This window comes from Diceros bicornis, chromosome 23, assembly GCF_020826845.1.
Source record: "Diceros bicornis minor isolate mBicDic1 chromosome 23, mDicBic1.mat.cur, whole genome shotgun sequence".
NCBI lineage: Eukaryota > Metazoa > Chordata > Mammalia > Perissodactyla > Rhinocerotidae > Diceros > Diceros bicornis.
Genome location: NC_080762.1, coordinates 21,783,590 through 21,855,678, shown reverse-complemented (window position 1 = coordinate 21,855,678; position 72,089 = coordinate 21,783,590). Strand labels below are relative to the sequence as shown.

Here is a 72,089-nt window from a genome sequence, read left to right as displayed (position 1 = left end):
GCGCCCGGGATCCGAACCCGGGCCGCCAGCAGCAGAGCGCACGCACCTAACCGCTAAGCCACGGGGCCGGCCCCTAGCTTTTGTCTTTTGAAAGGTATTTTTCCTGGGTATAGAATTCTAGCCTGACAGCTTTTTCTTTCAGCGTTCTAAAGATGCTGCTTCACTCTCTCCTGGCTTGTCTTGTTTCTAATGAGATATCTACTGTCATTCTTATCTTCGTTTCTCTATACATGATGTGTCTTCTTTCTCTAGCTGCTTTTAAGATTTTTATCTTTATCATTGGTTTTAATTAATTTGTGTATGTGCCTTGGTGACATTTTCTTCGTGTTTCTTGTGTTAAGGGTTCATTGAGCTTCTTCTATCTGTGGGTTCATAGGTTTTATCAAATTTTTAAGTTTTTAGTCATTATTTCTTCAATTATTTTTTCTCCCCTCGCTCTTCTTCTTCAGGTATATTAGGCCGTTTGATGAAGTTCCACAGTGCAACGAAACTCTCTTCCCTTTTTTCCAGTCTTTTTCTCTATGTTTTGTTTTGAATAGTTTTTATTGCTATGTCTTCAAGTTCACTGATTGTTTTTTCTGCAGCATTTAATCTGCTCTTACTCCCATCCAGTATTTTTTCATCTCAGACATTGCATTTTCATCTCTAGAAGTTCTATTTGGGTCTTTTTCGTATTTTTGATGTCACTACATAACAAGCTCAGTCTGTTTTCTACCTGCTTAAACATGAGAAGATAGTTATAATAATGGTTTTAATCCCTTGTCTGTCTCTATTAATTGATTTTTATCCTCATTTTGTGTCATATTTTCTTGCTTGCCAGACATTGTGAATTTTACCTTATTAGGGTCTAGATTTTTGTATTCCTATAAATAATTTTAAGCTTTGTTTTGAGATGCAGTTAATTTATGGAAAAAGCTTGATCTTTCCAAGGTTTGCTGCTAAATTTTGTTAGATGGGATCAAGCAGCCATTAGTCTAGAGTTGATTTTGTCCAACTACTGAGGCGATGCCCTTCTGAGAACTCTACATGATCCTGCATGAATTATGTGGTTTTCCAGTCTGGCTAATAGAAACACTAATTATTTCTGGCCTTGTTTGAGCTTCAAGTATTATTCTCTCTACTTCTTTTGGATGGTTCTTTCTCTCATCTCAAGTATTTTCTTACAAGCATATGCTGATCAGCACTTAGCTGAAAACTTAGCTGCAGAGCTCTGAAGCTTTCTCTCTATAGAGCTCTCTCCTCCCCAGTACTCTATCCTGTGAACTCTAACCATCTGACCTCCCTAGACTGTCAGCTCCATCTCCTCAACTCAGGGAGACTGTTGGGCTCCACTTGCATTCCCCCCTCCCTGTTCTGGGGCCTAGAAACTCTCTCCAGGAAGTAAGTGGGGGCAGTCATAGTTGTATTAGTTTGCTAGGGCTACGTAAGAAAATAGCATAGACTGGGTGGCTTAAACAACAGGAATTTATTTTCTCACAATTCTGGAGACTAGAAGTCCAAGATCAAGGTGTTGACAGGTTTGGCTTCTTCTGAGGCCTCTATCTTTGGCTTACAGTTGGCTGCCTTCTCACTGTGTCCTTACATGGTCTTTTCTGTGTGTGTGTGTATGTGTGTGTGTGCGTGTGTGTGCACGTCCCTGGTGTATCTGGGTGCGTCTAAATTTCCTCTTCTTATAAGGACAAGTCAGATTGGTTTAGGGCCCACCCAAATGGCTTCATTTTAACTTAATCACCTCTTTAAAGGCCCTATCTTCAAATGAAGCCACATTCGAAGGTACTGGAGGTTAGGGCTTCTACATATGAATTGGTGGGGGGTGGGAGAGGGGGGACACAATTTAGCCCAGAACATTACAGCTCCTCTCATTGGTTTTCTGTCTCTCATGGATCACTGTCCTGCACTGTCCAATACCTGAAAACTATTATTTCACATGTTTTGCTCAGTTTTTTAGTTGTTTCAGGAGAGAGGTTAAATCTGGTACCTGTTAAATCATGTTGGCTGGAAATAAAAGACTAAAACTATTAATTTTAAAGTGGTAAAATTTGTTAATCTTTTTCTTGCTTATCTCGAGTTGTGAAGATATTCTTTTACATTTTTTTTCTAAAAGATTTATAGTTTTGTCTCTCCTGTTTAAGTCTTTAATCCACCTGGAATTGATTCTTGTCTATGGTATAAAATTGGAGTCCAATTTCATTTTCTTTTCCATAAGGATATCCAGTTGTTTCAGTAGCATTTACTGAAAAGCCCATTCTATTTTCCCCCTTGCTATGAAGTATATTCTCGTCATAAATCAAGTGTTTGTAAATGTAAGAGTCTGTTTCTGAGCTCTATTTTCTGTTCCACTGGTATAATTTTTTATTCCTGTACCAATTCTATATAGTCCTAATTACAAAAAGTAAAAAAGTTTAATAGTGCAAATTGTTGGTGAGGATGTACAGGAGAAGAAATACTCATACAATGCTAGGGAGAATAGAATCCGTATGATCACTGTATTAGTTTCCTAGGGCTGTCACAACCGAGTGGCTTTATTTTCTCACAGTTCTGGAGGCTAGAAGTCTGAGATTAAGGTGTCAGCAGAGCCAGGCTCCCTCTGAGGGCTCTAGAGAAGACTTCTTCCCTGCCTTTTTCTAGCTTCTTGTGGTTGCTGTCAATGTAGTTTCATCATTCCAATCTCTGCCTCTGTCTTCACTTGGCCATCATCCCTCTGGGTGTGTCTTCTCTGTCTCTGTGTCACTCTCTCCTTATAAGGACACTAGTCAATGGATTTAGGATCCACCCTAATCCAGTATAACCTTATCTTAACTTGATTATATCTGTAAAGACCCAATTTCCAAATAAGGTTACATTCTCAGGTACCAAGGGTTAACGCTTCAACATATCTTTTGGGGGACACTATTCTACCCACAAAAATTACTTTGAAAAACAGTATGACATTTATTAGTATAGATGAATACATACATAACCTATGGCTAGCAAGCAATTCCATTTCTAAGTATGTATCCTAAAGACATAAACATTATGTGCACCAGACTACAAGTAGAAGAATGTGTTTAGCAATATGATTTATAAGTTGTGTAACAGTCATATAGATAAACAAATTGTGGCATATTTATGCAATGGAATACTAATGAAATGAAGAAAAACAAATTACAAATACATTCACCAACTTGAATGAATCCTATAAACACACTGTTAGGCAAAAAATACTAGTCACAAAAGAATACATGTGGTGTAATTCTATTAAAATTAGCAAATTGTGCCCCTGTTTCAGGTCAAAAGCTCCTACAGATAATTTAAAGAAATTCATACAAGAATTTTGACAGGAGGATATAAGTATAAGTTCTCTGTTAACTCAAGTCATTTTGAAAAGAAAAGAGTTTTTTCACTTTCCAAAGAGTCTGACGGGTTGGTTCATCTAAAGTAGAGATCAGCAAACTTTTTCTTGAGAGGGCCAGACCGTAAAAGCAGCCATGGACATCACATAAGAGAATGAGCGTGGCCATATTCCCCTAAACCTTTATTTACAACAACAGGCAGAGGGCTACATTTGGCCCACGACCACAGTCAGTTGCATGCTGAAGGAAAACACAGATCAAATTATGTCGCCAACAACCCATGACACCCTTTGTGCTGCTCCTCAGAAAACTTTATTTATCTGTTTATTTATTTATTTAGCCAACTTAAATCCTGTCACCTTACTTCCATTCAAAGCACTGGAGGATCTTGGGCCCCACTTATGTCTCCAAAGTCATCTTTTTCCCTCCACTCCTCAGTCATACTTTTTTTTTTTATTTTTATTTTTTATAATTTTATTTATTTATTTATATTTTCCCCCAAAGCCCCAGTAGATAGTTGTATGTCATAGCTGCACATCCTTCTAGTTGCTCTATGTGGGACGCGGCCTCAGCATGGCTGGAGAAACGGTGCGTTGGTGCGCGCCCGGGATCCGAACCTGGGCCGCCAGCAGCAGAGCGCGAGCGCTTAACCACTAAGCCATGGGGCCGGCCCCACACTTCTTGAATTTGAGTTAGTTTGGAGTCTCGGGCATTCCCTCAACATTCCCCATGCTCCTGTTCCATGCTCACACTGTTCCCATCATATAGAATACTCCCGTAAAAACAAAACCATGGCTAAATTCTGCCTATCCTTCAAGAGTGGGATTGCTGGGCCATATGAAAACGCCACACTGTTTTCCACCAGTGACATATGAGAGTTCTAATCACTCCACATCCTTGCTAATACTTGGTCGTCAGTCTAATTTTAGCCATAGTAGTGGGTGTGTAATATCTCATTGCAGTCTTAATTTACATTTCCCTAATGACTAATTGTATTGAGCTTCTTTTCATGGTGTTTATTAGTCATCTGCATATTTTCTTTGGTGAAATGTCTGTTTAAGTATTCTGCCCATTTTTTATTTGGTTGTTCATCTTATTGAGTTATGAGTTCTTTGTAAATTCAGGATACAAGTCTTCTGTCAGATATGTATTGCAACTATTTTCTCCCACTCTGTGGCTCGCCTTTTTGTTTTCCTAACTGTTTTTCTCTAAGAAAAAAACATTTAAATTTTGATGAAGTCCATCTTCCCTGTTATTTTGCAAACTCTATAAGGCAGGGATCATGACTTACACATCTTAAGTGAGCAGCACATCATAGGCACCTGTAAACATTTAATATAAGACTGGAGAGTAATTTTTTTTTTTATAATTTTTATTTGTTTATTTTTTCCCCCCAAAGCCCCAGTAGATAGTTGTATGTCATAGCTGCACATTCTTCTAGTTGCTGTATGTGGGACATGGCCTCAGCATGGCCGGAGAAGCAGTGCGTCGGTGCACGCCCGGGATCCGAACCCAGGCCGCCAGTAGCGGAGCATGCGCACTTAACCACTAAGCCATGGGGCAGGTCCAAGATGGGAGACTAATTATACGGTGGGCACTATGATTAGTGCTTTACATACTTCTTTGCATTTAATCCTCACCCATCTGTGAGTAGGCATTCATATCCTCGTTTTGATACTAAGTGATGCTGAGATTAAGTAACTTCATCAGTTGCTTGACTAGTGAATGATGGGGCCAAAATTCAAACCTGGGTCTGTTTGACTTTAAAGTCCATGCTCTCAGACACATTATGATGCCTCCCTTTGTTGGATGAGTGAGTGAATGAATGAATGAATTCTGCCTTATTTGACCTTAAAGATTACGTGTGTGTGCATTAGTATTTTCCTTTTTATGCATTAAAAACTCTGCAACAAATCAAGGAACTAAAAATAATTGTTAGCCATGATGGTAAGGGAGAGTCGGGGAAGCAAAGTAGGAAAGAAAGTTTATATGTTTCTATGTTTTTTAATTTTGAACCAGTTGAATGTATTATGTACTATATCAAAGTATTAAGTAAAAAGGAAAATAAAGTCCAATATTTAGGACAATGGTATACATTAGAAATCAACAGAAAGATAATTTGCACATTTTATTGAGGAAGTAATTATTAATGATTCTTAAGAGAGAGAGAGATTATTGAGAGTGAGAAAACATCGCATTTCTGTTTCTTTAGAGTAGATGATTTCTCTTGGGACATTTTAGGATTCAAAGCCCCCGCTTGTGACTCTAGAAGTGCACATAGATCCAGGCCAGGGGCGAGTGGTTGTGGCTTTACAATTCCCTCTTCTTTCAGTGTAATAGTGCTGGTGTCTGGTAGCCAATCCCGTCTGCCTGTGTAGTCTCAGCACTTGGCAGGTGAAGAGTCAGTCACTGTTGAAAGCTTTGGGTTATTAACACAGAATTTGTACCTGTAGTTGGTTGCTGCCCAGATTCGCAGAAGGACAAATTATAATGAATTTTGAAAGACTCCTCTCCTGTCAATGAAAACACAAGCTATGACAGACCTCACTGGCCTTGAGGAGGCCTGAGATGAATTTAATTACTGGGCCATGCATCGCCTACCCCAAATGCTCTGCTAGATTCACAACTTGTAAGAGCCAAAGTGGATATAGATGAGTGTGGACATGGCATCAATAAGATATGTCGAAGCTCTTCATCACTCTGAAGTTTCATTAAAGCTGTAACAGAAACCACACACTCCCTTATGACTGGTTGGATATCTTGCTGTGCTCCAAAGAAGGCAGCTTCTGCTCACCTGAAAGAGCAGGTAAGACAGTGGCAGTGTGTCTTTTGTCCTCTGCCTCAGTTCCCCGGCTGTCTGGATCACTGCATGTGTCATCTGTGGACTGAAGGTTACACCATTCTCCAGGAGGCTGGATGTTCAGGTAGACGATGCCACAGCCAGTACCAGAGACACCCACAGAGTGAGCCGGGTGGATGTGGGGTAAGGAGGAGAGGGAGCTCTAGGAGTGGGTCTAGGAAGAAGGGGGGGTGTTATTTATGTAGAAGGTATGGATAGTGAAGTCATTATTAACGACTCCGAGAGAGAGAGAAACCATTGCAAGCATCCACCCAAGGACAACCCACTGTAGAGGGTGCATTCTGCACGTGCAATGCGTTTTGTCACTAGGAAGCTCTGTGCAAAAGTCCCAAAGCAATTCCTATCTCATCAAGAGTTAGAAAGATCTAGACATGGAAACGTGGCGATGGCTGTAATGGGTGTAATAAACCCCACAGGCAGGCCTGGGTCTTAGCTCCCTGCAATGGTGGTCTTCTTCAAATAAGAAGCCTTGAGCAACTTTCCCCCCCTTAAGTAAGTGTTTATAGTTATTATCTTATTATAAAAGTAATAATAGCTTGCCCAGTACAGATAGGAAGGACCATGAAAGATAAATGTCCACAAGTAGTATAGTGCAGTAAGTAAGAGCCCAGCATCTGGTCAAAATCCCAGCTCTGTCACTTTCTACCCTTAAGGTGATGGGCAAGTCACTTAATCACCTTGTGCCTCAATACTCTCATCTGAAAAATGGACATAATAATGATAATAATGATATTTGCCTCTGTAATATTACTGTGGAGGAGAAACAAGGTAAGTATGTAATGTGCTTAGCATGATGCCAGGCAATAGAAAGCTTTCAGTAAACTCTAGTTGTTGTTTTTGTTATTTTCATTGTGGTCGCTATTGTTACTGTTATTATTATGACTTCAGCCTTATCTTCCATTTCCTATATTTAGTCTGTTAACAAATCTTTCAGTATAAAATCTAATCTCCTCCTTGGCCCAGACCTTTGTCATCTTGATTGAAAATACATATACCTGTGGGTCCCCAGCCTCATTATTCTGCATCTCGGACCTTTGACCAAGTGTGTATCCGGAGGTAAGTGACTTTTGTGGTAAATACCCATGTCATTTACATTATCCGACAGCGTATTTCTTTCCTAGACGCCTGATATTGAAAACATATAGCATTGCTGAAGGCGTTAAATGAAGTACAGACTCAATATAGCTGCACTAATCTGTTCTTTCTAAATTTATTGATGGAAGTGAAGACAGTAGGCTGGCATGGCTTTTGTACAATTTCTGTATCACACTAACCTCAATTCAAACAGTGTGTTCGGATAAAAATATTGTTTCCTTTAATGAGGTTCCCAGTTTTGCAGAGAAATATACCTCTGTATGGTACATTACTTGACACAATGAGTGACCTTGCATTCTGGAGGAGAAATTACACAAGAATGTCACGACCACATTCTCCAGAATTCAAGATACTCTGGCACCAAGTCACAACCGAGAGGGGGTCCCCAAACCATAGAATGAATGGCACCAGCAGTGCAGCAAGCCTTAGTGGGGTCGGACGGTAGAGGGCATCCTTGTGTGGCCAGTGTTCACTTCCTGTTGTGGCCAGGCTGACTGAGATAGGGTGGCAGAAGACAGGAAAGAAACCAGAACCACAATTAACAGATGGCTGGTCAAAGCTCAAGGAAGAAAGTACCTCAGAATCTTTGCAGAAAATACTTGCCTAGGAGGCCCTTCCTTAGAAAGATATTGAGCGTTGCTCTATGTTAGGGAAATGAGAATTTTATTTTTCTCTTATTCAGAAAGAACAATCAAGAAGAAAAGCAGTGCTCTTAAGAAGAAGTACAGTTTATCAATTATAGAATTAGAAAACACGTATCTTTCCAATATTTGTGTTGGACTTCTTTCATCATCCCGTATGCAACATTGTGGAGGGAAGGTGGTGAGTCCTTCAGATCACCTGTGCACCTCCCTGTCTGCTGCCCTGCTAGGCAGGAAGATACTTGAAGAGCATCTGTGTCTGCTTCATTTCTGTAGTGAGTAGGCCGGTGTCACCCATTTTGTAGGTAACTCAGCAGATTCTCGATTGAATTAATGTTTAATAAAATGAAACCATCAGCTCTGCTGTATAATCATCCTTATTTCAATTCACCGACCTTTACACTAAGGACAAATATACTATCATCTTTACACTTTGTTAAAGCCATCTATGCAAAGTTGGCAGAAATTGAAATCCTACAGTCATCTAGAGTTAGTAATAATCTCCACATGTATTTTATGTTTTCAATCCCAGATCTCAAAGCATTTTAGGAAGAAATACTATTGCATGTTTTTTTTAGTGGAAAAAATAAAATAATCATGAAAAATGAATGCAATCTAAATAATAGTCAATAAGCAGTTAGTAAATAAATTATGGTAATTGAGAAAATGGCATACTACACAGTCATTAAAATTATGATGTATCTCTATCTTTATTGACAGAACTCTATCTTTGGAAAAATTTTTATTAAAAAATAAAAGCAGTTTAAAATATGCATAATATAATATATTTTTTTGGTAAAAATATGTATGAGCATATGTGTAAAAATACGTATGGAGGAGCTGGCCCTGTGGCCTAGTGGTTAAGTTTGGTGCGCTCCACTTTGGCAGCCTGGGTTCGGTTCCCAGGTGTGGACATACACCACTTGTCAAAGGCCATGCTGTGGCAGTGACCCACATGCAAAATAGGGGAAGACTGGCACAGACGTTAGCTCAGGGTGAATCTTCCTTAGTAAAAAAAAAAAAAAAAGGGCCAGCCCAGTGGCACAGTGGCTAAGTTCGGTGTGTTCCACTTCAGTGGCCTAGGGTTCGCAGATTTGGATCCTGGGCATGAATCTGCACCTCTCGTCAAGCCATGCTGTGGCAGCGTCCCACATACCAAATAGAGGAAGATGGGCACAAGATAGCTCAGGGCCACTCCTCCTCAAGCGAAAAGAGGAAGATTGGCAACAGGTGTTAGCTCACGGCCAGTCTTCTTTGCCAAAAAATAAAAAATAAAAAAATAAAATTTGTAGGTATGTGTGTGTGTGTAAATAGGAAAACAATTGGAAGATATTTAATACTAGTTTTCATCCATGGATGGGGTGGGGGACACATTATAAGTGATATTTGTCTTTTTTGTGTGTGTGTGAGGAAGATCAGCCCTGAGCTAACATCCATGCTAATCTTCCTCTTTTTGCTGAGGAAGACCGGCTCTGAGCTAACATCTATTGCCAATCCTCCTCCTTTTTTTCCCCCTCAAAGCCCCAGTAGATAGCTGTATGTCATAGTTGCACATTCTTCTAGTTGCTGTATGTGGGACACAGCCTCAGTGTGGCTGGAGAAGCGGTGCGTCGGTGTGCGCCCGGGATCTCAACCTGGGCCGCCAGTAGCGGAGCACGCGCACTTAACCGCTAAGCCACGGGGCCGGCCCGTGATATTTGTTTTTATATTTTATATATTACTACATTTTCTGTTTTTATAATAATGGAACAGTATTACTTTACACTAAGAAAAAAATACAGCAGTTTAAAAGAATATGTAGCAACAATCTTAAAGAAAATATTTTTAAGTTACTTAAAATCTCATTACCAATAATTATTTAAACATTTTCTCATACTATTTGTATTGGTTAGCTAATGCTTTGTTACAAAACACTCCCAAACTCAATGCCTTAAAGTGTTAATCTATTATTATAGTCCATGAGTCTGTTGCACACCTGAGGATTGCCTGATCTGGGCTGACTTTGTCTGATGTTATGACTGAATTGTGTTCTCCAAAAATTCGTTATGTTGAAGTCCTAACTCCTAGTACTTCAGAATGTGACTGTATTTGGAGAGAGGGCCTTTAAAGAAGTAATTAAGTTAAAATTAGGTCATTATGGTCGGCCCAATCCAATTTGATTGGTGTCCTTACAAGAAAAGGAAATTTGGACACAAACATGCATAAAGAGAGAATGCCATGTGAACATGAAGACGGCCAACCACAAGCTGAGGAGAGAGGCCTCAGAAGAAACTAACTTTGCCCAACACCCTGATCTCAGACTTCCAGCCTCCAGAACTATGAGAAAATAAATTTCTGTTGTTTAAGTCACCTAGTCTGTTGTACTTTGCTATGGCAGCCCTGGAAACTAATACAGCTGATGTGAGCTGCCCTCTAGCTATAGGTTGGCTGGAAGCTCTGCTCTAGGCTACGTTTGGAGAGAATACTTTAGGTGGGGCAACTCACCTCCACATGTCTAAATTCCTTCTTCTGGCACCTGTGGCTACCCTATGCATATCTTTCTCATGGATGCCAGAACATAAGAGAGCAAGTGGAAATATGGAAAATCTCTTGAGGCCTAATTTTGGAGCTAGCACACCATCACTTCTGCTTCATTCTATTGCCAAAGCAATTCACATGACTAAGCCCCAAGGTGGAGAATGAATACAATCTAAATAATAGTCAATAGGAAGTATGCCTACTGTGAGAGCACGTTGCAAAGTGGCACGGTGAAGAGTATGGATATGGAGGAGGGAAAGTGGGGCAGGGGAATTTGGGGCCAATGATGTAATCTATCCTCATTTCTTACATGTTCACATATATTTATATTGCAGTAGTCTGAGACCACATATTATATCTATATATTTCTTTCTTTCTTTCTTTCTTTTGTGAGGAAGATCAGCCCTGAGCTAACATCCGATGCCTATCCTCCTCTTTTTTTGCCAAGGAAGGTTGGCCCTGAGCTAACATCTGTGCCCATCTTCCTCCACTTTATATGGGACGCCGCCACAACATGGTGTGACAAGCGGTGCCTCAGTGCTCACCCAGGATCTAAACCCTCGAACCCTGGGCCTCCGAAGCGGAGCTTGCGCACTCAACTGCTTGTGCCACCGGGCCGGCCACATCTATGTATTTCTAATTTTACTTCACATTTCATCTTATTCCGTCTTTTTAAATAGGATTGATAATTTTAAATTTTCTTGGATGCATAATACACCACATTAAACCCATTCTTTTTATTTATTGGGACTACAGAGGCATATACTCAATTGCACAGTAGGCTAGTGAGGAAGCAGAATAAAAAAATCAAGTTGAAAATTTGTTTCTAAAAATAAGTCAATAAAATTAACACATAAATTAACCAATATAAAAGTTTAATTCAAACGGAAAGTTCATAACAGCACAGTATACTGTTTTGCAGCTAGCAAGCACTCAGTATGTATTTGTTGAATAGATTCTACGGAAATTTATTTTGAATGTGAGAACTGTTGCTAAAACAACACATTCAAAATGTGAGAAATCTCATTTGATGAAACAAAGAAAAACAACAAAAAAAATACAAAATACTGATGACAGTATTAACTGTGAAATGTTACAATTTGATATCTACCATCACCTTTCTAGTTAGAAACATGTGGAAGTATTTTATAGACCTGCTAAAACTTTTTGATCCACTTAGATGGGAGATTGGCTAAAATTTAGCCATCCTGAGAGCAATTTTTTTTTAACTACTAACCTATTTTTCACTCCAAAAACACTTTTATGGTTATGCAAAAAGAATGTTGCAAGAAATTATCAGAGAATTTTGTTTTCTGAAGAGTGATAAGCCTCATTTTTCTAAGAGGATCAAAGGATGAGAAAACTTTATTAAATTTCTTTTCCAAGAAAAAGTAAATCTTGATTCCAAGTTCATTTTCCAAATCAGGAAGCAGAAATTTTTTTCAGGAAAGCATTGAATTTGAGAAGTAGAAAAAAAATATTTTCCACTGGTTAATTATTTTTATAATTTGGTTCTAAAAACATTACCACTATACCTATTTCTAAAAAAAGATTTTTGTGTCTTATGTAATCAGTAATGTAGTCACTTAAAAAACGTGGAAATTGCAGAGCTAAATAGCAGACATATATTTATTACATTTGGTACATGCACATACTCTAGGGATAGCTAAATGTGTGCATACTACTCCTTTGTCTCCTCTTAGAAACCCCTCCAGAGCTCTGTTATGAATTATATTGTTTAAATATGTCCACACTCAGTTTCGGGAGAGTTATTCCCAAGTCAATTTCAAACTGAACACACGTTGCATCTGTTTTCTGTTTGTGAATGCTGAATACTTGGCACTTTAATTGGGATATTTTTCTTTGGAATGAAATAATTTCAAATATTCGCTTAATCAAAACATCAGTTTCCTTTTCCAGTTTCCATTGTGGATTGTTGGTAAGTTTCCCAGCCTGGTCTCCTGTGCAGTGGAGAGGGACCTGCCCCCCTTTGGCATGTAGGAAGGAACAGAGGGAAGGCAGGCCATATCCGGACCATTGGCTCATCCCCTCTCCACACTCCACGCCTCTCTAGGTTCCATCTGACTTGAGGACTCATTTTCAAGTACTCTTGAAGGTTTTAACTGCCTCATCTTCTTCTGATAATTGATAATCTTTTTTTCTTTGAAAATTTTAATAGGTGCAGAAATTTTTTCCCACAAGTGAAGTTCTGTGAAGCCACTGGAACCTCACAGCTCCCTCCCTTGCCAGATTCAATCAAAAGCTTTTGGGGACCTTGATTTGGGGGATACATATGTTAAGTGAAATTAACCTGGCAGCAGGGTACAGTGTGGAACAGGGTGGACTGAAGCAGAAAGAGATTGGAGGGAAGGAAGACAAACTGGAAGACTGTTGCTGTCGTCCATGGGGAAAATGAGGAAGGTCATGGCAGTAGACTTGAAAGAAAAGAGCATGCACTACTGGGAAAAGCCTGGACTTCAGAGTCAGAAAATACTGGGTTTGAATCAAAGCTCAATCACTTATGAGCTCCATGACCCCAAGCAAGGTACCCAACCTCTCTGAACCTCAGTTTCTCTACTTAGAAATCAGATGTGAAATTAGCATACGTAATTGCTGTAAAGACTAAATTATAAAGTTTTTAAAATGCCTAGTATAGGGGCTTGCCCGTGGCATAGTGGTTAAGTTTGGCACACTCCACTTCAGCAGCCAGGGTTCGCAGGTTCGGATCCCATGTGCAGACCTATACCATTTGTCAGCCATGCTGTGGCAGTGACCTACATATAAAATGGAGGAAGGTTGGCACAGATGTTAGCTCAGGGCAAATCTTCCTCAGCAAAAATAAATACAATAAAATGCCTAGTGTATAATAGAAGCTCAATGTTAATATACGATTTTAAATGGACACATCTGAAAGATATTATGAAGGAAGAAACAAATAAATGCCAGCAGATTGAATACAGGCAATGAAGGAGAAAGATATTCAAAGATGAGAAGGCATCTAGTCCTTTGACACACATTTCTCTAATTTACTGACCACAGGACACTTCTTTTCCATGAAAATTTATAATTAATACCTACCCCATGCTAGGGTGGGTAACTAAGGAAAAACGAGGTTACATAACTTGCCTTAAATCAGGCAGTAATAGCGGAAGAGTCAAGATTCCAATTTTGGTCTTTTGCTCACCCTCTTCCTTTTACCTTCTCTTTCTTAAAATATTTGATCCAAAAACTATTAGGCAAGGCAGGCCAAGGCAGGTGGCCACACCTGGAGGAGCGTCAAAGTGGATTGTCAGAGTCAGAGCAGGTTGAGGGGGCATCCACCCACTTGGGGGCAGTGGGACATGTGGAGTCAGCGTCTGAGCAGGGTAAGGGGGTGTCCACACACAGCTGAGCTGGGCAAGTCTTCTGCTCAAGGCACTGACTGAAGTCACTCAGTAGCACTCACTGGATCATGGTCGGGGCAGGAGGGTCCAAGATGGCCACTCATGGGTCTGGTGCCTTGGGGGTGGGAGGGTGGCTGGACACTGGGATCAGCTGGACTGTCAACCGGAGCATCTACATGAGCCTCTCCAGCAGGGCAGTTACAGGATAGCGGGACTTCCTACATGGCAGCTGGGTTCCCCCCAAAGTGCCTATCCAAGAGCACAAGGAAAAAGTTGGATGGTCTGCTATGACCCAGCCTCAAGAGTCATATGGTGTCAGTTCTGTACTCTTTTGGTTGAAACAGTCACAAGCCCACCCAGATCCGAGTGGAGAGGACATAGATACTGCCCCTCTAGGGGAAGGGTGTCAAGAATTTGCAGGCAGTTTTTTACAGTGTCACCTCATCCTAACAGATCTTACTGCTTTCATTCCTGCCTCTCAACAATTTATTCACCACACAGCAGCCAGAATAATCATTTTAAAACGTGAATCATGTCGTGTTACTTTCCTGCTGCAGCCTCCTCGATGGCTTTCATCTCACCTATGACATCATTCGGCAGCCCCTCTGTCCAGCCCCATCTCGTGTCTTGCTCCCGGGGCTCAAGCTGCACTCCTCTTTCCATTTCTCAGGTGCACTGAGCTCTTTTCTGCCTCAGGACACTTGGCCCGCTGCTCTCTCTGCCTGGAGATGTGATACCCAACTCCTCACTAGGCTAATTCTTACTCATTCTTTAGATCCCAGCTGAAAAGTCACTTCCTCAGGTAGATCTTCCTGACCCCCTCTCTCCCCGTATCCCCTCCCCCACATCCCAGTCTAACTTAATTTCCACCCTGTTCTCCACACCACACCTTCTTTTCCTTTCTGTTGCGCTGACCACAATTGTTAACTACATACTTGTCTGCACGTTCTTTTGTTTCATGTCTGTCTCTTTCATTAGATTAGAAGGTAGATTAGGTTTAGGGCTAATGCTGCGAACACCACAATAAATACATCATTTAGGAGAGGGCCTAACATAAAATAAGCATGTAAATTTTTTTTTTTTTACTGAGGCAAAATTCACATAACTTGAAATTGACCGTTTTAAAGTGAACAATTCAGTGGCATTTGATACATTCAAAATGTTGTAAAACTACCACCTTTATCTAGTTCCAAAACATTTTCATCACTCCAAAAGGAAATCTCATACCCAATAAGCACTTACTCCTCATTTTCCCCTCTGCCCTAGCCCCTGGCAACCACTAATCTGCATTTTCTTGCTAAGAATTTACCTATTCTGGATATTTTATGTAAATGGAATCATATAATACGTGACCCTTTGTGTCTGGCTTCTTTCACTTAGTGTAATGTTTTCAAGATTCATCCACATTGTAGCATATATCAGTACTTCATTTCTTTTTATGGCTAACATTTCATTTTAATATATGAAATATTGGTCTATAGTTTTTCTTGTGGTGTCTTCGTCTGCCAGATAGGAAGTGTTCTTTCCTCTTCTATTTTTTTGGAAGAATTTGAGAAGGTTGGTGTTAATTCTTTTTTCAACGTTTGGTAGAATTCACCAGTAAAACTATCTGGTCCTGGACTTTTCCTTGTTGGGAGGTTTTTTATTACTGATTCAATTCACTCTTACTTGAGATTTTCTATTCCTTCTTGAGTCAGTTTTGATAATTTGTGTATCTCTAGGAATTTCTCCATTTCATCTAGGTTATTGAATTGTTGGTACACAATTCTTTATAGTATTTTCTTATAATCATCTTCTGTAAGGTTGGTAGTAACGTCTCCACTTCCATTGCTGATTTTAGTTATTTATGTATTCTCTCTTTTTCTTAGACTAGCTACAAGTTTGTCAATTTTGTTGATCTTTTCAAATAACTTCCCAAATTTGATGAAATATATGAATGTACAAATCCAAGAAGCTCAACAAACTCCAGGAAGTAGAAACATGAAGAGATCTACACTGAGACACAGTAGGGTCTCACGGCTCAGCATGAAGGTTTCCATTTTCTCAGTGTGTCACCTCACTGCCTGTGTCTCTGAGCCCAGAGGCAATCGGGATCAGCTTCCACAGAGGGCAAACCTGTTCTGCTGGGGTGGAGGAGGGGTGGCAGCCAGGCTTCTCAGGGTAGGGAAGGGTATCTAGGGCTCTAACTGCTCCTCTTAAAGACATCAACCAATCTTCCCATTTTCACCTCTAATCAGCACTGCAGCTTTCAGTGACGCCCACCATTCCAAGCCTCCTGGCGTTCTGGCAAGGAATGCCTGCTTCCCGGCATTTACCCTTGCACTGGTAGGTTTCTGTCACCATTTAACTTTCCAAAATGATCATTTCTTTTTTTCTATTGTGGTGTCCTCTTCCATTGTCCTTCTGGATTTATTTTTTGCTCCTTTTTAATATGTTAGCAGAGTTTGGGGAATAACCGGAGATAAACTCGTATCTCATTTAATCTTTATATCTATCTGCAATTCATATTATCCTCATTTTATAGATGAGAAAACTGAGGCTCAGATTGTCCAGGAAACTTGTCCAAGGGCACAAACATAGCAAGTGGTGGAGCCACGTCAGTGGCCTTTATACCACCGTAGACAGCTTCACCAAGCCTACGTAGACACCATTTGCTCCAATGTCATCTGCTCCAGCAAGTGTTCTAAAACAAGTTTTGTTTTAGAGTCCCCTCTGTTCCATATGGTAAAAATCAACAAGTTCATCCTCCTAGTGCTCATACCCCAAGACTAGACAGGTTCATTATTTTAACCTTCACTCATACTCAGTGCTCCTAGAGACACAGGAATCTGTGTTAGGCAATTACCAGCAAAGGCTCAAAAGGCTCAAAAGGAGATACCAACTGGTGGTGATGGTGGCTGAGAGAGATATCAGACAGTTGTACAGAAAGGAAGAAATTGCTTGAGCCGCCTGGGCGGGTACAGCAGAAACTCCTGGCTGCTAGGTGCTGCTGGCCATCGTACACGCCAGGGGCTCAGTGCTAGAGAGACTGGTGATGCAGGAGCTAGAGAAGTGACTGGTAACACAGGAGCCAAAGAAGTGATGGGTAATGCAGGAGCCAGGGCTGGAGAAGCTACCCGTGCCGCAGGCACCAGGTGCTGGAGAAGCCGTGCACGCTGCAAGGACCCGCTGAGAAGAGCACACCAGAACCAGACAAGAGAAGCCCCTTCCTCCTCTAGCAATCTCTACCGACAAAGAGGTTAATATCATGCCTGCTGGCAAAGTAGAAGTATTTGCTTCTAGGGATTTGCTTCTAGGGAAGGGAGGACAAGGCAAAAGTGACTCAAGTTTAACCAACCTGAGCCCTCAGAGAGCACGGCTGATGATTTACTACTCCACTGCACGCAACAGCTGACATCCGAGTCCTTTGGAAAAAGGAACAGGCCAGTTAGTTTACTTCCTCTCAGCTCCAAATACATCCTTCATTGCCTGCATGGCAATATCAGAGTTGAGTATTTTAAATATTTCTACTTTGCCAGCTGGCATGATATTAACCTCTTTGTCGGTAGAGATTGCTAGAGGAGGAAGGGGCTTCTCTTGTCTGGTTCTGGTGTGCTCTTCTCAGCGGGTCCTTGCAGCGTGCACGGCTTCTCCAGCACCTGGTGCCTGCGGCACGGGTAGCTTCTCCAGCCCTGGCTCCTGCATTACCCATCACTTCTTTGGCTCCTGCGTTACCAGTCACTTCTCTAGCTCCTGCATCACCAGTCTCTCTAGCACTGAGCCCCTGGCGTGTACGATGGCCAGCAGCACCTAGCAGCCAGGAGTTTCTGCTGTACCCGCCCAGGCGGCTCAAGCAGTTTCATGGCAGAGTTCCTTTCACAAGACACCCTTCCATGAGTCGTTTTCCCTAGCACCCTAGAGAGAGGATTTTCAGCAAGTTCCACCTGTGCAACTCCCTAGTGACTTCTCTGCCACCCAGTGAGCCATAATATGACCTCGCCAGTCTGCATCTCAGTCCTGGGTGGGGTTGGGGGGGGCTCTTCTTTGGGCACTCTCTCTCAGCCCTAGGGGTAGTGGCTGTTCCTTATATCATTATTCCTGCATTTTTTTTTTTAGCATTCTCTTTATTTTTTACTACGCAATCCCTCATCACTCCAATCTTGTTATAATTAATGATTATATTTAAACTTTCCAGATATTAAACTACAGCGTGGCTTCTCTCTCCTTACTGGACTCTGTTTGACACAGGGAAACTCTGGTCTCTCTGACCTTTATGGTATTTTCCAAGAGCAATTCTTGATATAATGAATTGACTTAAAAATTTAAAAATGAATCTCTGTGGGTAAATGTTTAGATATGAGGAAAAGATTGATGTTAAAAAAGAATTTCTAGTAAGTATATGATATTCAACAGACAAGAAATATATTGCATATTTATTATGCACAGACATGAAGTCACACTGTTGCTTTTGGACTTTAAAGATCTTGCAGCACAGGGATGGCAAAGTTTTTCATCTTTAATGCCAACTCTGATTAATTGTAGTGGCTGTCTTAGTTGAGAAGGATTTTAAGGCCAGAAAGCAATGATCAATTTGTGATATCTGTCACAGGTAAAAGAGAAGAAATGACGGGAAAACATCGTTATTCATCAGCTGTTACCTAATCAGCTTTATAGATTAGTAAACTGAGGCATAGAGATTTAAATGACTTGGCCAAAGCAAAGCTGTATACGTAAAGGCCGGGGCTGGCTCCATATTTATGATTTCCAGCGCTCTTTACCCATTGCTGCTCTAAGTGTTGATGGTGTTTTGAGGTCAGGTAAGATGCACGAATGAGTTTAAGATAAGGCTGTTTACATTACATAACTACTAGAGTCCAGGGTGCATATCTGGGAAATCAGATTTATTGCCCATCATAGTCATAAATGGATCTGCAATAAGGTGAATTGACAGAGTTTTCTGCCTAACTCTAGAAATAGGACGGCAGAAGAGTCAGTAAATGAAGAAAGCCCAATGCTTTACCATCAACTTAAAGATATATCATACGTTAATCTGCTTTTCAAGCAGATTTCACAAGGGTATTCACCATCAAAATGGAATAGCACAGAAATTGTACCTAAGCCTATTACATGTATACAAGAAACTAGACAAATACACGTGTCTGAAAGCAATAGTACTTTCTTTTTCTAATTCACCAAAAAGAAGTTTTATTTGCATAATTGATTGATGGGCAGGATAATAGCTAATAACAGTTTTTGGGGTGGTAGAGAAAATCTTTTCCTGGAAAATATTGTATGTCCACTTCAGGTAGAGCCTCTGGAGAAGAGGAATCCAGCTCATCTAAAAGTGTGAGACGTAGGTCCCCCGTTCTTGCCCCTGGAAGGCTGCTCTGCGCCACGGGAGCACACAGGGTGCCCTCACGCCCCTCAGTCTCACCTGGAATCTAGTCAGAGGCCACACAAGTTCGAACTTCCCTGCTACACTGCAGAATAAGATTTTTGAAGTGCCTTTCTCACCTTAGGACATAGCATAAGTGAAATCAAAAAAACAAAACATAAAAATTCTTGTCGCTTCAAACTAGACATTCAGTTTATTGGTTGCCAGAACATGATGACCTTTTGTTAGTATTTGTTAAGCAGAAGCAATTTTGGTAGTTTTCTCTTTTAGCTTAGGAACTGACTCTCTATACTTGCCTGTTTATTGAAAAGTTTTACTTGTACATCAGCCTACTAAGTATAGGCCATGTGACTGGAAGTCACCCTTGAAATGCTGATTTCTGAAGAAACAAAAAAGATAACTAGTTAGATGATACATGAAAGCAGCTGGAAGCTTTTATCAATGGACCCCAAAATTAATTCACAACCCAAAAGAGATTAGTGTCTTAGATTTCAATCCTAACTTTGTTAAACTCACTTCTAAACACAGACCACTGGTCACAAGGCGGGCCTGGCAAAAAATCTTACCTATTCAGAATTCCACTATTAATTTTATTTTAGAATTAATTAATTTATACATATTTCCTCAACATTTAGAGTAAACATTCTTAAAAATAATAAAGAGCAAATAACAGAATCTAATCAAGGAATCTACTCTTTATAATTTATCCCACCAGAAAAGAATTTATTAATAATCCTAATCACAACTCTGTAAAGTGTCAGAACTTTAAAGATCAAAGTGGTTAGGGATTTAGTTTAGTAACAGAAGTTGTAGAAGAATCCAATGCCTCTGCATATTAATTTCATTACACTAAGCCACATTTTCTAGAAATAAATTTCAATTTTTCTTTTCTATTATGTATATTAAATGATTCCACCTCCAGCCAAAATAAAAAATTATTCTAGCTCTAATATTCATGTCCACTCTACTCTTGACTAGAAAAGTCACAAGTAACCATTTACTACCAGATACACTCTGCTGTGTGTTACGGATGTAAAGCTCAGGAATTTGTATTATAATTGTTCTACTTAAAGAAAAACCCAAATCAGCAGGCCAAATTGTAGTTTAATTCAAATAAGATTCAAAAGAACCTGTTTATGTGTTACTCTGCTTGTTAAATGGACCACCAAGTGTCTACAGCAGAAAATGCACAAAATAATGGGAAAAATTTTAAACAATGTACTATCTGCCATCTTGTGGTGAGATAGGGAAATGCAGAAATTGTTGAGCAGCTTCTAAATATTGCAACCCTCCTGAGGATTATTTCTTCACATCAACACTGCTACTCGTGTGAATAGCGAAGAACAAAATAATAGTCTTATTTTTTCCATAATCCATTCACAACCATTTGCTTGACAGATTATCCTCAAGTAAATTGCAGGGACATTAAGATCCCTCTAAATTTGCTGAAACTTATTAGCTTCCTTGCTAAAATCCGTTGTCAAAAGACTGCTTCTCTATCCACCATGACCTAGCAGTTTGATACCTGTAGGCTCAGAGTAGAACTAAAGGCTCAAATGCAAGTAATGTGACGTCTAAAGAACATGTGAAGATTTAAGAAGATCTAAGATTACTCTGGCACCATCTGTCTCCCTTTACCTGACATTCTAACAATAGCAGCTGACACTTATTGAATATTAACTCAATCCTCACAACCCTATGAGGTAAGGACTAGTATCTTCCTCATCTTATATTAAGAAGCAACTGAGGCACAGAGAAGTTAGTGACTTGCACAAGATTATGGTGAAGAAAAAGAGATCTTAAGCTATTGAAACTTACTACTCACAATAGCATACAAATCAAAGTTTTCATTTAAAACCTTGAAAATCCATGTCGTTTATATCAGTATAAATAAGAACTGTCATGAATCCCAGGTATCAGAGAAGCTTCAGCAGTATTTCTACTGAAGCCACAGAAATCAGAAGGTGCAGGTAAATTATTTCAATGTAAGAACTTGGAAGAATCTCCTATTGACAGAATGCTGGAAGCTTGGGCAGAAGGGCAAAGATTGGTTATTACGTAACTACCTCACAGTACCAATGCTGATTTGGAAGCATTTGCCCACGCTGCAAGGAAATGAGAATAATTAAGGACAATACAGCAACGTCTTCACTAAATTAATAAAGGACATTTTTTTTCCTGAGTTGAGGTCTAAAGTGTCGTTTTAAAAAAATGAAATGATAGTGATAGTTGATAGCAACTTTACCCCGATCAGGACCCCATGATTCTTCCAGATGACATATACCTTTATCTTTGGTGTTGGGGCTTTTAGCCACATGGCAATTCTTCCTTCTCTTGGGAAGAAATCAAACTAAGATAGTCACTGTTGTCCCAGCAACACGGAACTGCATGAATCTGCGTCATCTCAAGAGATAATGTGAGACAAGAAAAAGGAAGCTGTAAGGTTGTGTAAAACTTCTAACCCTTTGACCAGAAATTACGTTTGCATTTTTCATTAAAATTTTTGCATCATATGCACATGGTCCAGCATTCAAATCCCCATGAAAGCAGCCAACGCGCCAATGCTACCAGTTTCAGGGGCAAGTAATTTTGTATATTTTTCTTTTTACACAAAAGGTAGCATCCCTTTCTTTTTTCACTTAATGACGTATCTTGAAGATCTTTCCATATACAGGACGTAGTTCTCATACTTGTTATGGCTGTATGATATTCTTTCCTATCATTTAACTCATCTTCTATTGAACATTTAAGTCATAGATTTTAATCTTTTATTATTTTAAACAATGTGGCATAATGAAGATTTCTGAGTCACTTTCCAAATAAAGTACAAAGCGGAATTTTTAATCAGATTATTTGTAATTTTGATATAGAATGTCAAATTAAACTCAAGGTCATGATTTACACACCCTACTGCAACATACAATTTCCTCAAACTCCTGCCAACAGCTGTTTAAAGTTATAACAGGGTAGCTTAAAAAATTAGAAAGTATCTTCATAGCTTTTAATTTGCATTTCCTAAGTATGGTCAAAAATCTTTTTGTATTTAAGAACTATTTGTATTTCTTTCCCAGTTAACTGTTCACATCCTTCATGTCTTTTAAAAAAAACTATCATTGAATATTAGCCTTTTGAACTGTGACAAGTTGCAATTCCACACTTTCCACCATTTGTCACTTCTCACACATTTTTTGTTAGCCTAGAGAATTTTTTTTAGTCAAATAGATCAATTGTTTCTTTTATAGTGGAGGCTTGGTGTCATACTTAGAAAGGCCTCTTGACTCTAATTACCTTCTTAAAAGTCTCTTATAGTTTCTAGTACTTAACGGTTTCATTTTCCCTTTCCAACTAATGATTCTTCTTCCGGTGGAAAGCATAAAACTTCTTTTTCCATTTGGCTACCCCTTAACCCAAAACCACTTAAGAAATAATCTCTCTTCCCTCACCAATTTGAAGTATCATTTTTATCCAATATTAGTTTCCTAATGTACAGGGTATTTATGTTGACATTCTATGTTACACTGATCTTTCTCACTTATACACCAGAACCACAGCTTCTTTGCTTTTACTTTTAGAAATTTTTTTGTTGTTGCTATTCTAAATGGAGTCTTTATTCTTTTAACAGATTTTCTGATTGGTGTTTAGATACATTAACAGCTGCTGGTTTCTGTGTATTAATGTTGTACCAAGTCATATGGCCAAATGTGTTTTTTCATATAATTCTCTTGATGTTTTAGTTTTATGTAAGTGCTTCTATTTGTAAATAGGAAAACAAAACCTAAATGGGCCCAAGGACGTTCACTACAGTAGTGAAATGGAGTTTTGGTCCTTATAATGGAACATTAATATATAGTAGTTAAAATGAACTATACTTCAACAGCAGATCACAATATAAAACGTAGAAAAGTTACAAAAGCGTCCATATGTGATACTATTTGTGTTTCATAATCACTACATTTCACTATTCCCCTAATGAAGAACTGAGTTCCATAATTTCTAACGTCACAAAGGTTTATATGCTGACAGATATGCAGCAAAAGTTAAAAAAGCGCGGATAAGATATGCACAAACTTCAGAATAGCAGTTACCTGTGAAGAGTGAGAGAGGAATTAAATGGCAAAGTGCATAAGGACTTCTAACTTCTGCATAATTTATTTAAAGGGAAAAAAAACAACACTTGAAGCAAACGGCAAAAGTGAAACCTCTGTTAAATCCAGGTGGGTGAGTGGCTATTCATTACAGAAGTCCAGGTGCTTCTGTGCATGTCTGAAATATTTCCTAACACAGGGGCTTACAGAGGAAGACATATGACTGATCTGTCTTCTCACATTCTATAACTTTTATCTCAAAAGAATCAATTTTAGGCCTGGCAAAAAGATTCCATTGCTTTTGGCAAGTTCCTGAAATGTTTTATTTTCTCCTTTGCACATATTAGTACTAAAAATTACCCCATTCATCTGCTTCTACCACTAGGATGTCAGCTGAGGGGGCAGGCATCTTCTACTACGTTCAGTTGCTCACCTACCCAATGCCTTAAAATGGGTGGACACTCAATAAATTGAATGATAAACTACTTCTCTTAAGTGTTTATTTCCTCAGTTTGGAAACCTAGGTGTAACAGTGGAACCTGGATGCCATGTAAATGCAGTAAAGAACCAGGTTTTGTCTAAATAGCACATTTCATTTTAGACAGACTTAATATAAACACAGGAAAGTTCTGGTCAAACACAACCATACAATTCTTTGTCTACTTGGTACACAGTGGGGGTTGGCAAATAAGAGCCACATACTTAGAAGCTAGTTTCCTTCTCTGGTTATGGATTTTTTATTTCAATTCAGAATTTCCATTTCCAATTTTGGGGAATCTTTGGTTCAGCTCAAAGATGATTCCTGTATCTGAACTGCATAGCTTGTATTATTAATTTAATTTTATTTTTTTAATTAATTAATTTATTTTTTCCCCCAGAGCCCCAGTAGATAGTTGTATGTCATAGCCGCACACCTTTCTAGTTGCTGTATGTGGGACACGGCCTCAGCATGGCTGGAGGAGCAGTGCGTCGGTGCGCGCCCGGGATCCGAACCCAGGACTCCAGCAGAGGAGCGTGCGCACTTAACCACTAAGCCACGGGGCTGGCCCTGCATTATTAATTTTAGAGACAAATTATTATAATGAGATGTGCCAACTTTCACCAATATTAACTGGCTAACCTATAGAGGACAAGATGGTAAAAATCCTATTGCATTAAGAAATAATTAATGTAAATACTCTTTCCTCAAGAAATAGTAAATGGATGTCTTTAAAGTTGTAATTGGTATCTTTCACTTCTAGAGTATTTTAATTCTACAGAGATGGTCACGTCATTAATCATTAGCCTCCAAAAAAAGATTTTATGTTGTAATAAACAGACAGAAGACAATCCAAGTACAATTTTTTAATAAAGATAATTACAAAAGATGGAAAAATCAGCTCAGAAAGGCCAATACTTCTTTAATAGATCAGTTTTTTGACATAATAACTCACATCAATTTTAAATACTATCACATAAAGCATGGTGGAGAAAAGAAATTTTGCTTCATAATTAGAAAACTCACCATAAAACTTGCCAAGAAAAACAAAAACAAAAAAAGCCATTTTTGAAAATAAATATAGTCCATGCCAAAGTAGTATAAAATGAAGCCAGAAGTCTTCAAAAAGAAAACATTTTTCTTTCCAATATTTTCTCACTTTTTTCTGAAATTGGTGAGACTCTCAAATTCAAGGGTTGCTGAGCTGTTCTGATTTGGCTCTGTTAAAAGAGGTGACATGAAACATTAAAAATGGCACAATCTCAGTTTAAAGGCACTGACCCATTGATCAAGTCCTGGAGGCTCAAGCCAGGAAAAACGTAAGCTCATCACACCTTGGTGTCTTTGGAGGACCGTCTGCCTTGATCTTTCTAGTGGCTCTACAATCTATTCCAAGTTGTCCTATAAAGGCTAGCACAAAAATACGTGTGGCCAAGCATTTACAACATGCTTTCTGACAATAAAAATCTCAATTATGTTCTTTTTGATCGTGTTAGGCTAGCCCAGTGTATCTTAAATTTACCCATCTCATAACACTAAAAAATCACGTATACAGAAATAAGAGCACCGTGAAAGATGACGCGGCAGGTGCCTACAGAAAAGTTAACAGCAAAACCAAGTCTCAGATAAATTATCTACAAAAACACAAGTTGATTTATATTCAGTTACAATACTGATTATTATCAGTCTTTGTAATTTTTTTAAGGCAAGCTACATAAATGACAGATGAGCAGTCAAGCAGACGACATAGAAACTGATGGTTAAGATGGCATACGTTGTCTTATGCACCAACACAGACTAAAACTCAGAGCATCTCATACAACTTAATGATGTCCTCAGGTCCAGTCCAGCACTTCTGAAAAGAACACATACAGCCCCCCCCCCCGAGTAAATGTGTTTACTATTTTTATAGTATATAAAAATGACTAGATAAGGAATATAATTTACCCTTTGGTATCTGTTTTTTCACCACTATTGTCCTTGGATTTATCTTCTTCCTTAACATCTAAAAATACAAATTGGGAAGAGATTAAAACACATTTTGAAATATAAAATGTATACATTTTATTTTTAAATATACCTTAAGATATAAAAAGCTGTCATATACAATCTTACTATTTATGAATTCAGTAACTAAAATCAGCCTTGTGTTAGGTGTTGTGCTAGATGATAGTGGTTCAAGGTGTCAATGTAACAACACGGACATTCCTGGCCTTTTGGAGGTTTTGCTTCTGTGGGATTACAACACTACAGCCGGGACATGTGCTGTGAAGAAGCTCAGCCTACAGACACGAGCACAGAACTGTGGGAGGTCGGGAAGGCCACCACAAAGAAGTGACACCTGAGACGCCTCCTGAAGAATGAAGAGCTTTTGGGTGGGAAAAGGGGAGAAGTATCTTGAACAGAGGGAAAACTCAAAAAGACTTTGAGGCAAGAAGGAATTAGCAGATTGGAAGGAAGAACCGAAAGACCAATGTGGCTGGGTATTGTGAGAAGAGGGGTGAAGTAGATGAGCCCAGAGACACAGCAGAGGCTAAATCCTACTACTTATACCATTAGTTTTTAACCCTCACCATATAAGTACTGAAACTTTATCATTTTAATAAAAATTAATAAAATAGTAGGAGTAACACTATAAACTCAAGATTGGTAAAACAAATTAGCCCAAATGTGCTGTTATTTTTTCTTTACATAAGCAAATAAACCAAACTTGTGAGATAATGATCTAATAATAAAGATACAGTGAATTATAAATATCATCGTTAAGCATTTCGCATAGACATTTCAGGGCACTGGTCTGACTTATAATACAAACATGCGGCAACATGGATACTATGACATTTGTTTTGACTTCTGGCTTAATTGTGGGTTTGTAAATTTAGTAACTCAAAGAGCCAAAATGGGATTGGGGAAGGGAAGAAGAGAAAAAGAATGGGCTGGCCCGGTGGCGCAGTGGTTAAGTTTGCACACTCTGCTTTGGTGGCCTGGCGTTTACAGGTTCAGATCCCGGGCGCAGACCTACACACTGCTCATGAAGCCATGCTGTGGCAGTGGTCCCACACATAAAAAAAATAGAGGAAGATGAGCACGGATGTTAGCTCAGGGCTCATTTTCCTCACCAAAAAAAAAAAAAAAAAAAATAACAGAGAAAAAGAATGGCCCTAACTTTAAGTTCTGAACTACAGATTTTTAAAACGTTTTCTACAGTAACATTTCTTTTATTCTTTTTATTTTCTATGGTAATATTTCTTTTATTTTTTATGGATTTTAACAAGGCCCTATAAGAATCTCATCACTAAATTAAAAAAAATTTTTTTAGAATTGATATTAGCAACACAAGTATTGAGGAGCTAAATACTATGAGATTAATCCACCACCAGGCCATTAAGCCAAATCAAAAGGTATTCTCATTTCTAGCTGAAAAAGCAATAAAAGACAAGCACCCTAGTGCACCCACTTTCCCGTGTGGAAGAAAAAGCACAGAAAAGATCAAGATTTAAAGATGAGAAGAAATACCAAAAAAAAAAAAAAAAAAAAAAGAAAAAGACTGAGAAGAACACATAATGACAGTGAGAAAAATAAAAATATTAAAAAAATCCTACAGCTAAAGCTGAGTCCGCCTTACTTCAATCACAGCTGAAATTTCTGGATGTCAATCAGTACCCAAGGGCAGACTGGAGCCAGCATTGTAATAACATTGGGAAGTTAAAATTATAAAATGGTGGAGAGAGAACAATAGCCCATAGAGGAGTGAATCCACAAGTAAAAGAACAGAACTAGATGTGTCAGATATGCTGTGGATTCCTAACTTGACTGAAAAAAAAAAGAACACGAGAGCCAACTTACACAGCTTCAATGTGATAGATACAGGAAAAAGATGCTGGACCAGGATCTCTGAATCAGTTTTCCATACTATACAGGGTCAAAATTAACAGGCCAACTAAAACTCCTGCTCATCACCACTACTTTTGTACAGCTATCAGGTAGCCATCAGGGAATGCACCAAGTGCTGAGTACAGATATTTAAGATACTGCATTCCCCAGCCACGAGCAGCTCAATCTAGCGGGACTGTATAAAATCCTATAATGAGATGTTATAATATGATGTGTTAAATAAAATGACTAAGGTATGTGTATGTGCCCTGGGAATTCAGATAAAAGATAAGATTCTGGCAGCAAATTCAATGCCCTAAAGCATCTATTTTCTCAATAGACAAGCTGACAGCATTTTTTAATTGAAGACATCAGAAAGTATTATCTCCTCCCAACCCAGCTCCCAAATCCCTTCCTATCTTTCCTCAGAGTATGTTTTCTTCAAATAAGTTCTGAACAAAGTCTATTCTCTAAGCTTTTTCAAAATGGTGAAACTGGTCTAAGCATAATGTAACTCTTCTTTCATGTTTTATTCCCATCAAATAAACTTTAGGTAGTTAACAATTATCTTAGAATTTCCGCTCAGCTCACAGACTACAAATGCATTTATAACCACTCTGCCCTCTCTTACCCAACCTGTATCATGGTGCCATGTTCACTATTTTAAGCCTAAGTCATTCAGGTAAGGCTTAATAAGGTCTCCTATATTATAAAGGCAAATGTGACTAATAATGTTTAGAGAGCTCTAAACAGAAGATATTTAAGAGCTAAACACCACATACATGAAAAAAAGTCATCTACCTAACACACCCACTCCCTCCAATACTTCTATAATTGACTTGAGGATCTCAAAAAAATTGCAGTAGCTCACTTTTAAAAACTTACAATTAAGACATTTACCAAAAAATAAATCTGACCTGTTTTTTTGTCCTCTGTTTCTTTCTTGTCTTCTTCAATTCTAGCTTTCTTTGCTCCTTTCTTATGATCAGCCACATTTCTACGACCTCCTTCTCCCTCGTCCTCAGAATCTGAGAATTCTTCATCACAAGCTATCCGTTTGTCTGATGCTCTAACTGATATATAAAGATTTCAATAAAAGTTCTGACAAAAGCAGTCACAGGTTTTACAATTGTTACAGCGCACTCTTGCACAAATGCACTAACCAGTCAGCACATTTCAAAGTATAGGATAAGAGATGCTTATTGATTTTAAGATTAGAACTGAATGCATGGTTTGCTAAATACTGAAAATTTAGCTTTGATCTAGGAAGAAATAACAAACACAAAAAACATTTGGGGATCTCATTAAAAAAAACTTTGGAGGAAAAAAATTGTTTTTCTAATAGGAGGTGGGGATGATGTCTCTACCTAAAAAGTAACCTTTTATTTCAGACCTGAGAGGAGAGACAGACAAAATAAAAAATACCACTAATGCCAAGTATGTTAGAATGTCTATATCATAGCATACACCTACCAATCATATTAAGTGGAATGAGAGGCTGTAGAACCAAACAGAAGGTGCTTAATGTTATTCAACTCACTCTACTTTGGATAAATGGGTTATTTTCCGATTTATTCTCAAATATACCTAAGTGGTTAATTTGTGGAAATTTTTATCATATATGTAGTCATATGTAATGGCTGACACTCCAATCAGGTTTTGAGCTATAAGGAAGTCAAATCTACCTAAGATTAAAAACGTGGGGGAAAAAAGATAATAATAGTGTGCTCATGAAACATGACCCATAGTGAAGCTACTGGGCCACTAAAATCTTCAAATTGTAGTGTTGTTTTATAAAACCAGAAAAATGTAACAGAATACACATCAAGGTATTATCTTACTAGAAATTCTCTTGTCTGGATCTTCTCCATCTTCATCTCCACTGTCTTCATGAACAGCATCTTCTGGAATAGCTTGCATTTGGACACCAGGCGCATGAGGTAACATGCGTAAATTTTCAAATAAACGCTGTCTGAATTACACATGCAAAGTTATCAGACAAAAGTCATTTTCTTTCAAGTTCCTCTTAAATGTAAGAGGAAACATGAAGCAAAAAATTTCATCTTTTATCTAGCTTAACCTATGAATTAAAATAATAACATTTACTGAGCACTGATACTTTATATATTATTAACCCATTTAATCCTTAAAACTTACAAGGCAGATACTATTTCAGCCCCTGTTTCAATGATGAGGAAATATAAGCACCAAGACAAATTAACTTGCCAAACACCAGAGCTGGCGTGTGTTAGAGGACGCAAACCTAGGTGTGTGTACTACAATGTCTCTCTAAACACTTTGTTCTTGGAAAATAAATTCCACTTTCATGTACGGCAAGCAAGCGTAAAATTTATAGTGCCCCCTGTAATTTAAAAATCCATTTTAACTAACAGAAAATGAAAATATTTTTGAGCTATGAAGCCCAAACATTTTCCATTATCTTAAAAAATTAAAGAAATCAATAATCTTAAGGTTTCAAATGCTTTTGAAAAAGACAAAGGAAATATATTATGTATAAAGCTAAAATGACCTACTGCACTTGGCCCTCTAAAGGCTCCTGAAGCTATAACAAGATGAAACACTTATCAAATCAATTCAGTGATGTCTTACTTTATTTTTTCCATATATTCTGGAGTGTTCTGGTTTGTCATGTTTGAAGGACTAATATGCAGTTTGAAGTCCGGTCCAAAATACTCAAAGTAATCATTATAGGGCAATTCTATTAAAAACAAAGTTACATATTAAAAGCTTACTTTTCACATAAACCCAGGCACAAAATCTAAATTCAAGTCATGAAATATTTCCAAAGAAAATGTTTAAAAGTGAATTCATTAGTGACTGCTCTCTATTTACAGGGTTTTGTAATCTACTCTAATCACCCATCCATCTAGGTCTATATATTGACAGTTCACACAATAAACTATCATAATAAGAACACTTACCATTGGGAATCTCACAATCAAGGGCAACTGCAGTCTCATATGTCCAACATCGAGCGACATTACGGATTGTGTATCCGCCTCCCCCAAGCATCAGTAACGGTAAATTGAAAGTTTTTACAACTTCTACACATTTAGCATGACCTAAGATAAAGAAGATTTGAATAACAACAAATCTGCATATTGTAACAGTTTGAAAATAAATTTTAAAAAGATAATGAATGCAAACTTTTACTCAACCAAAATGTCTTTTCTAAATATTTTAAAAACAAATAATATGTAAAAATTTCAAGAAATTTCTCGACTAAAACCTTTTATGAAACACCTTTCACACAGTGATATACAAAACACAGTAAGACATAACTGGCTATTTTAGCAGGTGTCCCCAATAGACAAGTCAAATATACAACTATATTAAGATTAAAATATGAATATAACACATTCTCATTAATACAGGAAGATGCTATACAATGTGAAGACGTTATGTTTATGTGAGGTTACATGGGAGGAAAAAAAGTCAGGTTACAATGAAACATTATGTACAACCTAAATTTTTTTTTTATTATCACTTTTCCCTATAGACAAGTACAGAAAAATGATGGAAGGCTATACAACAAAGTTTAACTATAGATTACCTTCAGGTAGTGGTATTATGGATAATATTCTTATCTAAGATTACAAAATTAATATCTACTGCTGTTAAAAACAACAAATTTCTATGTGTAGAAATTTGAATATAAAATAAACCTAACATAAAAACAAAATATTTCCTTTAGTAAAGGTCAGAGTTCAATAATCAATTACAAGTTACTAGCAACTTCTTAGAATATTATCAATCAAGTACATAAGTCAATCTTTAAAGAAAGAAAAAAATCCTTCAATTATAGAAGAAAACCATGCTTGTTGAAGAATGTTTGGAAAAATCAAAAAGTACAAAGAAAAAAATACCTAAAACTCCATCATCCAAAGACGGTTTACTTATATTCCTTTCCAACTCGTTTTTTAAAGTTTAATGATCTATTTTCTTCATATAATTGTATATTGTGAGCATTTTCATTAAGTATTCTTCAATAGTTGCATTACATGACTCACAACCCAATTTTTATTACTGCTACTAGAAAAACATGGGCTTCTTATAATAAATAAAAACCGTTTGGGTATTTTTAAAGACAAAACAAAAAGTTCTTACAGACTTCTAAGTAAAGATAGCTGGCTACACAAAGATGTTTACTTTTCCTTTATCTCAAAACCTGATTTAAAAAAATCCCTTTATAGTCATTTTTAAGGCTAAAATCTATAACAATGACGAATGGGAGAGAACACAACAGTAACAACATAAATGAGAGTAGAAAGGAGATGGGCCAGCACTAACTGACTTTAGCAGACCTGAGAAATTTGAATTGAAGCTGGCAGTGGAAAAAGAATTAAGTTTAAGATTAGGGATTGCAAATATCCTTATAGACTTTATACAACTGAAATTCTACAGTTAGTTGAAATACAATGTAGCTTTATTATTGTAAAAGTAAAAGGCTGCAGTTTATGATTATGAAAGCTATTACTTTTAAGTACAAAAGCATTAAGAACTTTCAAAGCATTAAGACAGGAAAAGTGACAGTTAATATATATTTTAAGAATATATTAGGTACATCATTTTTGGAAGATCATATCCATTTTGAAGCAACACATGGTTATCAACACATTAAGCTGAACAATATGAAACTGCTATTTGGCTATTACTGAACCCATGAAGAAAAGGGGCAATTAATTTCATATGGTTCAACCTAATAAAAGCAGAATAATTAGATTATATCATATTTCTAATGCTGCCTGGTATAGTAGCAATTGTAATATTAAATAAAATAGACTTTAATATCTGTAGTTTTTTAATTCCATTTAGGCTAACAGTCATTCCAGAAAAAGTTCTATTTGAGAATTCTTCATATCATGAGAGAATTCAAGGCAGAACATCAACTTATTACCTAAAAGTTCACAAGGAAAACAACTCCAAAATCACAACATCCATGATACACCACCACTGATCCACATATTATAAATTTTAAGAACTTATTTAATAAAATTTCAGATTTATTCTTACATCCTAGAAGATCATTCCATAATGGTGATCTTTTACTTTGGTCTGGATCTCTATCATATGATGACACCAACACCTGATCAAACTTAAGTATTTGGTGCAGCACTCCTAACCTCTCACACACCTTTTCTCAGGAAGCTACCTGAGACAAAATGAGAGACAAAATGAAGAGAAGACAGACGAAAAGAGCAATCAGGGGGAGCCAACACAACAGAGAAGCAAAGAGCAGCTTTATGTTCCACCAGGTCTACAGAGGACATGCATCCAAACAGGCACAGCTCAGAAGGCTGTTCCTCAAGAAGCTAAAACAGAAAACTTGACGCGTCTGAAGAGATGAGGCTATTTAGACACTGGTGGTTTAGTAGCGAATAAAGAGAAAACTAATGAAAAGACTGGATAGGAAAAACAAGCTATGCAATAAAGAAAATCGAGACAAGCTGAAACGTGCTTTAATATTGTTGACAATGCTGTAAACAGTGAATACCAACACCAAAATTCTGGTATAAATACCAGATTCAAATTGTAAAAATGGAGACAACGGAAGGGTATGTGCGTGTTTTGGAGACGAAGTGGTGAAAGAGAGCTAAATCCCTCCTCTTTCATAAGCAGAGGTCAATATACGAGGCTAAAAATTAAAAGTAACAAAGTTTTCACATTATTCGGAGAAGAAAAATATCAACAGAATCAACCAAAACCACTGAAAATAGCTGCCTTCGTTGGGACTGCAACAAGCCTTACAAAACTACTCATGTGTGAATGTATACATAAATTAGACAAAATAAAAAAGACCTAATTTACTGAAAGAGGATCAATATTGTAGTTATAAAAATCAATTCCAAATACATACATACACACAACAAAAACCCATGAAAAACACAAAACACACAGTTCTATGTTAAAATAGCAGGCAAAAATTTACAATGACAACTTTTATGGGAAGTTCTCAGGAGGAAAAAAATACATTTTTCTGGGAGTATCACCCTTTAAATTGTTTACCTTTGACTGTCAGATTGAAGCAACCAAGCCTATCACCGGACAGTGAGTCTGCACCACACTGTAACACCACAGCACTAGGCTGATACATCTCCATCACTTTCGAGATAATCTGTGTACAAGATAACAAATGTTCATTATCTCTAAAAACATTTTAAGATTCCATTTTGATTTTGAAAATAATAATACTTACAGGCTTAAATATCTGCCCATATGACTCATCATCTATACCATCTCTCATTGGAAAATTGACAGCATAGTATTTGCCTTTTCCTGCACCAATATCCTAAAATACATAAATAGATCTTAGAGAATATTTCATAATAAAAACTATGACGTATTTGTTTATGAAAATATTTTTAAAAGATTAAAAGACTAGGTAGCAAGATCCAATTCTGAATTCATCTTGTAGGTTGAGAAAGGAAATAATACAGATTAAGTGCATATTTATGGATTGCTCATAAAGCTGAAAAGAATCAATTCCAATTAATCTGTAATGATTCTTTTGGGAAGAATTTTTTTTTTTTTTTGGTAAGATCAGCCCTGAGCTAACATCCATGCTAATCTTCCTCTTTTTTTCCCCCAAAGCCCCAGTAAATAGTTGTATGTCATAGGTGCACGTCCTTCTAGTTGTTGTATGTGGGACGCGGCCTCATCATGGCCAGAGAAGCGGTGCGTCAGTGCGCGCCCGGGATCCGAACCCGGGCTGCCAGTAGCGGAGCGTGCGCACTTAACCGCTAAGCCACAGGGCCAGCCCGAGAAAAGAAATTTAACATAAACAGTTAAAGGCAATCTCAAGCTACAGTCATACACTGCATGATGTTCTGGTCAATGACAGACCACATACACAACAGTGGTCCCATAAGATTAGTACCATCTAGTCTAGGTGAGCAGTAGGCTATACTACCTAGGTTTGTGTAAGTACACTCTATGATGTTCCCACAACAACGAAATTGCCCAAAGCAGCATTTCTCAGAACGTGTCCCCGCTGTTAAGCAGCACACGACCGTACATACCACATTAACCCAAGAAATGCATCATAAACAATGTATAAGACAACTTTCTAAGTAAAATTTTAAAAACATATACTCTGAACCAAAGAACCCTGCAGGACAATTGTCTTTGTAATGCAGAATCCTTCTTGTGGCTCACAATCTGGTACGAGTTTACTTATGATGAAAGAAAAGCCCAGACTTTCTTGAAGTTTTAACAGCTGTAGACTAGATCGAAATCTGTTCGTTAACTGGGCTTGACATAAATTTTGTTTCTACTTGTTGAATAAGTACTGCTTTGGGCATTAATACCTCCCAAAAGAAGCAAAGGAGAAAAATTAAGAGCTGGGTTCCAGCAACACACACACACACTTAAAATATACACATTAATTTATTTGTGTATGTCATCCATGTGTATTTGTATATATGTATGTGTGTATATGTATCTCTCTGTGTGTGAATATCTGGATATATACACAGATACATGTATATATTCCTATAAGAAATGGTATAGTAGAAACATTTCTACAAAATAGTGCTGTGACTACAATACCAAAAGAATGGGGGTGACTGATTCTTAAGCATTTTAAATTACGTCTCAACGTATATGAATCTTTACAATTACTAACACTTGTATAAGTCCTTCCATTATCTCTCATGGAATATCTTAGCTTGAATCCATTATTTAAAAAGTATAGTTTACCCTTCAATATTAAGAGTTATTATGACCCAACTTTCAATGAAGAAAAAGTAAGTGGAAATTACACAACTCCCCTCATAATTTTTCTTAAAGAAATCTAAATTTTTTATACATAACTAAATATGAACTATACAAACGTAGATAAACTATTGTGAATCCCTAGACTCCTACACTAAAAACACAGTTAGAATATTTTTTTTTTTTTTTTGTGAGGAGGACTAGTCCTGAGCTAACATTTGCCAATCCTCCTCTTTTTTTGCTGAGGAAGACTGGCCCTGGGATAACATCCATGCCCATCTTCCTCTACTTTATATGGGACGCCGCTACAGCGTGACTTGACAGTGGTGTGTTCGTGCGAGCCCGGGATCCGAACCGGCGAACCCCAGACTGCCGCAGTGCAGCGTGCGCACTTAACTGCTTGTGCCACTGGGCCGGCCCCTGGAATATACTTTAACACTAAGATTTCAGAATACAGAAAGTTGGTCGGCACTTCTCACTCTAGCTAAAGACTGGCAGCTCAGAGCTGCTGCCCTTGTTGGACCAAGCTTTCTTTCTTCCATTTCTTATTCCACAACTGCAAAACTTCCACCTAGACTACTGATCTAATAAATGCAAGCAGAGTTTTAACAATCATCTAAACTCAGAGAAGCCTTCCTTTCTTACTCAGAACGAACCGTCAGGTAGAAAAGGGAATGTTTATTAAATTAACATCCAAAGATACAACTTTCACAAAAGTCCAAATACAACTACACATATAATGTAATGACTGATTTTAGTTTCCTTACAAAACCTGGGGATGCGTTTATAACATCCAAAGGGAAAAAATTAAGATGAAATTTCATACAGTGAGTATAAAATTTTAAGTGAATAAAAAGTCATTCCTCATTTAAGTGAGTTGAAAGTCATTGTCAAATCTTTTTTTTTTGGTGGGGAAGATTAGCCCTATGCTAACATCCATTACCAATCCTCCTCTTTTTGCTGAAGAAGACTGGCCCTGGGCTAACATCCGTGCCCATCTTCCTCTATTTTATATGGGACGCCACCACAGCATGGCCTGACAAGCGGTGCGTGGGTCTGCGCCCGGGATCCGAACCTGCAAACCCCGGGCCACCGAAGTAGAGCATGTGAACTTAATCACTACACCACCAGGTGAGCCCCCTCAAATTTTTTTAAAACATGCATTCTCCAATATTTTCAGTCATAAGAATATCGTCAGAAATTAAAACAGAGGGCTCCACTTGCCATTTCTGAGATTAACTAGGATTCTATTGCAAAGACACTATCTTTCTTTAAGCTTAAAGCTGGGGAGGCTTCTGCTTCACTTCCACTAGGATGCAACGGTTCGTAGACAAAGAATTCTACTGATTTAGAACAGTGGTTCTGGAACTTCAGTGTGCAGAATCACCCAGGGTTTCTGGGGCCTGAGAATATGTGCTAAGACAAGTTCCCAGGTGATACAGATTCTGCCAGTTTAAGCATCATACTTTGGGCACCACCGCTCTGTTAGGACCAAGTGGGGAAAGGCACTGAAGGAGCCAACTGGCAAGGAACTGAAAATACAAATTTGCAATTTTAAAAGCCACATAACATAGATTGAAATAAATTAAACAAGTGACCTCCTACCCATCTATAAGATAAGAAAGGTTTCAACATCTCAATTCTTATTGAAAGAGCACCACCTTGTGGTCAAATAAACAAAAGCCACACATTTGAAGAATACTTGAAGGCCACTCTAAACTTCTGGTTGCTAAATAAACTATAACGACATACCACAGATCTGAAAAATAACTTTAACAAAACATTTTAGAACTAATGTTGAATGCCATGTTAAGAGAAATCTCCCATATAATCCAGGCTGAATTAAAAACAGCTGTTTAAATTTCTGAATAAACTTCAACATGCATATAGTTTGTTTCCAAAAAAAAAACTCCAGTGAATCGAATCAAAAAATCTTCAAGAAGCCTAAACAAACAGGATTTGAACAGTGGTTTTTACATTCATAAAATACAAGAGCACCAAATGGAAGAAGATAACAAATATAATAGAAATAAATGAACTTAATGTAATAGGCAGGCAAGATAAGCTATGGTATTCTTTCTCTCCTCAAATGATATATATCACAAATTTCAGAAGCCTAAGGAAAAAAGAGATTAAAATTATATCTATTAAAGCAAAACCAATCATAAAAGGAGGGCAGTTACAAGAACCTAAAAAAGACTTAGTCAATTATTTTATTCTACCAATCTTTACATTCAACAGCAATGTAGGGCTACATTAAGTAGGTTTTGAAGATTCAAACTGAACATCAAGAAAACTGCTTCATGCTTTGTGGATGTTCAAAAATATTTATTCAACCAAAGAAAATAGCTGAGCAAAAGAAAGGCCTTTAAGTTTTCATTAACTTTTGCTTAGTAAGCAAAAGTGAATTCCAGCAGATGTGATAGCACATAAAATGACTCAATTCTGCATACAAGCTTCAAATTAATGACTCAGAAAAAATATTAGTTCAGGTATAGGATTACTAGCCTCCTAGGTTAATCTCATAATATTTATTCAGACAGAATTCAGTCTTACCCTCAAATCTCCTGTTCCAGGAAAGTATTCCCCATATTTATGGAATGATACAGTCATTACACGATCTGTTGTATAAAAAGCTTCTTCAACACCATCACCATGATGAATATCAATGTCAATATATAAGACCCTCTGATGATATCTGAAAACAAAGCCATAAGTAAGTTTTTAAAAGGTTTTAAGATGGGAAGAAACTGCCATAGATTCGGGAAACCTATTTCTGATCTGTTGCATTCCAGGATGTTTGATCCCCCTTTTTACTTTACTTTCAGCCTAAGAGACCATTCAAACATCAGAAGTTAGTTTGAGCCTTAGACCTTTAAAACCTCCCTTTAGGCCCAATCTAGGCAAGAAAATGTATTTATTTACTTTTTCTGTGAAATCTGTCCTACATTATGTGCTTCAAAAACAGTACATACTTCTATATATCAAAAACTGAAGATTACACCATACTTAAGATTGTTACTTTAAAACATCTTTCTAGTAAATATTCAATATATAAAATAGTGTTTGGCAACCTATGGTCCGTAGTCCAAATTTAGCCAATAGCTCTTTTTGTACAGCCTTTGAAGAACAGTTTTCAATGGCTGAAAAGTAAAATCAAAACAAGAATATTTCAAGCACGTTATGTGACAATTAAATGAAATTCAAATTTCAATGTCCATAAATAAAGTGTTATTGAAACACGGCCATGCTCATTTGTTTACGGATTGTCTACGGCTTCTTTTGGACTTCAACTGCAGAGCTGAGTAGTTGTGACAGAAACCACATGTGGTACTCTCATCAATTAGCGCTGCTTGGAACACTACAAATCAGTGACGCAGTTATAACGCAAATGCATTTTAAGAGCCACGTGCACCATCATACCTTGACATCTTACTACCGTGCATACCCATGTCAAAACAAGTAAAAAGGGGGCCGGCCCCGTGGCTTAGCGGTTAAGTGCGCGCGCTCCGCTGCCGGCGGCCCGGGTTCGGATCCCGGGCGCGCACCGACGCACCGCTTCTCCGGCCATGCTGAGGCCGCGTCCCACATATGTGCAGCTATGACCTACAACAATCTACTGGGGCTTTGGAGGGGAAAAATAAATAAATAAAATAAAATAAAAAAAAAAAAAAAACAAGTAAAAAGGAAAGTAAATTTTAAATGTCATCCTTTTAAGGCACAGTGAAGTGAGGACTGTTACTGAAATGAACAAACACGGAGCCCTGTTTTTATTTTACAACAATACCACAGCTGTATTAAAAGAATACAATATAAGCTGACATTTCCAGACTAAGCACTCATAAGAATACTCTCAACTCATAGGAAAGCAACATTTGGAAAACTTATAAAACAAAAAACAGAATGTCTCATCATAGCAGCACTTCTTCACAAAAATAAAAATAAAGCTGTGAGCAAAGTAAGTTTCTAATGACTCACAAGTTGCTTACCAACAGTCACTTAATTAAATCATGTTTGCACCAGTGGAAGAAACGTGTCCAGAGAAATTAAATTAAACTTGTTTAAGAGCATTAGCATGCGGGCAAAAACTGTTGCTTAGAGATGAAGACACAGGGACCAACATCAATAGTGAATTAAAAATAAGGCAAATAATTTTTAATTTTTAAATGAAAAATAGAAATACCATATGATCCAGCTATTCCACTACTGGGTATTAAAGAATATGAAATCAATAATTCAAAAATATATATGCACCCCTATGTTCATCGTGGCATTATTCACAATAGCCAAGATGTAGAAACAACCCAAGTGCCCATCGACGGATAACTGGATAAAGATGTGGTATATATATACAATGGAATACTACAGTCATAAAAAGAGACAAAATCACACCCTTTTCGACAACTTGGATGGACTTTGAGGGTTTTATGCTAAGCGAAATAAGACAGAGAAAGACAAATACCATATGATTTCATTCACATGTGGAAGATAAACACAGATTGGTAGTTACCAGAGGGGAAGGGAGTAGAAGGGTGAAAGGGGTAAAGGGGCAGATATGTATGGTGACGGATAAAAGCTAGACTATTGGTGGTGAACACAATGCAGTCTACTCAGAAACTGAAATAGAATAATATATGCCTGAAATTTACACAATGTTATAAGCCAATAGGACTTCAATTAAAAAAAAAAAAACAAGCCAAATGATTTCTAGTGGTTTTCCTTGGCTCTTAATTAGTCAACTGACACAGTTCAGCTGTTTGAGGAGTCAGTACCAAATTTTAGGTGACCGAAAAGTAACCTCTATAAACAGTATGCGTGCAATAACCACAGGCAAGAACATTTTCAAAGTTGAGAAAACACTAATTCACTACAGTCTGAAGTGGAATCTGCTAAGATGTGTTATAAATGATGATGGTAAAAAAAAAAAATCTAAATTTGTAAATCTCCAAATTCACAATTACTTCTATAGATCTGTCTCTCAAACTGCAGTCAGACAACTTTAAAACTAGCTCCTTTAACAACTCAGATAATTATATTCACTAGTAGAGACAAAGCCCCATTTTATGTGGAAGCTAGGCAGTTAGCTGGATTCATTCAATAGGTAAACAAAATCCCTTTGACACAGGTTTCAAATCTTTGCCTTCAAAAGTTAAAACTCACAAAATGTCAGAACATAAACTTCCAGGGTCACGTCATTTTTCATTAGTGGAAACTAACTAAAATCTAAGTTGCCAAACTACTTCTAATACTTTTTAAAAGGGTACTATTAAGGAATTTTAAAAATTTATATGCATTTCTCATTCTTCATAATCCAAAAATTGGGCATATTCCCGGTATTTTTACAATAGTTTGTAACGAATCCATAGAAGATTCACCACTATTTTCAACCTACCATTTACTTTATATTTTTTTAAAAGAGCCAGATTTTTGTTTTAATTAAAACACTTTTTCAGAGGAAAAATATGAACACATATTAACTTACTTTAGTAATTCAAGGATGGCAAGCACAATATCATTAACATAACAGAATCCTGATGCTTCTGATTTCTTAGCATGATGTAATCCTCCAGCCCAATTAACAGCCATATCAGTTTGTTGTCGGTTTAATTTCACAGCCCCAGCTAAGAAACAAGACAGGGTAGACTTTTAAAATGTTTAAAATAAAAAATCAGTATAACTAGACAAAAGCCCTATAGGGAAGAGTATGCTATGCATAAGTAAAAGAGTTTAAATCATAAAGTAGGAATCATTGTGTAGGGCACCAACAGTAGTGTTTCCTTAGATAAATATTTTCCTATAGCTGTGATCTGATGAATAAGAATATCTATGGAAAGTGGTACTCACAACGGTAGCTAGAAGAGAGGGAGGCAAAAGAAATCTCTAAGTGAACAAGTAACAGAAGTAAGAAACTAAGAAGTAAAAAAAAAAAAAAATATGTTCGAGTCACTGTAATCACGAAACACGGGTTTTAAGGACAATTGTACTCTACTATAAATATACTGACTGCTTTCTGTTATCAAAATCTACCACCACTAAAACGTTTGCTCTAAACAAATAACCCAAAAGATACACACCAAATTTAATCAACTTTTAAATCTGACTAACTCAGGATGCTTACCAACTGAGCCACCAGTTGAGAGCTGACAAAACTCAAAGAGTCCATCAAACACTGGACAGTCCTCTCCAACATTAACTGTGGAAGACAGATATCATTAGTTTCAATCTATTCTGTGAATTAATGAAAGCTCTTTCTTACAAAAACTATTTCCTACAAATAGTTTTTGGTTTGATGCAATCATAAAACATACCATGATAGTAATCTAAAGTTTTCAATTTAAAAATATAACTTACCCGAGGTAATTAAAGTGTTATATGTGAACTACCACCACCAAATGTTATCAGGATTATTTGTGGAATATCTCTGCTCTATTAACAAGAAATCAATAGCTATCAAAATATAAACGGTATTTGCTTTAATTAAAACATGGACAATTTTTCTAGGCATTTCTCCTTAAACATACATTAATAAATTAATCAATGTTCTAAAAAGTTTAAATAACTTCAACTACTTTATGATTTACTTTCTTTAAAACTACTCAAGTACACAGAACATCCACAACCTTGAAATGTATTTTAGTGAGTACTAAAAAGATGTAACAGCTGATTGCCTATGTCCATGGTTAACCTTGATCCTGCAAGATGGCAAGAATTAACCAGGTTCACGATAGCCAAGATACAGAAGGAAGGAGTACTTACAGCACAAGGAAACAACACATACAGATACATGACACACCACCGCATATTTAGTTCGTTAGTACTGAGAGAATGTAAAGGGACATAGATGTATGTAACTCATTCTTTGTCTCTCTCCACCCTCCAAATTATAACCTCTTCAAGAATAGGGTCAATATTTTATATAGCTTTGCACACCCTTAATTTATCAGCACTAGAATGAATAAATTTAGTTTCTTACTGCTCAGATATGACCATCATCTTATTAAAATTCAGTATTATGTAAGTTTTAAATCAATACTGTTAATTCATTTGCCCTAGGACTATCCATTTCTTAATTTAAGCCTGAATCCTACTGAAAAAACAGGGATAAATAATACCTATTTTGTTTATATTATAGCATTTTATTAAATCAAATGAGATAATCCATGGTAGAAATGTACATGAAGTTCTACAAATATATGAGGTATCTAGCAACTACACTTAATTTAGTATTATTGAAACTCTTTTTTAAATCATCCCTGAAGTCCATCAATAAAAACGATGAGAATGAACTCCAGTATCAAGCTTTAAAAGCCACTGTTCCAATCATTTTAGGATGACATTTTGCATTCCACCTTCAAGCCAACCTATCTGATAATAAAATGCCTTTTATCTATAAAAGAGAACACCATGTAGAAGAGAATAAAAAGCTTCACTAACATCAAAACAAAGGGAAGTAACAGATTATATATGTATTATAGTCCAAATTAACCAAAGCATACATAGAGAAGAGGTATACACACCAGGCTAAGGCCAATCAAAGTATAGTCAATTTTTTAAAGCAGGGGAGCGAGGTCTCTCTACCAATATCCATTATCCCAAGGTAACATGGGACCATAACAAAGAGCAGAGGAACATCTAAACAGCTCTTTGGCAGTCTGGCAGAACAATAGGCTCCAGGTAGGTTGTTCCTTTTTTAAGTATTGTTACATTGACTTTTCAAATCAATAAATAGTTAAAATAATATTTTAGATCAGAAAAAAATACCTAGATTTGGATAACTTTAATTATAAGCTTCTAAAAATACTCATTTGTACTTATCAATACTAGAAACGTACATCTCTGCATCTGCTTACTATACTCAGACATGTTATCTGGTCTTATTGAACGCAGAAATTTGATGTACTCATCACTGTGGTATTTTGTCATTTCTTCAGCAGTGGCTTTATGGGGCCTCTGTGAAGAAAAATAAATGTCAGAATTGTGGAATTACAACTGGTTATATCAGAGTTTTCAAACACAAAGTATACAATTTCCCATAACAGTCCTCTCAAAAGAACTAGGTCTGCCAGAACAAAATAAATTCCAAAGCTAATCCAAATTTATACATGTGTTTTAGGAAACAGTAATCAATTCCAAAGCTAATTTATACTCCTTTAAAAGCATCAGATGGGTCTAACACTAACTATGAATTAATCATTCCTTTTATTTTAGTGGAAACAGGTCAATCCTTATAAAGTCAAATCCATGTTCACAAACTCTGTCTCTCACTTTCCAGGATAAACCTTCTGCTCTAAATTCAGTGATTTCATCAATGACCTTCCAGGATGAGACGCATTCTCCATTATAAGTCTTTATTCATGATCTCTCTTCCTTTTCCCTTGCCTATCCTAATCATCTGTTCCAAAGAGCTCAATTTCATTTACAACATACTTCTTCCACAAGGCTTTCTGAGTCTTATCCAACTCCTTCTCTTCTCTAAATGTCTGTAACCAAAAGAAAATAACTCACATATATTGCCCAACATTGTTAACTGCTTCAAGTCATTCTTTACTCCCTAAATATACAAGAATTGTTGTGTCTTGTATCTATTTTTATATATTCCCATCTTTATCTTCAAAATCACCTAAGGCAGTTGTATCTTATAGTCATGCGCTGCACGACGTTTCGGTCAACGACAGACTGCATATACAACAGTGGTCCCATAAGATTAGTACCATATAGTCTAGGTGTGCAGTAGGCTATACCATCTAGGTTTGCCTAAGTATACTCTATGATGTTCGCACAACGACGAACTGGCCTAATGATGTATTTCTCAGAAAGTATCCCCGTCATTAAGTGATGCATGACTGTGTTATTTGTACTTTGCTTGCCCACTAACACAGTGTTCCATATGCCAATAAGTATTTGTAGCATTAATTTCCTCATAATTCTTTTGTTAACAGTCCCAGGTCAACTCCTCAGCAGCAAAGACAGGTCAACAATTATTGTAACAAAAATATTTAGTATGCTAAACTGAGTTGTTCTCCAGAAATGTGAAACCTGGGGTAGGGGAAATTGTTTTTAAAATGGTTGTAGGAAGACGGAAAAAACAGGCTACATTTCCCATACTCTCTGTTTTCTCTGAAGAATAAAAACAAAAAGAGAAGTTTCTGTTTTCTTCCAGGTCTTTCATCTGCTAAATGCCCTCCAAAGGAAGTAGTAAACAGACTTTCAAAGTAATAATTAAAAAAAAAAAAAAAAAGTCAGTGCTGAATATTTACCAAAAGGTATACTCACGTATATTTCCATTTTTCTATATAAGCCATAATTTAGCAGCAAGTTATGGGTCATGCGGATTCTATGAGGTTTCATGGGATGACCCTGTCCATAATAATAATTTCCAATATCACCTAAAACAGAAAAGAGACAGACTGAAGAATACAGACAAGAGAATCTTCATGAACTATCTAAATTTACTTATGTTCATCATTAGAAGGCATTTACTACCTAAAGAAGATTGATTTAAAACCTTAAACAATGATTTTAGATTTCGCAACTTTAAAATTATAATAGAAAACCAAGATATCATGCACACTTTCACATGCTGATGACTCTATTAATACATCATGTTTATTTATAGATTACAGCAAGCAAGCTTTTCTGATTTTCAGTTTGCCAAAATTTCTTATTTAGAATTAGCCCAAATAAAATATTCTTTACTCACAAAAGTAGTTTTTGTTCCTTAAATATCTGCTTTTAGTATTCGCTGGCAAATCCGATGCTTAAGGTAAATTCTCTGAGTTTCACTGGTATGATTTAAAAATTTTACAGCAAGATATCACTTCTTGGGCGATTTAATGACACTCCAGAAATCCTTTATAGTTGATATTATGGAGCTAAATCCTTCTATATCCACATCACAGTCCATACGGGAAATTCTGGTAACTGAAATTTGGATCCTAAACAAATTTTTGCTCTGATGACATAATTCATGACATTTTTCAAGGTATAGGGTATTCTGTCTCATCCTTCAGGAGTGAAAAGTTATAATTCCTAGCCTATCTTTTAATGACATCTTATATCTCAACGTCTTAAAATATATGCCTAACAGTTATTTTAAAATAAACAACACCAAAATAGATTTTCATCTACCAAATTCCAATAAAATTATACTTTTAGGTAAAGGTCCAGTGTTTCTATAATAAAAAGTGCTAAGGAAGCCTCTTAAATACACACTACTTTTCTAATGTAATGGGCACTTTTTACAACAGCCTTTATTAAATTAGAAACCAACTGTAGGGGGCTGACCCAGTGGCGCAAGCGGTTAGGTGTGCGCGCTCTGCTGTGGCGGCCCAGGGTTCACCAGTTTGGATCCCAGGCGTGCACCGACACACTGCTTGGCAGGCCATGCTATGGCGGCGTCCCATATAAAGTGGAGGAAGATGGGCACAGATGTTGGCCCAGGGCCAGTCTTCCTCAGCAAAAAAAGAGGAGGATTGGCAGATGTTAGCACAGGGCTGATCTTCCTCACCAAAAAAAAAAAAAAAAAAAGAAAGAAAAAAAAGAAATCAATTTTAGTACTAATTCTAGTCTTTAAATAAGCAATTCCAAAATTCTGTTAGGACAGTCGAGCTGATTTTAACAGCTTGAAGTCAATCATTTCAATATGGGTTAATACAATAAAAGCTAGAGATAAAGAATGCCATTTACTCACTTTCTGGATCAAAAAATCTTTCAAAATCTTGCCTAAATACACACCTTTTTTTGCTTAATGGAAACTGACAACTCAAAAACTTTTATTTGTCTCTTTCATATATTTTATAGTAGTCCAGGATGAACATTCACTTTTATAACCCACCTGTTTCTAATAATACTACTACTTGATTTTGTTGGTTTCACACTTCTAATTTACTTGACTTTTCATGTTCAACACAAGCTCTCTCCTGAAAACAATTCATATATACACTGGTCATTTAAAGGAAAAGCCACCTTTCTCAATGCAGGGGCCAACAACAAAGCTAAGACAACATACAGACAAGTAGCAAAGCAGGGCTATGGGGATACACGACACTCCTCTCCATTTATCATAATTCAGAGGCTATGAATGCAGGAAGCAAACCATCTTCCAAGGAAGGATCTGCTATAAAGCTCTACCCTACATGGTGGCAGTACATATAGTTCCTTGAAAGCACCGTGGTCTCAGTGAATTCTAAAATATGGAAACCTACTAGAGCTACAAAGCATCAGGTACCCCAGTTAATGCCAAGGAAGGTATTTCTAAGTTATCATCACTACCAAAGGAGATCACAAGGGTAAGAATAAAGAAACTCTAGTCTTCACATAACTTCAATCTGTCTCTGTGTAAAAATTACCAAGAGGAAATGTCTTTAACATCTACTATATCTCTTAAGATCAAAACACTTTCATTATGGATACCCTGAGAATCCAACGGAAAGCCACCAATAATCTATTGAAGGGAGAGTACAGTTATAATTTCTCAGCAAGCATGTTTGAAAAAAAAATAATGGGGGCTGGCCCCATGGCCTAGTGGTTAAGTTCAGCGGCAGCACTTTGGCAGCCTGGGTCCAGTTCCTGGGTGCAGACCTAGACTACTCTCAGTGGCCATGCTGTGGCAGTGACCCACATACAAAATAGAGGAAGATTGGCACAGATGTTAGCTCAGGGCAAATCTTCTTCAGCAAAAAAAGAAAAAGAAATAATGATGATACCACTATTTAACATTTATTGAGTGCTTACTAGGAGGCACTACTCTAAGCACTTTACATGTATTATCTGTTAATCTTCTCAACAACCCTCTGATGAAGGTATTTAGAAGGGTGAGATACAGAAGTCAGTTAATATTGCCCAAGTCACACGGCTAGCAAGTAGAGCTCAGATTCAAACTCAGGTAGGGCAACTCAGCCAGTCTTCTTAAGTAGTAGCTATTGGGAGAGCAATGGCATTTACAGTCACTAGAAGGAAATGATAGGGGAAGCTTGATAAGAAACAGACATAATATGGAATATAAATATTTTAATAAAGGCTTAGGGTCTTTCTGTGTCTGTGTGTGTGTGTGTGTGTGAGTGAGACTGGCTCTGAGCTCCTCTTTCTGCTGAGGAAGATTAGCCCTGAACTAACATCTGTGCCCATCTTCTATATTTTATGTGGGATACACCAGAGCATGGCCTGATGAGCGGTGTGTAGGTCCATGCCCGCCATCCAAACCCGTGAACCCCAGGCCACTCAAGCGGAGTGCATGAACTTAACCACTACGCCACTGGGCTGGCCCCCTTAGAGTCTTTTTAATTTAAGGAAAATGAACAAAAGAAATTGCCTATCTATCTAATCCATGAAAGTAACCTACTTTTTTTACCAACAGGGCCTCAAATTTTGTATGAATAACACATATGAAAAATAAAGGGAAAAACAAAAAAAGCTACTGTACTATTTTTGTCTTCCACAGACTACCCAATCCACTAGCAGCTTTAACACACTGGCCACTCCTCCTTGAAACATTTGCAGTCTTGACTTCCATAATACCACTTTCCTGGATTTTACTCCTACCCCATAGCCACGCCTCTGCCAACCTTTAAATATCAGGGGTTTCTCAAGTTCATTCACTCATTCAACAAATCAAGAGCTTACCATGTGCCAGGCACTGTTCTAGGTGCTTGGGTAAGTCAGTGAACAAGAGTGCTGCCCTAAATCCTCTTCTCTCAGGACTGAGTCCCCTAACTGCACAATCCAGAAATTTAGGAGTCATCCTTTATTCTGTACCACCATCACCCAGTCCCAACTCCATTCCCAATCCATCAATAAGTTCTATTGGTTTTACTCCCAAATTGCCTCTTAAATCTGTCCATTTTTATCAGCCACAACCATTACATTTTATGTGGATCAATATACACTTGATTCTTGCTTCCCATTTTACATTCTACCGCTCTTTACCACCCTTTCTCTACTTCTAAGAGTTGTCTCTACTTAAAAACCTTCAGTGGCTTTCTACTCCATGGATAAAGTGCAAATCTCTTAGCACAAAGTCTTGTGTGTTCTGGCCCTTTACTACCTAGCCCGGTACCCCACGGTTCCCTCACGTCTTCCTCTTGGCTCCCTTTCTGCTAAGAGCACCAGGTGCTTCGTAACTACTTGGCCTTGGCAGTCTGCAATTTCTCATGTAGGAAACCTCTTTTAAGTTTGGCCTATTCTCTTCCTTCAGGCCTTCCCTTGTCTGATTACTCTACAACGGTCCCCTCTCTTACTATCTAACAGATTTTTATTTCCTTCTTAGGACTTAAGTAACCTCTTGTCTACTTGGCACACAGCAGGGACTTTAAGCCCATTTGATATTTCTGAACCCAGAGTTGACTTCATGAACAGGTATAAGCCAGCTGCTGTTGAAATGGACAGGATAAGACTTACTAACTAGTACAAATATTCTTATATTTGAACTTTTAAATCTGATCTCATTCATGTTTCAATGCTATTATCATTGCCTAGGAGATTACCACCTCCCTCCCCATTCCAACTGTTTCCTTTAAGGATTTGTCAAGAGAAGCATTTGAAGTTTTTGTTAAGTGAAAGAAATAATTACTAATACTTCTTTTGTAGCAGTGGAGACATGGTTCCACTCTTGTGTCACCAAGGGGGAAAAAAATCTTTAAGTACCAGGTGTTGACGTCTCCTTGGACATTAAAACTAGTCAATGTGGAAAAGGATAAGTGGCAGACTGAGTCAAACAAATACAAATGTACTTTCATTGTAAAACAGATAAAATGCCACTCGTCCTACCTGTTTGTAGCTCAGAGTGACTTTAAGAGTTAGAGAGAATGTTATATGAAAGTGTTCTATCTATACAAATATAAGGTATCAATCATTTATTCATCAATAATTCAAGAAATCTTTAATTTTTTTATTTAGATGGTGTAGGTACAGACATAAGTAAAACGGATTCTATATCCTCATGAAGCTTATATTCTAGTGGAGAGAGACAAAGTTAGGCAGTACAAGTGATAGGGAGAAAAGCAGTAATGGGGACTAAGGTAATAGGGGAAAGCCCCTCTGATACGGCAAAATTTGAAGGAAGTGCGTGGTAAAGAATATCTGGGCGAAGAGGATCCAAGTATAGGACAATCTCAGTCTTATTTAAGAGTTATGTTCTACTGTGTTTAAATGATGTGCAATTAAGACCACTGGTATCCATGAACTGCTGCTGAAATTCATTCAGCAATCTGATTTACCCCCAAAGAAATGATTACCTATTTTATGGAAAATAAAAGATTTATACTATAGCTAAGAACCCACACAGTTGTATTAAAGGCTATCTAGCAAAAGACTGGCACCACTGTCATAAATAAAAGTCCAAGAAAATCTGTCAATAGTTGGCTGCCAAGTAGAATTCTTATAATCTGCTAAAGTAAAAAAGGAGTACACTAAGAGGCACTATCTCGGTAACTTTTATACTCTATCTTCGTGTAGTGTTGAGTGCTTTTCTCTGAACCACGTGTCTCCAAACATTTTGATGCACCCTATCAGAGGAGGAAAAAATAGAGCACAGAGCAATATGCATATGATTACATAAATTACATATACAGACAACCCTATTATATTGTATACATAGTAAAACAGGCACTAAATGTGACTGGCCTCAAGCTTAATACAAAACAAAGTATACCTAACATTTCTAGATAAAGCATTAAAAAGGTGACTACAGTCATGCATCCCTTAACGACAGGGACACATTCTGAGAAATGCTTCTTTAGGCGATTTCGTCGTTGTGCAAACATCATAGAGGGTACTTACACAAATCTAGATGATATAGCCTACTACACACCTAGGCCCTATGGTACTAATTTTATGGGACGACGGCAGTATATGCGGTCAATGGTAGAGCAGCACATGACTGGATCGTAATCAGGGTCTAACACAGCTTGGTTTGCTAATTACATTTAAGTAAAGAAATCACATCATTTTAAAGCCAGAAGGGATCTCAGTGACTAACTATATCATTTTACAGATTACCGATAATCTTGCAGTATACATAAAATGACCAAGATTTAGAAATATGTTTTTGGAAACTTAAGAGGCATGAGTCAATAGCTATAATAAGAGAAATAAGAACTTCTCTGACTTTCCCTCAAAGGTTTAAGGATACCTCATCCATCAATGCCTGAAGGTTCACTTGGAACCAGCATTCCAGTGATCTAAAGGGTATAATACTGAAGACTAAAATTTACAGGGAAAAATACATATATCTTTAAAAGTCCTTTCCATATCTGCTAGACATTCTCTCTGCTGCCAAGAGTGTGCCTAATGGTCCCAGTAAGCCTAAAGGTAGGATTCCTATGGTTACAGAAATTTGCTACTTCACTCTTTTCCTCCTTATCTTTCTTCCATCTACTTGCTTTACCAACAAGTTAAAACCAGTTAATTTAGGCTGGCAGATTATTCAGGCCCTATTTCTACCGATACTACCCACTCCCAATCCAGACCATGTTGTATACCTTCGAGTCATAGAACTCTTTGGTGCAGAAGCTGCTTTACTTGCATCCTCTTTCCTCACAATTAAAAAAAAAGCTTTTGGAATTAATTGTGCAGAGCTTAGCACACTATCATATACTAATAATTAGCATAACGATACCTATCAAATTTAATAATCTCTGCAGAATATTTTATTAGACTCCCCACAAAAATCCAAAGAATATTTCAAATGTAAGCAACGACAAATTCTATTCTAAAAATGAGTCAAGGAAGAGCCTTGGACAAAAGACAATCCAACCAGAGACTTCCCTACATTCAGTTCCACACCTGTTGCTGGCCACCAGGTGAAGCAGCTGAATGGTCGACTATAAAGTATTGATTAAGTCACAATCACGAGACTTAGATACTCCCACTCTACCTATCAAGCCTGCATCCCGCCATTGGGACCAGAGTTGGCTCCCATTCCCTCAACAAAGGCTCATCATAAATGAGCCAACGAACAAACAGCTGTTTATAAAACTGCCACTTAAGTGTACCCCCTGGTTCCACAGTTCAAGCCTGTGACAAGAAGGTACAAGCAGTTTACTCCACTAGAGCCTATCACTGTCAACAGCAACCAACAGCAGCAAGAAGAGCCTCAGTACCCCCAAACTATTTTTTTTTAATTTTTTATTGTGAAATTTTTGTTGTACATTATTGCTTGTCAGTCACCATACAAGTGCATCCCTCCACCCCTTGTGCCCACCCAACCCCCTAGCCCCTGGTAACCACCAAACAGTTCTATCTGTCCTGTGCTCCCCCCAACTTTTTAAAACCAGCCTTCTTTACCTCAAGCCCTGACAAGAACAAATCTCTAAACCTTAGAAACAACATAGTTTTAAAAAGTAACTTACACACATGGTTTACTTTTCAATTTGATCAGGGAATGCAAAGCAAGAGTTTTACCAGTGACCTAAAACATGCATGAATTCTCCAAGAATGAACTTTAAGAAACTTTAATAATTCATGTTAAAATTAAAACATACTCCCATCTCCACCCCTCCACAATGGCACAATTTCAAATCAATATGTATTACACACATACATGGTCCTCTCGAAACATATTTTTAAAATATGGCTGTTACTATTTAGTACTAGCTATCAAATATCAGACAACTTACTCGTTCTCTAAGATTTTAGATTTTTCCACAAATGACACAGGTGGTTATTTTATATAAACAGGCATTAGAAGATTCATCCTCGCTAACTGAAGAGATACGGGATGGCCATTTTCAAATTGAAGTCAGATTTATTCTCACCCAATCCTCTAAGGTCTTTTTACCTTTCTAAGATTTTGTGATTTATAGTACACCGAATGTAGCAAACAGCTTCCAAAATTTATATTGCTTCAGACAAATCAGATAGGACTTTCAGGTCATTTGAGCCTAGCTTCTTCGTTAAATTTTAGAATTCTTTTTTTGGAGAGTAACCTACTAGGAACTATTTACCAACTATTTACTATTGCCTATTTATTTATGAAATGTGTAAAACAGGTTACTACTCCGCTTAGTATAATTCAGACTAGCGCAGGAAACAGGTTTCAGAGATTTAATGTTACTGCCCAAACTTCAAATTAGAAGAACCCCTAAAATTAAATTACCTGACTTTTACAATTTACTGTACCGTGAGCTCAAGCTTACCTGATTATTTAGTACTTCTGCACTACTCCTCAAAGTTTTCCTACACCAGGACTCCCACCACCTAGAAACAGCTTTCACAAGCAAGATGCCCCTGCTCTCCTAAACCTCCAGAGCAGGGTGTATTTCCTGATCGAACAAAGAGCAACAAAGAAGTGGGTGGTAACCACCTCTCACAGAGGCAAGCCGGAACCCATCGAGTCTCGGATCCACAACACCAGCATTAACAGCTCCACGTTTCCCTACCACCGTCATGTTTCCCGCGAAGGCTGACTACCTCAAACTCGAAAACCCTGATTTTAATTGAGGAAGCGCAGCCTTTTCATTTGAATCCTGAGAAAAGTGGCGCTCAAAGAACCCGGCGAACAAAGGAGAGGGATGGAGCCCACGCACAACAGGGGTGTGAGTGTGCCCCAGGCCGGAGGGGGGCCTGCACCCTCGGGAACTGCTCTCCAGCACCGACCCGGGTCCAGTGGTCCGGGGCGAGGCTGGAGGCGGAGAAAGAAGATGCTCGGTCCAGCCGCAGACCGAGGGGAGGGGAGCACACAGGGATGGGGAGGGAAGGGGCTGCAGGGGCGGAGCTCTCGAGGCCGCAGGGCTTTGTGTGCAGGCTCGGCCGGGGTAGGTATTTTGACCCGGGGGAGGGGTCGGGTGCAAGAGGCCGCAGCAGGGCACCCCCAAACCTCCGCTCCCACGAGTGGCGGGCAGGAGAGGAGCCGGCGAGGGCCGTCCCCTTCGCCGCACCCACGAAGCCGGGGATGGCCGGCCACGTCCCAGAGGCGGCCACTTCGGAGCGGCAGACCGACCCGCCGGAGGAAGAAGGGCAGGACGGAGGAGTGGGGCGTCCCCTGGCTGCCGCCCGCACCTCCGCGGGTCTCCCGCTGCCGGCGTCGGGTCGGGAACGGGTGAAGATGCGGCCAGGCGTCGGTCCCTCCTCCTCCCCACCCCTCAGCACCGGCGCCCACTCGCGACGGCGGCCCCAGGCCCGGCGCCCCAGCCCTGCCGCCCCCTGGCCCGGCGCGGCCCCTCACCATCGTAGTAGTAGCAGACTTTCTTCTTGCCGCCTCCCTGACTGTACGCCATGGGCTCCCCGGCCACCGCCGCCCCCGGGCTCCGGCTCCTCCTCCTGCTGCTGCTGCGGCCGCCGCGGCTCGGCGGGGAGAGAACAGGGCTGGGGCGGAGGGGCGGGTGGCAGTCCTGCGGGGAAGGGCGAGCCGGTGGGAGGCGAGGAGGGGGCGCCGGGAGGGCTCGGTACCGCCCGGCCGAGGGGCCAAGAGCGCGGAGCGAGGGTTGGCAGCGGCGCCAACTCGCGACACTGGGGAGGGGGAGGGGGCAGCCCAACCACCTCCGGAGGCCGAGGGGAGGTGGGACGCGTCCACTGTGGCCCCCACGGGGGAGGGAGGGACACGACTAGAGAAATAGGCCTCCTCAGTCTTGGCATAAGAGGCCTTCAATGATGAACAGCTTGCAGAGGGCAGTGCCAAGTAGGGTCGTAAAACGAGAAAAAAGGACAGGCTTTCGCTCCGTATTTACATAAAGAGAGCATGGAGCCTGGTGAACGCTCCCCCCTCCGGATCTTCACACAGTGGTTGCGCCTATCCCGAGCGTGCGCAGTCCGCGCCTCCCCAACCGTAGCCTTGGCTGCGGAGACCCCCTCTGCGTCGTCGCACGCCGCTCCCCTCCCCCACTGTCGCGAAGCTCCCGCCCGAGCGGACCACGTGCCGCGAGCCGGGCGGAGAAAGACCCCTCTAGAGCCCCTTGTGGTTGCCACGAGCCGGCTAGTCCGTAGTCCAGTGACCCTGTGCCGGGTCTCCTTGGTTTTCACGTTTATTCATTTGTTCTTTGATTTTTTTTTACTGATAATTGCTCCGAGGTTCTGACCTGGTAGAAGGACCTGTTAACAGATTAAAAAGTAGAGTGTACTGTCTGGGTTTGAATGAGCGTTTAAAGAATGCAATTTGTGTGTAAGGCACGGTTCTAAGTATTTGCATTTACAACATGTTTCATTGATACCTATTTATAGTAGATAACCTGTAACTCAGTATAGACTTCCAACAACACTGGGGTGTAAGTATTATTTCTATTCCTTCTTTATAAATGGGGGAGATTAAGGAATTTAGTTCTCTCAACTGGTGATGGTCTGGGATTTGAATAATTCATTCTTTCCCGACAATTCACACACGCTAGCTACTCCACTGTGCTGCTGATGCTGGCTGGACATTGGAGCAGAAAGGGAAGAAAAAGGACTTGCAAAACTCATGGAAGTTATAAATAGCTGTGTCCCTGTGTTCAACAAGTCAACAAACATTTATCAAGCACCCACTGTAAACCAGCCATCTTGCGGGTGAGGGGTCGGGGGCGGACAGTCTGCAGTGTAGCACTTTTAGCCCACCTCTATCAGTTACAATTTCCCCCAAATATAACACATTTTCCCACACCCCCATCAAAAAAAAAAAAAAAAAAGTCCTTATTGAAACAGGAACCATTTAGAGACGCTACCAAAAATACCCTCTTTATTTTTGCTGTTTGACGTCAAAATTCCCAAGGTGTTCCTACTTAAAGCGGGAATTTTCCTGGACCTCCTCCCCCACCCCCCAAATTTAGAAAAAGTAATTCCAGGGTAGCCCAGCTTTTCCTCCCTCAAGTCTATATTTTTAACAAGCACCCCAGGTACCTGATACAGTTGGTACGGGAATCACAGTGTAAGAAACATTACACTTAGGTTAGAGGTAAAGTTAATTACATGATACTGACTTTCAAAGTTTTGCTCTATCAAGTCTAAAATCAACTTGTTAGTTTCTGAGAACAGAATAAGTTAATTTAGTAGAAACTAATGTTCTTCTCAGAGCCCACATAGTGAAGTCTGAAATGAGACTTCAGGAAACTTCCCTGACTCTACCCCCTCCCCCCAAGACTGTTTTCTGTGCTCCTCACATGGTGGTTGTGACTTCTACCCCTCTAGCTCAATACTTACCATGTTACAGTTGCCCACAACTTCTCTGAATGTTCTCATTAGAATAGAGTTTCAGGAGAGGAGGGACCATGTCTGTCTTGCACATAATTGTATCTCCAGTGCTTATGACTTGGGGCAAGTCTCTTAAACTTTTTTTGTCTGAATTGCCTCATCTCTAAAATGGGGCTGTATTACTCGGAGAGTAATTCCTCATATGAATATTGAGTAGCTCAAATAAGAAAATTAATATGGAATAGTATTTAAAAATTTTTTTATTGAGGTCATATTGGCTTATAACATTGTGTAAATTTCAGGTGTACATTATTGTATTTCAGTTTCTGTATAGGCTGCATTGTGTTCCCCACCAATAGTCTAGTTTCTTATCCATCATCATACTCATGTGCCCTTTTACTCCTTTGGCCCTCCCCCCACCCCCTTGCCCTCTGGTAACTGCTAATCTGTTCTCCTTATCTATGTGTTTGTTTATCTTCTACGTATGAGTGAAATCTTATGGTATTTGTCTTTCTCTCTCTGACTTGTTTTGCTTAGCATAATACCCTCAGGACCCATCCATGTTGTCACAAATGGCACAATTTTGTCTTTTTTTTATGGCTGAATAGTATTCAATATTCAATACAATACAATTCAATACAATAGTATTCAATATTCAATACAATACAATTCAATACAATACAACATTCAACAATAAAGATCTATGTGAATAGAAAGGATTATTATGATTACTGTATAATAATAGTAATAATAATTATTGTTTGTATCCATAGCACCTAGCCTTGAATTCATAAGAAGAACCCAGACATATATTTTGAATGGTTGAAGAACCTGTTACATTATTTATTATTTAATAATTTTAAGCCAATAGAAGCAAATTATTTTACCCTTAGAAACTGGCATTGGAGAAGGAGTTTAATCCAGTGGTAAGAGCAGGCCATGAGAATTATGTCCCTAAACACATATAATGAGCTTTAGATCATGAGAGCTAAACGTAGAATCAGTTATTGAAATCCATTGACAAAGCTCCAAACTTCATTTACTATATTCCAACTCATCTCTATCAAACATTTTTACCATTAGAAAAAAGAGAATTTTAGACAATATACAGTAGAAGAAAAGTTGAGAGCATGGTTCATTCACAAAATTCTAGAATTCGTGGTTCATTCATAGTACTTGAAGATTGTCTTTATTCTTAAACTATTTTTCTTTAGTTCCTTCTCTGTCTATAGGAATTTATTTTTCCAATCTTGAAGATGTTTAGTGCTTCGAGATTATTCAATGAAATGATCTGTTAAACATAAATGGATTATTTAGAGATAGGACTATTTAGAAACTGATTGCCTCAGTCTATGCTAAAAATTAAATCCTGCTATCAACTGCGGCAGATAGCTTAATTTTTAGTTGCTATAAAAGAATTATTTGCATAAGCTTGTTTCTGCTCTAAGGTGTTAAATTCTAGGTAGCAATTCCATAGGATAATACAGAATGTAGAAGAGTACAGTGACTAACGCTGGGGTGTTGTCACAAACTAAAACAGTCTCAAGCTGAATTCTGATCCTGGAAGCATGGTGCCTATTTTTACACAGTACTACAAGCTGTAACTCATAAATCAGAACAGTAGCACCAAACAATGAAAGATTATAGTCCTATTTGAACTGTGCATTTGTGTAATAAAATTTAAAATTGCCCATTTTCATTAAAAATATATTTTTGAATCATAGCTTATGTACTAAGTTACTCAGTTACATTAAACCCCTCAAGTAACCCCTGTTAGCTTGTTAATTGGTTAATGCTTTGCTCATGACCCACAAAACATGGTATTACTTTGATCCAATCTATTTACTTGCACAAATTTTCTAGTAAAACTCTACACCCACACTGTGTCTGGGAAAATTTACTTGCTATTGTCTCCTAACTACTCTATGTATATATCTTAATTCTTCCTCTTTCCTAGCTCAATTTTTTTTGACTTTCCTTCAAATCTGATAACCACTTCTCTCCACGGAGCACCAGAACTGTACAAATGGAGGTGGAGTATGCATGTTGGGACCATCAGATGAAAAATAAATGCTAAGGATGGTGGAGCAGGAAGATAGGGACCTGGGTCCTTGATGACCTCATTTATATCTGTACCAGACCTGGACTGTCTACCTCTGGACTTCTGGTTACATGCAGGGAAAAAACAAAACAAACACATTGGTTAAACCACTGTAGTCAGGATTTTGTTATATGCAGCTGAGTACCATCCTAACTCATGCAAAATATGCATTAGAAGTTAGTGACTTCTGGTAATTTCTACTAAGAAACTATAGGTTTCTGTTAGGAAACAACTCTCCATGGGTTTCTGAATATCTTGAGAGCCAAGGTACTGAATGCCTTTTGTTCCAAACAATCTATTCAAAGACCTTTGTACAGGGAACAGCTTTGGAAGATAGAGAAAATGACCCTGTCTGTAGCAAAGGGCACGCATGCATACTACCCATTATAAAAGATTCAGGTTCCCTAAATTCAGGGTTCCTCTCCTGTAGGCAATCCACTGCAAATGCAGGTGTCATCTGGCCCTCTTCCTCTTGGTCTGTAGGAATTGGGGCTCAGGGCAACAGCACAAAAAATAATGCTGATACTTTGGTCACTGCTGTTTTGAATAATAAATTATCCTTTGTCTTTAACATGGAAGTCTTGTGTCTTATACTAGTATCTATGAAACTGTGATTGGCTAGCTGGTTAGCTTGCAAGTAGTGTAAAATTTCAGACCCTTCACATTTCTTCAAAGTTTTTGGTCATGAGGCTAGGATGCTGAGAGAGAAAGCTTTCTGAAAAAGGAAAGATGAGGGCCTTGTCAACCAACTAACAGAATTTAAGAGAAGTTCATGGGAATTGGTGGCAAATATACTGATTAGATTGTGTGGTCAACTGGGAATTAAATGGTCCCCACTTTATTGCTTGTTAATGAGGAGGAATTGGGGAGAGGTTTGCAGGTTGAGTACCAGAAAGTAGGTTTAAAGACAGATGCATGAACAATGTACTGGTTGTTATCACTTTCCTCCAGATGGGGGGACTTCTTCACCATGTTGGAGGCACTGTCAACCTGTGCTCTCAGACTTATGTTGGTCCCACTAGGGAGGGATCAACATTTTCTGTCGAGGGGCTCCCTGTCCACTCCCAGGACTGTATTTCTTGTGTGGAAGCCAGGCGTTTAATTTCTCCACTTCCAAGATCACAGTAACTTACACCGAAGTGTAGTCATAAGGGATTTTCAAATGTTTAAAGAACCACCAATAGATTGCATAGCCCTCAGATGACAGTGGAGATCTCTCTGAAATGGGACCACCCTCAGTTACTTGGAGGAACTCCCCAGAGGGCTAACTGACTCATTTATGTGTACTCCGTGGTTGGTTATCCTCATGTTGTGAGTCAGTCAGTTAGAAAAGGTGGTAAGAAATTTGTCCCTGAGTTTAGCTAGTGATCAGTATTACCACTGAGACTTAGAAGGCAGTCAGGTCCACCTCAACTCACTGGCCAGAGTTGTTATAGATGATAGAATTGCCCTACATGGCCGATTCTGAACCATCCCTAATACATCCAGCTCTCCTGGATCGATACCTCAGACCAAGTAGAAAGGTCAAATCTTCAGGAGAAAGCCACTGGCTTTCTAAGGTAGACCCCGATGGTTTACGGGATTTCAAGAACCTGGAGGATATGATTGAGGTCAGTACTGCAGATTGGCCTCATCCTGCTACTTGGCTATTGGTGACAGTGCCTTCATTAAATGCCATATGAGACAAATTGAATGAAGTCTCTGTCAGTCAGATTAATCAGAGTGGTCAACAGAGTCATACATTCACGTGAAAATTTGAGTCTGCCAAGAACGGGTGGGGTGGATTGTTAGAAAAGACAGATCTGTGGTGACCCTGAGTGTCCCTGCACATTCTTGCTGAGAATGCCAGATTGCAAAGCTTATCTGTCTCCTGAGACTGAGCAGTTTCTGTAGCTAGTCACATAGACAACTGAGTAGGTCAAGGTGAATGTATCATGACTATTGAGTAACTGCTCGCCCCCAGGGTAAGGGAGACTGGCTTGTTTGCTGCTCACACGAAAAGTCTGGGCCTGTGCTCCTGGGTTTCTCTTTTGCAATGCAACCTACTCTGTGTGCAGGTGTCATCTTGGTCCACTACACATTCCTGGCAGGACAAGAGGAACTGACCCAAATATGTTGATGCTCATGCTGCTTGTTATGCTGTGAGCAACAAAGTGAGTACTTTGTCTCTAAACCAGGAGTTGCCTGACTTTAGCCAGCATCCATGAAGCTGCAACAGATTAGCTTATCAGCTTGCAAGAGGGGGTAAAATCTCAAATGCTTCCCAGTTCGTGACGATATAATGCCAGAGCATTGTTGGCAATGAGAAATTTTTCCTTATACCAGGAACCCACAGATATTTTATATCCAACTCAGGATGAATCCTAGATTCTTCTTCCTGATCTTTGGGGAAAAATGCAAAAATTCCCAAGAAACTACACATTAGCTTTGGATAGGTTTAACTGGAAAACTCTGTCAGATTGGTATTTAGCAGAGAATAATTGATATGCTCTTATCCCGTTTGTGCTAATGTTAATACAAAAAAGTTGAGACATTAATCAAAAGCACTTGAATAGAATCACAAATTATTGAAGATTCAATATCTTTTTCATATGAACATGGACAGAGAATGCTGATAACCCTGAACAGATATTACTCAGCAGCCATGGAGGTTAGATTATGCCAACTGACCTCTCTTTCACCTTCTTTCTCTTTTTGAACTATACTCTTTTTTTTTTTTTTTTGCTGAGGAAGACTGGCCCTGAGCTATCATCTGTGCTGATCTTCCTCTACTTTTTGTATGTGAGTGGTGTATGTCCGCGCCCAGGATCTGAACCGCAAACCTGGGCTGCCAAAGTGGAGCGTGCCAAACTTCAACCACTGCAGCCACGGGGCCAACCCCTAAACTTGTTTTATTTTTTCCAGTTTTCTTGAGATATAATTGACATATGACCTTGTTTTCTTTTTCATCCAAATTTTCCATTGCTGTGCCCCAAAAGATTACGACACCTTCCTTAATATAACAACTTCTGAGTGTGTACAATCATAGAAACTGCATTCTTTGGTACTGCTAACTCTTTTTTCTACAATAAAGTTCTCACATTTTCTAAAACATTAAACTTTTCACTGTGGACTCTGGTCTTAGTTGTGCTAGTAGTAATCTTTCTTCAAGAGATGTTCAGTCGATGGCCTGGGATCATAATTTGGTCATCTTGCTTTGCAAGGATAGTTTGATATTAGTTTTATATTCTATCTGTCGACATAATAAATGTTTACATTTGTTGGTATATTAGTAGGTTAGAAAGCATCTTTCAGGCAAAACTTTAAAAACAGAATGTTAAGGCTTGGGGTTTTTTCTCCATCAATAGCTTTATACAGTCATGCATCGCTTAACAATGGGGATACATTCTGAGAAATGCGTCATTAGGCAATTTTGTTGTCATTGTGCAAGCATCATAGAGTGTACTTACACAAACCTAGATGGTATAGCCTACTATATACCTATGCTATCTGGTACTAATCTTGTGGGACCACTATCGGATATGCTGTCCTTTGTTGACTGAAATGTCGTTATTTAGCACATGACTGTAAGTTGCTTTATTGCATTTCATTTGTGATGGTAGGTTAATTAGCCAAATACATTTTCATTTCTTCTTAAGCTTAAACAACCAGTATTTATATGAGGTTCAAGAAAAGATCTTGCTTAAAAATAAGACAAATCTAAATTCATATAGCATTTTCCTAACCCCTCTTCCCTAACTCTCCATGTTTATCCTCCACCGTCCCATATGCAATTTATATCTTAGCATATAAATTTTTTCTTAGATTTATTCATATTTATCTCCCTTTACAAAATTGTAAGATCCTTGAAGACATGTGTATTAGCTTGCTAGGGAACACATGACAAAATACCGTACACTGGGTGGCTTAAACAATAGAAATTTGTTTTCTCAGAATTCTGGAGGCTAGAAGTCCCAGATCTAAGTGTTGGCAGGTTTGGTTTCTTCTGAGGCCTCTCTCCTTGTCTTGCAGATAGGCTCCTTCCCGCTCTGTCTTTAGTTGGTCATCCCTTTGTGTTGGCTGTGTCCTAATCTCCTCTTCTTACAAGGACACCAGTCCTATTGGATTAGGACCCACCCTAAAAACCCAATTTTTACTCAATCACCTCTTTAAAGGCCTCATCTCCAAATACAGTCACATTCAGAGGCCCTGGGGGACCTGGAGTTAGGGCTCTTCAACATATGAATTTGAGGGGGACACAATTCAGCTCATAACAGAAGGGAAACTTGTCTTCAGATATGGGATGACTGATGTAAATGTACACAAGTCATTATGTTCTAAAATTAATCAAGGCTTTGTAATATATCAAAATAGTCTCACCTTGCTCTAAGTACTTTATAAAGTATATCACAGTAACTTCCCTTGAAACTTCCTGAACAGGAGTATTACATTAGTCAGGGTCTTGGTTGCCAATTCTGGTTACCATAAGCATAAAAGGAATGAATTGGATGGGTATAGTATCTCACAAAATTGATGGGAAAGCCAGAGGTTCTGTTTCTCTGGAGAACCCTGACTAATACAATCATATTAATAGGATGAGTACTATGTCACTGGAGAATGAACTGTGTGCTGCATAACAAATCTGGTGCACTACAGCTCTCCTATATTAAAGCAGTCTTTAAGCTGTTAGGACACCATAGAAACTAAAGAAGAAAATAACAGAATAGATAATTTATATATTTTGCTGAGTTTCCCTTTATACTGTATTTCCAAGTACTTTAAAACTACTTATCGCAGGCAATAAAGATTTTTTGCTACTCCCAATGGAAAATTATTCAATATCTTTATAATAAAGATTTACCAGAATTTAGCTTAGCTCATTTTATTCTATTAAACAGAACTTTTCCATTAAATTGTTTCCTTTATTACTCACTGCTTTCCATTACAATACTTGCAAACACTCATTGGCTAGGTAGAGATGAAGTAGGGTTACTTATTCATCTTACTTTTATTTCTTCATTTAATTATTATTCTACTAAAAATTTTAGGGTAATAGGAAACACTTAAAATTGTAGATTCCCCAAAAGTTAATTTGTAAATTGAACTTTGCTGTCTTATATTATATTTTAAGTCATTTAGAATATACCCTTGATGGAATTTTCTAATTATAATACTGCTTGCCCGAAGTACTTAGTTGGTGCCTAGAAAATTCTAATGAGTTTTTCTTTCCTTCCTTTTTGTGTCCTCCTTCCTTTCCTTTTCTTGTTCTTTCAGAACTGTCTATACTTCCCAGACTATTTTGCTAACAACATAGATATGATCCTAGAATGGTTTCTATAATGTTAATTTTTGTAGATATTATAAATTTAAATTTCTAAAAATTTGGAATGTATCCTACTGGGAAGCCCTATATGAAAAAAATTATTCTATTTTTCAAATTAAAGAATGTTTAATGACAACTTTATATCATTGAAATGCTAGACGAAAGAGCTGTGCTTTAATAATAATGATAACATAAAGGCACTGAGATGTATGGTGATCTTCTTTGGCGGATCACTTCCGTATCATGCTGTTCCTACCTCACGATCTCTGAAACAGATGTTTTCATGTTCCAGTGTACATAAAAATCCCCTGGGCAACTTACTGAAAATGCCAGTTTTCCTAAATTTCTGAATCAGAATCAGAAAGACTGGAATGAGGGAATCTGCATTTTAGCAAATTCTTCAAAGTGATTCTGATATAGGTGACTCAAGATCTACACATTAAGAAACATTACTAACACTTGGTATCCAAACATTTTCCTGCAGGTCAATGCAGCCCGCTAAGATTTTTGGCCAAAGTTTTCTTATTGACCAAATCATTTAGTCCAAGTTAACTAGGGAAGCTATGTGGCCTGACACCTGCCTGTTGCCACCATCGTGAGACTGATGCCCCCAGGCACCATGCTAGTTTGGAATGGATTAGTACTTGCAGCTACAGTTGAATACATAAAACTTTGCATTATTTAGAATTTGAGTTTTGTTTTATATATAGTTTGGTACGAAAATAAAACATAAATCGGTCCAAATTTTAAAAATCTTCAATCATTCATTTCTTTCCAGCCTGAAATAATCCTTGGTAACATTTTGTTGCATAAACTTCCCTATTTTTAAAATGCATATATATCGTTGTAAGCAGGTAAGAAAATACACTATAAAACAAAAATAGGGACTTAATGTTTATATACTTTTCGTAAGAATGTACTGTTTTAAATTTGCCTTTCTCCTCTCAATAATAAATTTCTATATAAATAAATGCAAAACCATTTCATGAACAAAGTAATATTTATTTGACCAAAACTCTATTAGACTAAAAAAAAAAAAAAATCTTTGGCTCATATAAAACAGTGTTTTCTATAAATCTACTATAATAGATCTTTATGTATTTGTCCAATATTGACCTTAAAGAGCTTTTGATATATAGTTATCTGTGTTTAGGTCCATTAGAATTATATTATAAAACTGTGCCTTTATAAAGCATAGAGGAAAATTGTAGCTATAGTTTTTTTCTATCTACCACGTTTTTCCTTCTTTCTTCTGGTTCTTTAGGTGAACTGCACCTTGTAACATCGTATACACTGCCCCTACCCTAGGCCATGATTTTGGAAGGATTATAAATCCCATGGCCTCCCCGCTCCCCTCCCAGGCATGTGCTTGAGATCCAAATTGGACCAGAGTATTCCCCCAGACATTGCTGATGGAGCAAATTGAGAGACTTATTCTGTCTGCTCTTGGCTGTCTTCCCTGGCCTTAAGGAGAGGGCTGTTTGTACGAAGAGCAACTAAGAGAATTGTAGAAGGAAGTAGAAAGATGATAGATGATAGATGATGATAGTGATAGATAGATAGATAGATAGATAGATAGATAGATAGATAGATAGATAGATGATGATAGAAAACATTTGAGCCTCTGTATCTAGCCATGCCTCAGAGTTAGAACTACCTCTGGACTCTCCAGTTAAATGAACCAATAAAGTCCCACTTTTTGCTTAAACTAGTTGATTTGGATCACTGTCACTTATAACCAAAACAGACTTGATAATACATTAAGCATTATAAAAAAGAAAACTAATAAAAATTTACTGGTCTTATCAGTAAATTATCTTAATAGCCATACACACATTTATTTCCTATCATGTGGTTGACTATTATAATACATAGAATTTCTACTCTCAAGCTTACATGATTTATCACTAGCCTATACCTATCTAAACATCCAACTTTGCAGGAATTCTGCACTTTAAGGAAACATGATTTTTTCAGAGACTGAAAATTGGGATTAAAAAAAAAGTTTGTGCATTTTCACATTTTAAAATGTTATTGTATAATATTCTTTTAAATGCTTCTCATGTGCAATGAACATATGGTTTCAATTATAAAAATTAAATTTATTCATAGCTTTTCAAGAACACGTATTAGACAGAAAGACTGTTACATAACTTTGTTTTGAAGGTGCACCGTTCCCTTTTGTGAGAACTTATCCAGTTACATTTTCATCATCTTCTCTTAGCACTTGCATGGTTTTTGGCACAGTTGTTGCTCAGGAGCATATAAAGCTAAGGATGTCTGATTGGCATCACTTCATAAACCCAGGATACAAATACTGTTACGTCTCGTATTTTTCCACTTTCTTGTTTGAAAACTCACATGCCATATTTAGCAGGAAGCATAGTGTCTCCTCTTAATATCTTTTCTCCCGGATTGTCCAAGAACTCGGAGAGATGACTGAGTTCAAAGGTTAATCCTGGCAAGTAGAGATGGCACTGAAGTGTGCAATAGCTCTTTATTGCCACAAGATGTCACAGAAGGAAGAGCTTGCACAGACTGACCACCCTCTGCTACAAGGCAACCCTTGCTGGTCCAAACCCCTGTCCAGAATCCATTACATCCCTCTGTAGTTTATTCCCATTTTCTGAGGATCACCCATTGCTTCCCAAAGCACAACCAGCCTATGAGCATTGCTTGATTCAGAGAAACTTCTAGGAGCAACTATTGCCTATGCCCAAACCAGCCCTATGAACACTTAGGTCCTTCTCTTCTTCTAGGGGGTTGGGGAGACCTTTGTATTTTGATATAATTTTTAACTTTCAGGATAGTTGCAAGGATAGTATGAGAAACTTCTGGATACTATTTTCCTAGATTTGCCAATTATTCACACACATTTGCTTTCTGAACCATCTAAAAGGTTGGAAACATTTCAGTGTGTATTTCCTAAGAACTAAGACATTCCCTTACAACACCAGGGTAGAATGATCAAAATTAGGAAACATCATATTTGTATAATTCTATTATCTAATCTAGAGTCTACATTGAAATTTCTACACATATACCAATAATAATTTTTATAACTATTTTCTTCCTCCAGTTTAAGATCCAATCCAGGATCATGTATTACATCTAGCTGTGATTCTGTTTAGTCCCCTTTAATCTGTAACAATTCCTCAGTCTGTCTTGATCTTGCCATTTCCGAAGAGTACAGGCCAGTTATTTTGTAGAATGTCTTTCTATTTGTGTTTATCTAATGTTTCTCATTATTAGAGTGCATTTTTTTGCAGAAATGCCACTGAAGTGATGTTGTGTCCTTAGTGCATCATGTCAGGAGAAACATGGTATCTATTTTCCCCATTACTGGCCATGTTAACTTTGATCATTTAGTAAGATGATGTCCATCAGGTTTCTCCACAGCATAGTTTTTATTTTTCCCTTTGTAAATAGTAAGTTATTTGTGGGGGTTGCTTTGAGAGTCTCGATGTGGTTGCTTAGTGTTTCTCACATGGTGGCTGAGTTCGAAGAATAAACATGCCAAGATAGCAAAGTCGAAGAACGTGACATTTTTGTGATCTTGCCTCAGATCTTCACTTCACTTCTACAGCCCTTTCTTGGGTGAGGCAACTACAAAGGTGAACTCCAATTCAAGGCAAGGGGACTTAGAGCTCACTACTTGATGGGTGGAATGTTAAGGTCACATTTAAGAAAAACATTATGGATTGAAAGTGATGGCAGCTATTTTTTTTTCAAATTTTCGATGTTCTTACTTTATAACAAACACTCAGTGAACATAAGCAGTAATTATATTATTATTAAAATGGCTCAGGGTGATGAGGCAATGTCTAGCATTCAACAGAACTGAACAAGCTTAATAGAGAACATTGATCAACAGGTGCCTCTCTTATCTATACCCATTTTTTTATTTGATAAATTTGACATGTTACAATTTGTAAATTTAAGGCGTACAGCATGTTACTTTGATACATTTATATATTATAATATGATTGCCATTAGAGCAATATTTATCACATTACATCATTATGGTACAGTATTATTGTCTATATTTATTATACTGTGCATTAGATCTTTATGGCTTTTTTTTACTATTTGTTATAAGTGTGTACCCTTAAACACCATCAGTCTTATCCCTCTACCCCCATCCTCTAGTAACCACCATTTTACTCTCTGTTTTTTAACAGGCTTGAGAGTTTTTTAGATTCCATATATAAGTGATATCATATAGTACTTGTCTTTGGCTTATCTCACTTAGCATAATGAGCTCGAGGTCCATCCATGTTGTCTCAAATGGCAGGATATCTTCCTTTCTCATGGCTAAATAATATTCCATTGTGTATATATACCACATCTTTTTTATCCATTCATCCGTTGATGGGCATTTGGGTTGTTTCTGTATCTTGGCTATTGTGAATAATGCTGGCAGCCATTTTTGAAAAATGCTGTTTGCCACACTGGGCAACACCATGCCTACTGAATCATAGTCTTTTTTTCCCTGCAGTACCACCCCTCCCACTCTGTGTGTCCGGTCCGTTTAATGATAGGCCTCTGTGAACTCTCTTAACATTGGAATTCTCAAGGGAGTTCTGGCCTTAACGTCCAGAGGGTTTGTTGGGGGCCCTGTCATCTCATGTGACTCTTGCTGCCATCCAGCACAGACATCCAGATGAAAGGTGGAACACTCCTGTGAGCCATGTTGGCAAAGAAGCGAACACAGGTAAAAAATACCCTCATCTTGCCCACCATCCCAGACCCACTTATAAGTGGTGGTTGACTTTATAACCTCCTTACTCTTTAGTTCCCATTGGATGCCACTTTAATACTCTGGACCTAGGATCTGTGCATATCTAACAATTGACTTCTTCCACTCCCCTGCCCCCAGACCATCTAAATTCCATACTGTAAGATTCCTAAGGCAGTGGAAACTTTTGGAGTCAGACTCCAGGCTCTATGTTCTACTCCTTGAATGGGCTGAGACTTTTCAAATTTCCTATTTGTAAGGTGTATTTAGTAGCTGTGGGGATAAGGGGTTGGAAGAAGTAGTAATCTGCCTCACCATATTGATCTAGTATGAATTAGCCAAAAATTATATTTTTATTTAGAGAATCTTATATGTAGATGTATATTACAAATGGGCAAAAGATCTAAACAGACATTTCACCCAAGAAAATATATAGATGTCAGGCATATAAAAATATGCTCAACCTCATTAGTTGTTGGGGAAGTGTATATCAAAACCATAATGAGATGCCACTACACGTCTATTAGAATGGCTAAAATGAAAAAGACTGTCCATACCAAGTGTTGGCAAACATGTGGGGCAGTTGGAACTCTCATACACCAGTGGTAGGAATGTAAAGTGGTACAACCATTTTAGAAAATAATTTGGCTGTTTCTTTAAAAAGTTAAACATATATCTAACATATGATCCAGCCATTCCACACCTAAGTATTTATCCAAAAGAAATGAAAGAGTATGTTCATACAAAGATTTGTACATGAATGTTCCTAGGGGCTTAATTTGTAATAGCCAAAAACTTGAAACAACTCAAATGTCCATTAACAAGTAAATGGATAAACAAATTGTAGTGTATCCATCCAATGGAATACCATGCAGCATAGAAGAAGCAACGAACCATTGATATATGAAGCACTGTGAAGGAAGCTCAAAGCAATTATGCTGAGTGAAAGAAGCCAGACAAAAATAAATACATACTGTATAATTCCATTTATATAATTTCTAGAAAATGCAAACTGATCTATAGCAACAGAAAGCAGGTCAATGGCTGCCCAGAGATAGGAGAAGCAGTGGGGAGTGGCAGAGGAAAGGGAAAGATTACCAAGGAGCAAGAGGAAACTTTTGGAAGTGATGGATATGTTCATTATCTGATTGTGATAATGGTTTCACAGGGGCATACACAAGTCAAAACTCATCAAACTGTATACTTTAAATATGTGCCGTTGGTTGCACATCAGTTGTATCTCAATTAAACAGAAAATAAAGAGTATTTTGTACTCTAATGTATATACCCATTATGCATGCTTGTAATATGAATATGTTTCAATTCACGGGCTGGAGGATAAAAAGAATGTCATATTTCTTTTTAAGGCACGCCTGTTCCTTTTATCCTTTGATCTCTCTAGGATCCCTACTGTGATAAGAATACTGAGGGTGCTTTGTCCAAAAGGGCCATAGCTAGCATTGTGAGGAAGCCTAATGGTCCACAGCCCCTTTGCTGCTGTTATTGCTTTTCCCACCATTGGGTCCTCAAGATGCCAGGTAAGGAGAGGCTCGAGCATCAGCCACATTCTATGCCCGGAACAAGACTTCTCCTCTCCGTTTACTCCCAAGTATTCATGCAGTCTATTTCCTTTAACTCTACACAGATTCTTTGCTCCCTACAAATAACCAAGGACACTATGGTCTAAAAGAGCGTTGCTGTTAATTGATTCTTCAATACAAAATAATCCCATAAGAGAGCCACCACCTAAATTTCCTCCTGATGAAAACTTTTTCTCCTTTTATTTTGAGGAAGGGGTCTAACTAACTCTATGCTCAATCAATGTTTATTGTTTTCTATAGTCCTTAAAATTGTAGGCTGCAGCATCTGTCACAGATTTAAGGTGACTCAAACTAATCTCTGATGACAATGGATGGTTACTAGCTTTAGCTTTGTATAAATAATCCCATTAAGTTTTCCACAATGAAGGGCAGCAAACCCAAATGTAATGATGTCTTCAACTCCAGGGGCCGAAACTGCCATTAACTGTGCAAAAGGCCATTCCTTTGCTTTAAAATAAATGTTTTAACAAGTTTTCCTCAAAAGAAGCATCACGCACTCCGGGGATAGGAATTTGGAACTGGCCTTGGGGAGATGGGTTGGTGGAGGATTGGGTTCTCTGTATCTTCAAGTGATGAGAACTCAGAGGTCATTAAGAAGAGTCCCCCAGAATCTGTCCTTTCCCAGTCGTCCTGCCCCAGGGGAAGTCACTCTGTGGATGCTAAATTCAAAGCATTGAGTTAGGAGTGGAGCAGAACCTAGTCAATGGGTAACGGGAGTCCAGTGTCAGCAGCCAAAGCTCTTCAGCTCCTTAATGTTTCTAATATTAAACATAAAAGCGAACAAATAAAAGCAGTAGGGGGAATTTGTAAGAAGGAGCTAGCTGTTCCAGTGAGCCCTGCTTATGCCTTGGTGGGCTGCTTCCAGGAGAATTCAGGTAGCAGAGAAGAGTGAAGGAGTTCCTCTTAAGTGAGTGCAGGGCTGAAGATGTGTTTGCCACCACTTGTCATCCAAAGTGGCCTAAAAATGTAGGGACATGTGAACTCTGCTTCAAAACTTCATTACTGTTCCAACCACTTGTTACAGTTCTGGGTAAACTAAGCCCACTCCTCTCCTCTGCACGCCCTCACCTGCTGAAGCATGTGCAGGAGCTGGAACCCATCACCCATCCTCTGTCATGTATGAGAGGCTTTGAAATGGCAGTGATAAAGGGGGTTCTCAGGAGTTCCCAGGCTGCCTGCTCCATGGATGCGTCTTCCATTTCTGCCAATACATTTGGAGAATGATGCCAGGCAACAGCCTGAAGAAGAGTTGGGAGAGCAACGAGTAGCTTATGAAGATGCTGCCATGTGCCTGCCCTGGTCTTTTCCTCTCTACAGCACCTGAATGCTTTTGGCACCTTCGAGATGGTCATACCATCAGACGAAGCATGACAAGTCATGGGCCACCTAGAAGGCATGGGGCTCATATGTTACACGGATATTGAGTTCCATGAACTTAAATCTTTTTACAGCACATATGGAATTGCCATGACAGAGTTCCCCATAGGCTACCCAAGGAAGCAATTACACAGAAGATGGCACTGTGGCTTTCAGCCGTTTATATTCTGAAATATCCAGACCTGTGGAAGTGCATTGAATCCAGCAAAAAGCAGAAAAATCTAAATAAGGTTCGGATGGAGCAAATCGTCTCTAGTTAACAACAACCTTTGCCATGGAAGGATAGATGAAGGTCACAGAAGAACCTGAAACTCCAACGGTGTAAATACTTTTGATTATCTGTGTTCTGTGGCCCATAACACTGATTTCTAAAGTAGTATGTAATACTTTGCATTTCATGATACAGTATTATACAATTAATTAGAAGGGTTGAAAATCTATAAAATAGAACAAGACATTGAATCAGTTAGGATACTTTGGGCTGAATGTAATTGAAACCATAACTGAAAATGGCTTAAACAATAAAAGCATTATCCCCCTAATAGGAAATCTAGAATAGAGTGGGCCTCAGGGTTGGTTGATTCAGCAGCTCAGTCATTTTATCAGAGATTCATTTCCTTAGATCACTTTGTCTGCCATCTACAGAGTCAGCCCCATCTTAAGGCTGGCATCAGTTTGGGCAATGGGCTTCCTTTTTCTCATCCAGTAGGAGAAAGAAAGACACGTTAGGTGTAAGTCCTTCTCTTGGTCAACTTGGCCAGCCTTGATCACATGCCTACCTTGAACTGGTAACTGGCCATGGGAAAGACACACCTCTTGCTTTAGAGTTTAGAGCTTCCTACCTTGTGCTGAGAATGGGTCAAGTGTAGAGATATTGATCCCTTCAGGCCTTAGGGCTGCCATTTCTTCCTGTCTAGAAGCCACTGTCACGTCTGGCTAGTCATCTTCAGCCAGAGTGGCCTGTTCTCTTTACCTCATGGTACCATACAAACACTATCATTTTCCATATTTGTCACATCATGAATAAGTGAAAGAACCTGAGGAATTTGTCTATTTCTATGTTATATACTATATACCTATGTATGGATAGTTCTCAAATACTTGCATAATTTTAAAATCTTTAATAGAGTATTTATATATTTTATTGTTTAAGAATAGCTAAAACTTAGAAATTACTCATCCGTGTCAGCCAATGACTATATTAATTCATTTAATCTTCACAATAGGCCCATGGGGAAGTAATATTTTTACACCCATTTTACAGATGAGAAAATTAAGAAGTCAAGAGGTTAAGTAATTTATCCAAGAAAACGCAACTAGTAAGCCCTGGAGCTTGTGATTGAACGAAGATGATTTAGTTCCCCAATCCTTCCTCTTATAGTTTGATTCGGGTTGCTCTGGAAGAGCTAGTGGTCTAATTCAGTGGGTATTCAACTTTTGTCTATGACCCACAGTAAAAAAAATAAAATTTTCATTATAACACAGTGCACACACACACTGAAAA

The 72,089-nt window shown here is 38.2% G+C and overlaps 1 protein-coding gene across 3 annotated transcripts; it reads right to left on the bottom strand.

The window, feature by feature from the left end:
- Positions 1–24,616: 24,616 nt before the first annotated feature.
- Positions 24,617–53,725, bottom strand: HDAC2 (histone deacetylase 2). Of its 3 annotated transcripts, none has more exons than XM_058566420.1 (14): positions 53,533–53,725; positions 44,646–44,758; positions 43,205–43,322; positions 41,491–41,565; positions 40,855–40,993; positions 37,929–38,070; positions 33,856–33,948; positions 33,666–33,774; positions 30,581–30,721; positions 30,249–30,357; positions 29,480–29,610; positions 28,556–28,711; positions 25,713–25,770; positions 24,617–24,985 (listed from the first exon to the last, which is right to left on the bottom strand). In XM_058566420.1, exons 1-14 carry the CDS (start codon positions 53,582–53,584, stop codon positions 24,955–24,957), a joined length of 1,467 nt encoding a protein of 488 aa, XP_058422403.1. In that variant the 5' UTR covers positions 53,585–53,725; the 3' UTR covers positions 24,617–24,954. The 3 variants fall into 3 exon arrangements, with proteins under 3 accessions (XP_058422403.1, XP_058422404.1, XP_058422405.1); XM_058566421.1 differs by lacking the exon at positions 53,533–53,725 and adding an exon at positions 52,505–52,625; XM_058566422.1 differs by lacking the exon at positions 53,533–53,725 and adding an exon at positions 46,207–46,286.
- Positions 53,726–72,089: the final 18,364 nt, after the last annotated feature.

Bases quoted from the DNA above. Each gene is read 5' to 3' on its own strand.
- HDAC2 (XM_058566420.1), bottom strand. From the start codon at position 53,584: ATGGCGTACAGTCAGGGAGGCGGCAAGAAGAAAGTCTGCTACTACTAC. The intron at 33,949-37,928 runs GTAAGACTGAAT...TATGTATTTTAG, and splicing joins CTGGAACAGGAGATTTGAGG to GATATTGGTGCAGGAAAAGG. The intron at 29,611-30,248 runs GTAAGACATCAC...TGTGTAATTCAG, and splicing joins GAATATATGGAAAAAATAAA to ACAGCGTTTATTTGAAAATT.